At 46.9% G+C, this 70033-nt stretch overlaps 2 protein-coding genes across 4 annotated transcripts; both read left to right on the top strand.

Moving 5' to 3' along the window:
* The first annotated feature begins 10989 nt into the window (after positions 1-10989).
* On the top strand, positions 10990-22031 carry NMUR1 (neuromedin U receptor 1). The gene is made up of 3 exons (XM_087424508.1): positions 10990-11256; positions 13073-13961; positions 16174-22031. Exons 1-3 carry the CDS (start codon positions 10990-10992, stop codon positions 16554-16556), a joined length of 1539 nt encoding a protein of 512 aa, XP_087280634.1. The 3' UTR covers positions 16557-22031.
* A 7417-nt stretch (positions 22032-29448) lies between these two features.
* On the top strand, positions 29449-46406 carry LOC106801457 (nucleolin-like). Of its 3 annotated transcripts, XM_087424695.1 has the most exons (7): positions 29449-30227; positions 33135-33342; positions 34685-34771; positions 34986-35124; positions 37875-37999; positions 43147-43304; positions 44617-46406. In XM_087424695.1, the coding sequence occupies exons 1-6, from the start codon at positions 30150-30152 to the stop codon at positions 43233-43235; spliced, it is 726 nt and encodes a 241-aa protein (XP_087280821.1). In that variant the 5' UTR covers positions 29449-30149; the 3' UTR covers positions 43236-43304; positions 44617-46406. The 3 variants fall into 3 exon arrangements, with proteins under 3 accessions (XP_087280821.1, XP_087280819.1, XP_087280820.1); XM_087424693.1 differs by lacking the exon at positions 37875-37999; XM_087424694.1 differs by lacking the exons at positions 34685-34771; positions 37875-37999.
* The last annotated feature ends 23627 nt before the right edge of the window (positions 46407-70033 follow it).

Genomic DNA, 70033 nt, shown 5'->3' on the forward strand with positions numbered 1-70033 from the left:
GAAGGCTCGATTGGGGCTGCAGGATCTGCTTCCAAGATCGCTCACTCACTTGCCTGACAAGTTAGTGCTGGCTGTTGGCAGGAACTCTTAGTTCCTCACCACATACGCCTTCCCATGGGCTACTTGAGCATCCTCATAACATGGCAACTGGCTTCTACCAAGAGCAGGTGATCCAAAACAGAGTAAGGCAGAAGCTGCAATGCTTTTATGGCCTAGTCTTGGATGTCACACACTGTCATTTCTGCAATATCCCATTGCATAGTCCAGCCCTGTTCAATGTGGGAGGGAACCACACAGGAAGCAGGGATCACTGGGGCCATCTTGGAAACCGCCTATACATGGGGCATTTATCTACCCACTCCCATCCCTCAGTAGGAGGGTTGCTCCTGGGATGTTAAGTCCTTGGCATTTTTGGCCTAAACCAGAACACACTGAAGACACTATTATGCTAAAGAACACCCTTAGGCAAAGGGAGAGAGATTCAGGAAATTGTCAGTGTCCATGAGCCGTGTTTGCAAATGCCTACAGGAGATGTGGGCCACAGTGGTCAAACCCATCCCACATCAGCTTTCCCGTGTCCCCCTTCCTCACTGAGAGGCCCACCCCCACCCAACACTTGTCCTGATGCCAATATCCATTCCCTCCCCTTGCTGAGCATGCCCTGCCCTTATTCTGTGTCTAGTCCTGTGGTTAGAACTTTGTCCTAGTTCTTATCTGCTCCTCCCTTAGTTGGCCAGCAGCTATTTCAGCAGATTTTCCCAGGTCTTCTTTACTTACTTAGTTGACTTTTTTTTTTTTTTGCTTTATGATTACAAAAGCAATGCACATTGATTGCTGAAAATATAAACATCGCAAAAATGTATTTCTTAGATAGTGAAGTTGCTTGTAGTCCCACTTTCTAGAAATGACCACTGCTGCTGTTCAACGTATGTTCAACAATTTTCTTTGCACAAAAACCCACCCAGTAATTGACATGCTTGGGATCCAACCCTCCCTGTTGCTATGTTCCTTACAGGTTTCTCTTGGCAACTTATCTTGCCTGGCTGTCTTTCCAGGCCAGCGTGTGTGGATCAGCCTCCGTCATTCACAAGCGTACACAGTGCTCCTTGGTATGCACACCCCATCACTTATTTTGCCCACTCTCTGTTGATAGAGATAGCAGGTGCCTTTGGGGTCCTGTGTTTCCTCCTCTTGGCCTGACTCTGATTTCAGCCACAGCTAGGAAGGAAGGATCCTAACTCAAGCTCGTGCCTTGTATCTTCTACTTCTGCCCCAGGACCTCCTCAGACACACAGAAGCCCTTTGGACCCTTGTACAAACACGCAGGGAATGCAAGGGAGCTAACACCCTTGGAGGAAGCCAGTTAGCAACCAATTATTTGGTCCTTCAGGCAGATGGTTCTGGGGGGCATGTGGGACATTCTAGTTTCAGGAGCTAAGATACAAAAAATTCAGATTGTCTCCAATTTTTCATTATTACAAACAAGGCTATGACTAGCATCTTCTTACACTCATCTCTGCGTATTTGAGCTACTATTCTTTTCCATAAATTTCTAGAGGTAAAGTTGCAGGGCCAAAAGGATAAACTATATTTTGTTAGCTATTGCCAAACTTGTGCTCAGATATGTTGTAATTTCCATCCACAGTGAGGGAGCCTGCTCCCCTCTGTCTGAAGGCTGGGTGAAGTGAGAAGTGTGGCGGGGTGAGGACAGCTCAGAGCAAGGCTTCAGAGTGGGTGAGGAGGGGTCTGCAAAGTGGCATGGTGGAAGATTGGTTACATACTCAGGGGGTCGATCCAATAAGTAAATATAGTGAAAATAACAGAAGACACGTTTCTCACTCCAGGAGGGATGAAAAGGAAGGAATCCTGAGGTGCTGGATTGGAATTAGAGGTACTGATGTCAGTTCATGTGTTTCAATATTTATAGACAGATATAAAAATAAATATTGATGTGTGCATATATGTGTGTGTGTTTATATACATATATATTTATATCTTACACCTACATGTATTCTCTAGTTCTGCTCACTGAGAGGGTCTGGGGGCAGCAACACCCCAATAGTACTAAGTACGCCTGGCACCTAGATCTTGGTTTCTAAATACCATTCTCCACTCAGAGGAACCAGGGATCCTTGGAAAATGGCTGATTCCAGGCTAGCCCAGGGAAATGCATGATGAGCCTGGAACATCCTATTGTGCCAGAAAATATAGAAATATTCATGATGAGGACATATGAAAAGGATACAGGAGCTAGCTTGAGGGGGATCCCACTGCCCAATTCTGGGACAATTTGAACAATAACATAAATAATGATAATGGATTATTATCCACTGAATAAAAGAAGAAATCCCAAGTCCACATGGTTATCAATAAATAGTGAGAGGAGAAAATTTTTCCTTACGGTATAATACCAGCTCAGAAATAAAGGAATGACAGAATTAGAATCGCCATTTGGCAACCATCATAGTAATAATTAATTCCTCCAAGAATCATAAATGGATGCTGAAGTTAATGAGTAAGAGTTGGATGAGAAACAGGATATTTACATAATCTCAAAGTACCTCCCCACAAAATACATATCAATCCCCAAAGGAAAAGTAGTAACTCTCCGGAGGCGAAACCTGGCAGGTACCACCTTAATCAAGGGACTAAAGTTACCATCTTCAGTAGTGAGACAAACGGAAATCATGTGCTGCCTCACAGGATGCAATGAAAGGAAGACATTCCCCTTTCTATGATATTCCTGCCAAAAATGTGTAACCCGGCTCTATCATAAGGAAACATTAGACAAACCATAACTGAGAGAACTCCTACGAAATAATTGGCCTGTACTCTTAAAAAATGTCAAGGTCATGAAAGTCAAGTGGTGATTCCAAGGAACTGTTCCAAACTGGGACGATTGGCAGAACTTAAAAGGGTCTGGGGATTAGCCGGCAGGAAGGCCTCACTACGCAGCTCCCGATGGTGATGGCTGCGTTGTGATGGAGGAGAGGGCTGTGTTTGGTGATGGAGAAGAGGGTCCCCGTTTGCAGGAAGTACGCACTGAGTATTCAAGGAGCCTGAGTTTCAGGTCAGCAACTTATTCTCAAATGGTTCAGGACAAAAAGTTCTTTGTACTATTCTTGCAAAATTTTTCTGGAATGTTTTGTCATTAAAAATTCTGCATGTTCCCAGGAGTCTATAAGAATTATCTCATTTAATCCTCACAGCAACCGGCTAAGCATGTTTACTCCCTGCTTGACCGATGAGAGAAAGGAGGCCCCGCAGCTCCCAGAGGCAGTTGGGGCGGAGGGGATTCAGCCGGGGCCGTGCTGTGCTTTTAGGTCATTCAGTGGGATGTGTGGTTGGTTGAGAGCAGGGCTTTGCAGGGGGAGCGGTGGGCACGGTGCTCCCTCCTCTGAGAAATAGGGAGGACGATGCCCTTCTCATGGGCCGAACTGAACCAACACCGAAGCCTGTAAGTGCCCACAGACCTGCGCTGTTGGGGATGGGGGTCGTGCCCCCACACAGGGGACATGATCTGGGCCCAGGCTCCTGGCCAGAGGACCCGTGTGCCCCTGGCAGTCGGGAGGTGCCTGTGCTTGGGTTGAGGTTGCCCTTCCATCCAGGCCCTGCACCAGCACTGGGAGGGGGGACCAGGGGGCAGAAGACCAGGTGCCTGGCGGTGGGGAGTGGGGAGGGGAGTGGGCTGGATGTGGCCCCTTGCTCCTCACACTGGGCCTGGGGGTCCCAGGTGCATGGTAGGGGTGACACAGTGGAGGACGTGACAGCCAGGGTGACAAAATGGCAGTGATAGGGAGGAGGCCTCAGGTGTATGGTAGTGTGTGACCGGTGGGAGGTGATGGTGAGCACACCTCTGTGTCCAGGTTTTCCCGAACCATCCTTGGAAGGCTTCTGGCCACCTGGGCCTGACTCTGACGATGGACTGAAGAAAGGGCTTGGCCAGAGACAGGTCACCTGAACTAAATAAGGAGCTGCTTTTTAAAATGGAGAAAATGTGTATCTACATATATAATCATTATAGGAGGAAGAGATGTGGACTGTTGAAAGAAATTTTTTTAATTGAAAACAAAAAGAGTTACCTCCCCTCTTCCCACCTTGGTCTACCTCCCAGAGATGCTCTGTGAACTTCGGGTGCAGCCGCCCCACCTGCAGGGCTGCTGGGATGGAGCCGGCCGAGCTTCACTCCCCAGCCCGGGGCTGCACACTGACCACAGGCCGGCCGCTGGACGACCCCACCCGGTTCTCCCCTTATCAACTCCACGAGATGATGTGCGTTCCCATTCTACAGATGAGGAAGCTGAGGTCGGAGGAGGGAAGGGACTTCCCAAGGTCACACGGCCTGTCCACGCGCGAGTCCTTGCTCTTGTTCGAGCCGCCCTCCCTCACCGCACAGGAGGCCTTGCCCGCTTCCTGCTCAGGAGCGATCTCCGCTCAGGGAAAGAGCCAGGCCGGGAGCAGGGCGGGGTCCTCCTGGTCCTTCGGGGCCCTGCGAGGTTGGGATCCTGTCCTGCGGCAGGAGTTTGCCTGACCCAGAGTGGGTCTGCCCTAATAAAGGCCTGCTCGAAGCAGCCACTCATTCCGTCCTTGTTTACGGCGTCTCCACACAAACACACTTGAGAGCTTTCTGGGAACACCAGTAGCCGGAAGGCAGGATCCTAACAAGACCATCCGAGGAAAGACAAGGACTGCCCAGCACCTAAATATGGATGAGGCCCGGCCTCTTTGTCCTTCATTATCTCTCTCCATACCCCCTTCTTCCCAGGGGATAGAGAGAGAAATCTCTAGGCTATTCTCTCTTGCTGCCTTGAAGAAAAGTATTAACAATCACTACCTTTTTGTTCAGAAAACGTACCAAGCTTCTGACACACGCACCTAATCTTGTTTATTTGATAAATAGTTATCAAGTGCTGGCTAAGTGGTTTCTGGGCATCTGCATCCTTTATTGCATTTAACCCTCAGAATAACCTTATGAAATAGGTACTATTGTCACCCCATTTTACAGATGAGGAAACTGAGGCATAGAAAGTCTAAGCGACATGCCCCCCAACAGTGTAAGGACGAAGATAGTAAAACTTCTGTCCTTGGAAACTCATCTCACAGCCTCTCTGAGCTGCAACCACACCAAGCTTTAACTAGGGAACTCTTGAATTTTTACCAAAAGTTCCAGAGCAAATTGGGTGCCCACATTGTTTCCTGGGGAAAGGCACTGGTGGGCCTGGCTTGTCCACACAGAGTAGCTACCCCCGGGCCAGAGGGTGCCAGGCTAGCCCACGGAAGGTGCCACCTATGAGCACTTGAGGGCCATTAAGAAGAGCAGCCAGGCAGAGCAGAGAACTCAGCCCAGTGAGGGAAACGCAACATGGGCTTCAGGAGAGCCAGGCTAGACATGTCTATAAAAATCCAGTCTCCAAGGGGGTAAATATGCATGTAGCCTTTTTTTTTTTTTTTTAAGTCTAGACTCTTGAAATTTGACCCTCTTTGGAAATGGGGAACCAGGGTCAGTACTGTAGAGTAAAAGGCAGGAAGCTTTTTACTCAGATAAACTTAGTTTCCAGTCCCAGCTCTGGCACATCGTAGCTGTGGGAACTGGGGCAAGTGACTTCCCATCACGGGCTTGCTGCCTCCTTGTGTGTAAAGCCACTTTGTCGTCATCTCTGTCTCAAGGCGGCTGGGAAGAGTAACCAACATTTTCTACTTGAGTACAGGCTGTATATAAGTCTGCTGTTTTTTGAGTCCAGATGGACCAAGAAGGGTTCAAACATCCAGTTCCTGGATGTGGTTCCCCCAAATAGGTATGTGAGTTGGTCCTTCTGAGTTTTAAAATCTGGAATCTTTTATCTTCCTCAAGGATAAAAGGCATCTTTTCCAAAAAGGTTTTGTCAACCTTGTGAGGCTGTTGAGACAAGCCACCACTCCCCACCCCCATGCCATGCTCTGCTGTGCCCACACGAGCTGCCAGCCCCTCTCTCGGATGCTGATGCATTTGACGAGGCCTTGAACTCCTGAGCGTCAGGGACATGTGTGCTTTGTTCTGGCTGCTTGGCACCTGGGCTGTCTGCCAGGGGCTGCAGATGACCCACTGTGGGGGAATCTGTCTTCCTCCACTCCAGAAGACCTGAATCAAGAGCGCCGTGGCAGGACCCAACTTCACGGCATCCTGTGTCTTACCCAGGGTAGGCAGTCCAGGTGAGTGCCTCACAGAAGTAGGGGTGTGGTCCCAGCCTGGGGATGCAGGCCCACACCACCAGCCCTTCCAACTGCAAGCCTGGGGTGGTAGGTCCAGCCACACAGCCTTTCCAGTCCTCCAGCTTCGCGATGTTCTTCAGGAGATCCTGCCTTAATTAGCTAGAGCCAGTCCTGATACTTGCAAACCAAGATCCTCACCTGGCACAGGGGCCCACCATTGCTTTCGACAAGAATTTCAGCAGTAGCATCTCCAGGCACTCTGCCTTCAAGTGCTCAGACTCTTCTTAACTTTGGACCAACTGTGTGCACACTGATGCCTGACCCTCCATCACGCGTTCTCAGGGCGCCCGTGCTCTGTCCACTTCCACATGGCTGATGGTCGCTGGTTGATATGCCCAGCATGTTTTGCTCACTTTGTGATTTAGTCTACATGCACGCACGACCGTCATTTTTCACCACTTTCAGATTCTTTAATTTTTCTCCAGTTTCATGTGATTTCCTTTGTAATCCTGAGCCTCTCTTTACCGCATTTTGAGTATTAACTGCTTTTGTATCTACGGGCCATGGAAGTAGTCTGCCTAGGGAATGGCAATCATTGGAAGAATCGTAAAACAGTGGTCAGACCACCTCAAAGTGGTCTGCTTTGTGTTATCACGATGTGCCCAGGATTCTAAACAGTGTCAGTGGTAGGATATCAGTCCTGCCAGGCTGCCTGGTCCCTCTGCTCCCACCCCTTGGTACACCACTGCCTATTGGGAAGGTGGAATTAAAGAAATTCATGGAACGCTTTGAAGCTAAACCAGAACTGAAGTCTTCAGCGGTAAAAGGGCATTACGTCTGCAACTGACTTGCACACAGTCCAGAAAAATTGCACACGCACACACAGAAAAGGATTCAACAAATGTGGTAAAATTTAAACCGTTGGATAATCAGGATGAAGAGTGTATAGGAATTCTCTGTTCTAGTCTTTCAACTTTTCTGAGAGTCTGAAATTGTGCCAATATAAAGAGCTAAAACAAAAACGTTACAGCAGATGCAGCAAGCAGCTGTGGACTAAGTTCCCCAGCCCGTTGACAGCAGTCACTGGCGGGAGGTCAGGGGCATGAGCTTTGGTTCCGAGCTAACCATGAGCGTTCATTAAAGGGAAAATCCCGAGAGGAGCCTCTGACGCATCTGAGTGTGGTGTGTTAGCCGGGAAGGCTGTGTAGACGGGAGGGTGGCCTCTGTTGTCCTGGATGAGCAGCTGCCAGGAGCACCCTGTGGGCACTCAGTGACAGCTGGCCCCTCGCTGGGGTGGCATGAGGGCTCAGAGAGACCCAGGGTTTTTCTGGCCCTCTCGGTGTGTGACCTGAGCATGTCCTTCTTTTGGCCACAAGGGGAGGTCGGGGCCTGGAGCACTGACGACTCCCTGGGGGAGGAGGTGGCTGACCCTCCGTGTCCCAGGCCCTGCCTGATAGACTGGGGTTAGCTCAGAACTGTGCTGCACAGCCCTCAGGCAGCAAGGGGCCAGATAGTTAGTCCCAAGTGGCCCTCTCCATGGGCAGGAGAGGCAGAGGGGACAGTCACTGGAGGTCTCCTCAGCTGGTCCCCGAGGCTCAGCTTCAGGGCTGGGGCCTGTCTGCACTGTGGCCAGATTCCCCCCAGTTTTCCTTCCTCCCGTTGGGGTGCCGCTCCCCACCCTGGCTTGCTGGGGACCTGGCCCTTCCAAACTCTGCTGAGTGAATCTCTTCTGTCCTCCAGCTGCCACCCCAGCCCTGACGCCGATATCTTCCGGAGAATTCCAAGCAGAGTTATGGCCACCATTTCTTGGTGTGTCAACCTTGAGCTAAGTGTTCTAACCCAGATTATCTCGCTTAATCCTCACAGCACCCTGAGGGACAGGTGCTGTTCTTGCTGTTTTACAGACCGGGAAGCTGGGGTCTGGAGTGCAAAGTCACTTGTCTAAGGCCGCACAGCCAGCTGGCTGGCAGTATGAGCGAAGATTCTCATCCAGGCCTCGCTGTGGTGAAAGCCCATAATTGCCATGTCCCCTGCTTTCCTTTGACACCTCTTTTCCTGGGAGCGGGTCAGCTTCTGTGGGCAGAGCTGGGCCTGGGGGCTCGGGGAGTTTGGATGGCCACACACAAGTCACACGCTTTACTGAGGTGCAATCCCAGCCCCCGCACTGGGGACCCCACCACCCAGAGGGGCTCAGATCTTTCCTCCTGTCTCTCCTGGCCATGGCCTGGCCTGGGTCCAGCTGAGCAGAGCCAGGTGGAGAGGTCTCTGACCTGGGGAAGTGCCCAGGTAAGCAGGCAACTCTCCCCGTCTGGATGTTGCTGTTCCCAGCTCTCCGTGTTTACAGAGCTTGGTTACTGGTGGGTCCTGGGCTGTCCCCATCACTCAGGCTGCAGAACAGCCTCTCCCTCCCATCCAAGGCCTCAGTGTCCCCAAGCTCATCTCATCCTCTTTGTCTTGTCTCCGAAGGCAGTAAAGCAGGGTCGGGGTGGGGGTTTCTGGGTGAATGGTGGGTGTACCAGGAGCTGCTGAGGAGGTTCTGGTGAAGACCTGGCTTGGGGCAGCTGCCTGTCTGGGGGTCTCAGGAGTGAGCAGGGCGAGGAGGGGCCATGGGGCTGCTGACGTGCCTCAGGCTCTGTGGGCCCTGCACACCCTCCAGGATGTGGGAGGTGTCCCAACCGGCCCCCAGAGGTCCCAGAAAACACTCCCTTAGCAGATTCGCTGTTGTGCAGAGTTGGGCCCTTAGTGCCCTGATCTGGGTAGATGCCCACCAGCCAAGCTCAGGAGACTGAGGTATATACCCAGAGAAGCTGGGATGCACACGGCCCTGGGGAAACCATCTCAGGACGGAGCAGCAGGATGGGAGGCAGCAGGATGTCATCAGGTTCTGATGGGATGTGCTACCCTGGTGGTCTGGAGCTCAGGCCCAGGGGCCAGGGCACCCAGGGCCCTCTGGACAATGCTACAACCATGATGACCACTGGGCCTCTCCTTTTGAGGGGCTACTCTTTTAGGCTGACATGAATGCTGCGAAGGATGCAGCCAACTGTAGGAATTCCTGACTGGCGGCGGGAGCTTCTGTAAGGCAGGGGCTGGTTCTTCCCCATCCTTTCCCGGGCTCTGAGCATCTCCAAAGAGTCCACAGTGGGTTTCAGGCTGCTCAGAGTGTGTGCAAAGTAGTTAAAGTTGTGTGTGTGAGTATGTCCAGTGATGGGAGCACGGGTCAACAATGCTCATCACGCGCTAAGTGCTGACTGTGACCCCATGGTGGGCTGTTTCCCAGCATGCTGCCTGCCCCTCAGTGCTCGTCTGATTTGATAGCCGCCGCGATCTTGAAGGCTCCACCGGGTCATTCATCTGGGGCTGAGTGGTTAACTGTCCAGGACACCTGAGAATCCTTTCCCCCAAGGATTTAGGGACCATCTGCCCCTGCACTGCCTGCAGTCTCCCTGTGTCCAGGACTGTGTTTATATGTGCAGGTCCTGTGAAGGCAGGCCTGGTGGAGGCGGGGACCATCTGCCCCAGCGCAGCCTACAGTCTGCCTGTGCCTGGGGCTGTGTTTATGTGTGCAGTTCCTGGGAAGGCGGGCCTGGTGGAAGCTCTGAGAGGCTCTAACTCCCAGTCCCCAAGGCCAGACAGTGACTTATGGGGCGGGGGGTGGGATAGGGAAAGTCTGGGGGAAGAAGGTTGCGCCCCCAATTGTCATTAAATGGAGATAATCCCACCCGATTTTCTTGTGTGCCGGCCATGTGCCTCAAAGGTTAGCACATTCTACAGGAAGGGAAACCGAGGCACAGAGGGGCTGAGCCTCTTCACACAGCTCCCCAGCAGCCTTTCCGGGGCCTGGGGCTCTTTGGAGGGCATTTGTCAAAAACGAGGATTTCTGGACCTCGCCCAGACTGGGCGAATCAGACCGTGGGAAGAGGCCCAAGAGCCAGCATTTTAGCCTGGGAGAACTGTGTTTGCAGGCTCCCTAGCAGGTCCCTGATGAAATAACTTCCAGCTAAGGAGCTGTTTGGAGGGGTGGGGTGGAGCAGGGAGGGCGCTCCCTGCTAGGGTCTACATGTGTACGGTCTGGGGGAGCAGGAGGAGGCTGGGGTCCTGGCATTCAGGGCTCTTCCCTCCCTCCCAGCCGGCGCCCTGCAGGAAGGTGAGGGGGCAGGGCAGACACCTGAATGGATGAGAAGGAGGGTGTTTGGAGGTGAGAGAATACAGGAGTGGGGAGAGGGGGGTCCAACACCACGCTAGACTTTGGGTATTCTTTTTCAGAAGGAAGTGGGAGCCCCTACAGAAGGTTTTCCAGCAGAGGAGTGACTAGTCTGTGGGAGGAGAGACGGGAGGAGAACGGAGGCTCCTGCAGCGGTCCTGGGAGGGGTCGAGGACCTGGACTCAGGGCCTGGAGGACCAAAGGAAGAGCAGGTGGAGACTGCTGTCCTGGGGCGTGCAGTGGAGGGAGGGGCAGCTGCCCCTGTGTGAAGCCTAGGAGTGGGGATGAGACCCTTTGGGGCACGTTGACTTTTTGAGGGGCTGGCCAGATGTCCTTGGAGGTGTGTCCGAAATGTGGGGCAAGAGGAGGTGATGGCTGGAGGGACACCATAACAAGGAGTTAGGCTAAAAGTCAGCGTACTGAGGGCGGGGACAGCATGTGAGACCCAGGACACTTGGACTCTCTCTGAAGCTCAGTTTTCTCATCTGTAAAATGGGTGTTGTGAGGGTTCCGTGAGGTAAAGGCGCTCCTGGAAGCGCCCTGTCAAACCCTTGGAAACACAATCGCTCTATTTTGGGTGGGTGAGGGGGGCCCGGATGAGTGCGTCTGGGTCTCGCGACCGGGCAGGCTGGGGTGGGGGTGGGGGGCGGCCCTGCCCCCTGGTGGCGGTCCCCGGCCAGGACGTCCAGGCCCCCGACAGGCGGGGCGGCGGGGCGACGGGGCTGCTCGGGGGTGGCCGCCGTCAGTCCGCCAGTCCGCTCGCTCCCGGGGCGCGTCTGCCGATCGGTCGGTCCAAGGACACCCGCCCCGCGCTCGGCGGGTCGGCTCCCGGCTCCGGGGTCTCGCGGGCCGCGGACGGCATGGTAGGTGAGCGGGACGCCGGAGGCGCCAGGGCGCGGCGGCTGCACCGGGCACGGCCGGGCGGGAGGAGGGCGCGGGCAGGGGCTCCCTGGGGCGGCGGAGATCGGGGCGCCCCCTCCCCTGGGGACTCGCGGCCTCCCGGTTTACTTCTGTCTTAATTGCGGGCCACCCAAGCCGCGGGGCTGGGGGCTCCGGGGCGGCGCCCCTTCCCGGTGGCGTCCGGAGCCTCCCTCGAACCCGAGTCGGCGCCTGCGCGTTCCCAGCTCATCCCTGCGGTTCCCCGCTGCGCGCCCTGCACCGGCCGGGTAGGGAGTGCGGGTGCGGCGGGGACGGGAGGGAAGTCGGAGGGGATGAAAATGCGCCTCGATCCCAAGATGCGGGGGTTAGGTGTGGGAGAGGCAGGGAGGCTGAGGGAGACTTCTGGGCGGAGGCTTTGGAGAGGAGGAAGATACTCGGGATTAAGTATACTTGGGGTCTGGGAGAGCGAAGGACCTGGAAAAGAAATTTGAAGATACGTGGGCAAGGGGAGGGCCCAAGCCCCCAATCTGAGAAGAGGAAACGGAGCTGAAGGAATAGGGAGAGGATCCGGGACCCGAGCCTGAAAATCCGCGGCTGTTGCGAGGGGAGAGGTGGCGGCGGCGGCGGTGGGCTGGGGAACCGGCTCAGGAGGGCGTCAGGGCTGCTCGCTTAGGGCAGCTCCCCGCCTCGCGCCAAGCCACGTGCCCCGCCGAATGCCCCTCAGCCCCTGCCGCATCTCCCTGGACTGTCCTTCTCTTTCCACGTGGGAAGTAAGGATCACATCACTGTGCATTGAAACTGAGCACCTAAAAGGAACCAGGCACACTCCTGAGAACTTTACATGTGTTCTCTCATTTAATCCTCATGGAAACCATGAGGTAGGCTCTATGGACATCCCCATTTACAGATGAGGAGACTGAGGCACAGTGAGGGGAGGTCACAGAAGAGGGTGGCAGAGCTGGCGTTTGACCTCAGGCCAGTCTGTTTAGCTCCACGGGTTCTTGACCAACATATTCGGTGGACTGGCAAAGAGATGGGGAGCCGGAGAGACGACAGGGTACCCCAGAACTGGCAGTGTCAAGGGTGTCAAATATTTCAACTTCGAACACTTCGGGTGATAAGAAAATAAACCAGAACCGACGTTTCGATCAGCGTTATAGTTTTTGGCCCTTTCACACGCTCGCTTGATGCCCACAGTGAACCAGCCCTCACTCACAGTGAGGTGACAGATAATCAGGCCCTTCTGTGGGTCAGGCAGGCCCTGTGTTAATACCTTTCATGGATCAACTTCCTCGGATCCTTGTTATATGGAAACAGCCACAGAGAGGTTACCACGCAAATGGTCACACAGCCTGGAATTGGGGAGGCTGGATTTGAATCCAGACAGTTGCTTCCAGAGCTCTTGCTCCTAAAGACCGTGTGACACTGTGCATTGTGCCCATTTTACAGATGCCCAAACTGAGTGCTTCTCCAGAAGTCCATGGCTTGGAAGGGAGACACACAAGGGGAGACTACTGATGGCAAAGCCCATGCTTGAGAGGGTCCGTCATTTATTCAAAGATTCCAATAGATTGTGAAATTTAAAATTGAAGTTCCACTTTTTATCATTTTTAAGATGTACATTTGTACATCTCTGAAATTGTAACGCATCTTACAATGGATGACAGAGTTGTTTCTTTCTCAGAGGTACACAAAATAGTGGTCCTCCTAGTGTCGATGGCACCTTTGGTTTGATGAATGACGGCGGAGCCAGGGTTCCCCAAATGACTTTTCTGGGTGTCTCTCTCTTCTGTTCCACAGGCTCCTCTCTGCCTCAATTGCTCCATCCTCCCTGGAGACACGTCCCCAGGGCGTTCAAGGATCCCAGTGCCCTGCAATGGCAGTAGGGCCTGGGGGGTCTTTGGCCCCGAGGATTTGAACCTGACTGATGAGGAGCTGAAACTCAAGTACCTGGGGCCCCAGCAGACAGAGCTGTTCACACCCATCTGTGTCACGTACCTGCTGATCTTCGTGGTGGGCGCCGTGGGCAACGGGCTGACCTGCACGGTCATCCTGCGCCACAAGGCCATGCACACGCCCACCAACTACTACCTCTTCAGCCTAGCCGTGTCGGACCTGCTGGTGCTGCTGGTGGGCCTGCCTCTGGAGCTCTATGAGATGTGGTCTAACTACCCCTTCCTGCTGGGCGCTGGCGGCTGCTACTTCCGCACGCTGCTCTTCGAGACAGTCTGCCTGGCCTCTGTGCTCAATGTCACTGCCCTGAGTGTGGAGCGCTACGTGGCCGTGGTGCACCCGCTGCAGGCCAGGTCCATGGTGACTCGGACCCGCGTGCGCCGTGTGCTCGGGGTCGTCTGGGGCCTCGCCGTGCTCTGCTCTCTGCCCAACACCAGCCTGCACGGCGTCCAGCAGCTGGACGTGCCCTGCCGGGGCCCGGTGCCCGGCTCAGCCGTGTGCACCCTGGTCCGCCCACGGGCCCTCTACAACCTGGTCGTGCAGACCACCACTCTGCTCTTCTTCTGCCTGCCCATGGCCACCATCAGTGTCCTTTACCTGCTCATTGGGCTGCGGCTGCGGCGTGACAGGCTACTGCTGCTCAGGCAGGAGGCCGAGGGCAGGGCCAGGTTCAGCAACACCTGCAGGCTCCAGCGGCTGCAGGATAGGGGTCGGACACAGGTGACCAAGATGCTGTGTAAGTGTTGCTGCTGGGAAGAGGGGCTGAGCCCAGCACTTGGTGAGGCTGGGGCTTCCAGGACCTAGGGCAAGGGGCTGAGGGTCTGGATTTATGGTGGAGGCTGAGTGTGAGGCTTGGAGTAACCCCCTGCCCTGTGTGTGTGTGTGTGTGTGTGTGTGTGTGTGTGTGTGCATGTGCATGCATGTATACTCTTTTTAGATTACCCTGTGAGAAACTCATGCCAAAGATAAATGTTAATGGTTCATGGCAGGATCTGCTACATAATTTGCCAGGCCCAGTGCAAAATGAAAAGTCAGGGTCCCTTGTTCAAAAATTATTAAGAATGTCGAGACAGCAACAGTAGAGCACTAAAGAAGAGCATTGGCCCCTTCTAAGCTTGGGGCCCTATGCAAAGGCACAGGTGGCACATCCATGAAGCCAGCCCTGGCTCCTGGAACCAAACCACAGACAGGGCAGGGGCATGTGGCTGGGCTCCAGGATAACAGAGCTGATTGTGGGATCTGTGCCCTCCAGGTCTCTTATCTCTTCTCCTAAACATGTCTTGGCTCTGTACTTCCCTACAGCAGCCTGGAGGCATGGCCACAGAGTTCCCTCTCCTGAGGAACTGACCCTCTTCCTTTAGTGGCTACTGAAAAGTCCCAGGGAAGAATTCTGATTGGTGGGCTTAGGTCATGGCCCACCCCCTGGGCCAGAGTGGCAGTATGCTGAGGTGAGCAGCCCCCACAGAACCACACTGTGGGATCTGGGGAGAGCAAGCCTCCCAAAAGAAGAGAAAGAGGGTACTGGAATGGCAAGATGATGAATTTCCTCTGTCTATGTCTGCGGTTCCCTGGGGACCACAGGAGTGACAATGGTCTGAAGGAGGCTCATCAGGAGGTGTGTGTGTGATGGTCGGGGTGCAGAGCCCAGGAGAAGCAGGGCAGAGATGTGGATTGGGGCTGGCCAGGGCATGCCCAGCTGGATCTTCCTGTGGTCTAGACCTGGCTCTTTTTCAAAAACAGTGGCCCTGGGGAAGCAAAACAAACTGATACTAAGCCAATCATTGATTTCCTCCCCATCCTGCCCCCCTCAGCAGGACCTGAATCAGGTAGGGGGGGTAATCCAGGGCAGGAAGGGCTAGTGGGGACTTGGCCAAAGCCATGGGATTATAGCCAGCTAACTGGGCACTGCCTCGTTCCCAGAGATAGACACGTTCCTCTCGCCCCCCAGGAACAGTGCCCCAGAGTATGGGGTCACTTGTGCAGCCCCCTAAGATGGGGCCAACTCCAGAGCTCTGTGCTTGCCTCCCAGCTCTGCACTGTGAAGCCTACACTACAGGCCAAAAGGCCCCCCTCACCCTGCCCCTGCCTCCTACTCCCCTGCCCCACAGGGGCCGACTGCTCAGCTGGGACGGCTCTCACCCTGGGAGCTGGGGTGATTCCTAAGGCTGCCTTGCTTGCTGGCCTGGGGTTCTGGCTTTCTTCTTTCCCTCTCTCTGTCCCCATCTTCATCTTCTGAGGGCCTACTGTGCACCAGGCTCTGTGCTGGGGACATTGTAAGTGACATCCTGATTGAAATCCAGGATCATGAGGAAAACCACATTTTCCTCATTTCAGAGGGGTGTGATGGGAAAGACACTGCAGAAGAAATATCGGAGGTCAGAGAAGCAAACACGAGAAACAAGACAAAAATCAAGGCAGGCCTGGTGGCCGAGACCCAAGAAGGGCATGGCTGGTTCAGACGAGGGCTGGAGGGAAGCTTGGGGGAAGAGTGAGGGCTTGGCCAGCCTGTCCTGCCTTTGACTGGGGTGAGGAGGGGCTCTCAAGTAAAGCATCAGTAGGCATGACCCCCAAGTGTTCACCTAGAGTGGGTCTTACCCCACAGTCTGTCACTCTGGGGCTCAGCTAAGGGTCAGCCAGTTCCAGATTCCATGGTGAGAGAATCAGAGTGGGCCAGCTTGACTCAGGTGTCCACGCCTGATCCAGTCGGCTGTGGCTGGGGGCAGGGCACACACCCACTGCCCAGTCAGTGACAGTGGTGAGAGCAGCCTCAACGGAAGGGGTGCGGCCAGGGCAGGCAAACTTCCGGAAACTTCCATATGGACAATGGGCATGGGTGGCCTGTGGGACAGGAGAGGAGGTGAGAATGGCAGAGCAGACTGAAGCCCGGGGAAGGGAGGCGATTGAGAGGGTCCCGGCGGGCACCCAAGTCTCCCTCTCTACCCCCGCAGTTGTGCTGGTCGTGGTGTTTGGGATCTGCTGGGCCCCGTTCCACATTGACCGCCTGATGTGGAGCTTCGTGTCCCAGTGGACGGAGAGCCTGCTCCTGGCCTTCCAGTACGTGCACGTTGTCTCCGGCGTCTTCTTCTACCTCAGCTCCGCCGCCAACCCCGTGCTCTACAGCTTCATGTCCAGCCGGTTCCGGGACACCTTCCAGGAAGCCCTGTGCCTGGGGACCCGGTGCCACGGCCACAGATCCCACCGCGGCTCCCACAGCCTCAGCAGGGTGACCACGGGCAGCACCCTGTGTGACATGGGCTCCCCGGGCAGCAGGGCCTACCCTCTGGCTGAGAAAGTTGGCCCAGAGGGACAGCAAGAGACTGACCCCTCCTGAGTGGGGCCCCAAAGCAGTGTCACCTGGAGTGGCCAGAGCGCCAGGCACAGCTCTGGGAGCCACACCAGCCTTCCTCTGCAGGGATGTCTTCATGACCTGTCCCCCTTTGTGCCCTGTCCCACTTCAGCCTAGAAACTCTGACCAGCCCCTCAGTGACTCCTGCCCCAACCCATGCATTGGAAGGGACATAAAGTTGCTGTCCGCCCTCCAGACCCCCAGGTCCCAGTTCAAGTCCTCCCCCTGCAGGAACAGCACAGTTGGTCAATTGGGCACAGCAAGCCTCCATCTGGGAACTCCCCCACCCTCACCCCCATTTTCTGCAATGTTCCCGGGGCCCTACCTTTCTTTCTCATTTCTTGTTGAGCTTCTGCAGGTTCTGGCCCATTCTGTCCCTCTCTAGCTCTTGGCCTGCACCCGGGACCCTCCTCTGACCTGACCCCTCCCTGCCCCCAGTCTGCTCATTCTGCCCAGGGATCTCCTCTGCCTGGTGGTGCTGCTGGGTGGCAGGGGTGCCAGGGATCCAGGGGACCTGGTTTCAATCTCAGCCCGGCTACCACCACCTTGCTGTGTGGCACCAAGCAAATGGCCTCACCTTTCCAGGCCTTGGTCCCATCCCGTTTGCAAAATGAAAGGGGCCCTGACAACCTAAGTGTCAGGCTTTGCACTTTAGCTGTGGTTTTCTGTGTGTGCATAAGTCACTGCTTGTAACAAAAACAACTGATACCCTCAGATTAACAAGGCGGAAATTACTCTCTACTTCCTCACCACCCCCACCCCCTACTCCCTCCCTGATCTCCACGTGCACCCCCCACCCCCCACCCCAGAGCCATTCAGGACATGTTCTTTGCTTGTCCTAGAACAGCTGTGAGCAGGGGTCCCTGCCTGCCTCCGTCCTCACCTCTGCACAGATGGGCTTGGGAGCCTGAGGTGAGCAGAGCACTGGGCCTGGCCGGCCAGAGGATTTCTGGGGGCAAGAGACATGGGTCAACCAAGGGCAAGGAGTGTCCCTGTGAAGACAGTTCTGCTTGGGAGTCAGTGAGGTGAGAAGAGAGATAGGACAAGTAAGTCCTGAAGCGAAGTCCCATCCCGAATCCCCATGGGCCAACTTGGTGTTCAGTCAGGACTCAGTGGTTGGAACTTGTCCCTGGACGCTGTCCTCCTCCTGAGAGGAGACTGCAGTAGCAGGAACCCTGGCCACCCTGGCGGGGAGCTGCAGGGTGCCTGGGGTGAAGAAGGCAGTGTGCCGCGGGGGCTGCTGGTCCGAGGCCTCCCTGAAACCCTCCCTAGTTCAGACCCCAGGTTCCCCGCCTGGAAAGTGGAGGAGACCATAGAGTGCTGCACATAACGTCCTGGAGTTTTTGAGATTCAATTATAAAAATAACAAATGCTCATTGTAGAAAATTTGAAAAGTACAAATAAGCAAAAATGAAAACAATTAAAAACCACCCTTGTCGTGACTGGGGGAAGGGGGAAATGGAGAATTGTTTAACGGGTACAGAGTTTCAGTTTTGCAAGATGAAAAAGTTTGGAGATTGGTTGCACAGCGGTGTGAATGTGCTTAAACACTGAACTGTACACTTAAATGGTTAAGATGGTAAATTGTATGTTATGTATATTTTACCACAATTTTTTTAGAGAAAGAATTAAGTCTAAAGGAAAAGAAAAAAATAAAACCACCCATAACTTTACTCTCCAGAGGTAACCATCGTATATAAGATAAGAGGGGGGATGGGGATTCTTCTGAGAAAGGAGCTCGTGAAGCGGCTGTGCAGGGCTGTGATGCCCAATGTCCCCTCTGAAATGAGCTCCGAGGGGGCCCTGGGCTGGCGTGTGGGGAGCAGCCAGACCCCAAACTTCAGGCTGGAGCCTGCAGTTGTGCCCAAAGACTAACTGGACTCCCAGGGGCCTCTCATAAGTGACAGAGACGACTCATGCTCCTGAGGAACTTTGGTCAGCGTGTATTCTGGATGGGCCTACTATGTGCAATGGGCAGACTGGGGAAGGTGGGGCAGCTCTGGGCTGAGCCCTTGAGAAAACCGGATGGAGGTGGAAAGGCCAGTCAGCAAGATCCCATCCTCTCAGAAGCCGTATCCCCTGCAGCTTGCTCTTCTGCACTGGTCACGGTCGGGGCAGCACTCTCCTGAGGGCCCAGTGCCACTCCCAGGCCAGGAGTCCTCAACTCTTTATAAGTGTCTGGCTCATCTGGGACTCGAGTCACCCACATCCATCCTCCTGTCTGCTCCCCTCCTGCCGTTATCCCGGGCGACGTCGAAGTCCACGTGGATGGCCCACTGCTGCCCTGCTGTCAGCTCCTGATCTTTCCTGCAGCTCTGAGACCTCTCCTCCACGCCAGCCTCTTAGCCCTCGGTCACAGCCTCACTCCCAGGACCTCCAGGAGTTTTTCCATTTCTAGGAATGTGAAGTCTTGATCATGATTGCCTCCTTCCTGCTCTCTTACTCTGTTATTCCCATGATAGATTTAGTCTTCAACCTCATCTAGCCTTCCTGGTTCTCGACTGCTCTTTCTCCCAACCCATCAGCTTCCTCTGACCTTCACCTCCTTCCTGATGGGTCCTGGATCCCACAGTCATCACACACAACCCTCTCTGCCAGTATTTCTGAGGGCCAAGGTGAACACACTGGAATCACCCTCTCTCAGAAAAAAGTTTATTTTCTTTGGGAATTGAAAGTCCAAGATTAGTCTCATCAATAAACAAACCTGCATTTGCCCACCCTTCCTTCTGTTCAGTATCTGCTTGGGAAATGTAGAGTACCCAGCACTTCACGTCTGTTCTTACATAATCAGATGGTATTTCCAAATGAATCCTGACATCTGGGAGCCCATCTCGTTTTGTACACTTCTCAGAGTCTCCCGCCTTCCCCAGTCTTGTCTTCTAATGGATCCACCAAGTTCTCTTTGTCCCAAGTTTTCCTTGTAGAGAGGAGTTGCCTTTTGGGGGGCTCCCTAGCGTTTGAACTCCCTTTCCATTGGGAGTGTGTGAATCTTGGTGGGAGACCAAGCCCAGGCTCCCACTACAGAAGCTGAAAGGGTTTCGGACACTCTCCACCACTGATGTCACTGTGTGGCCCATGACTTGCACTCGGCCAGCGGGATGACCTGACATGGCACTCCTATCTGGGGCAAGTGATACTAAGACCCATGACAGCAGGGGCAGCCGTGTCCAGGGCAGCAGTGCTAACAGCCCCAGTGCAGGCTGCCCCTGGGGCTTCTGCTGTTCAGCATCCCTTGGCTCCTGCCCGTTTTCTCCACCAGGTTTTCCAGCCTTCCTGTTGATGTTCTGAACTGCTGAGAGCCTTTCAATAAATTCCCTTTCTGCTTGAGTTGGCCAGAGTGGCTTGCTGCTGTCTGCTACCAAGAACCTTAACAGATCCATCCATCCGTGGGTTTGAAGGTTACACCTTCTGTTTGTTCTACTTGTGGTTATCTTTATACATTTCTAACATAAGCAGATATTATCACTGATTTTTTTAAAACCCCAAACTACAGTCTATAATACTTAATCATCACTCTCATGTTCTCTCACCCTGTTTTTAAAAGATCTTTTTTTTTTTAAGAGGCAAGAGAAGGAGGACAAATTTAAGGAATTGGATCCTAGAAACATATTTACTAACAGTCTAAACATCTTCAGCACAAGAAAAGAACTTTAGTGTTCTTCTACTGACAAGCAGTCAGGTATGGAGGTGGAGCAAGGACTGGAATCGGCTGCCCTGGTTTGAATCCTGGCTCAGCTACTAACTACCCTAAAAGCCAGAGTGGCCTTAGGCCAAAGTCAGACTGACTGAGAGTTACTGACTTTTCTAAAGAAAGAATGTGCAACCTGCGTGCACACAAATGAGAGAGTCAGAGGCCAACACTGACAGCAGCATCCTTCCAAACAGTGTCTAGGTTCATAAATCGACAAGGTTTAGTCTGAGGATGGTAGTTACTCTCCAGGGTAAATGTCCCTTTGTGTGGCCTCTCTAAATGCAACATCCCAACCTTACCCTCTTGCAAGCTTATGCACGGGGCAGGGCAGGACAATTGAGGGGCTGTTTAGGAACAGAGGCCAAGGCCCAGGTGAGGGACAGTGGGCATTCAGGGAAGGCTATACCTGGCTGGGTAAGAGTGCCCTGGCTCAGGAGAGGTGGCCACAGGTTGGGGCTAAAGCTGGAGGGCCTGGAAGCTGCTGCCACATGCTCTGGAACATCTACAAGAGTACCTGGGATCGTTTAATCTAATATTCAAGTACCTTTATCAGCTCTAAGCAACGTGGGCATCATTCACTCAGCTAACATCTATTGAGCAGCGTGTGCCAGGCACTGTACAAGGCTAGAAAGGGGGGCATACAAACATACTGGCATGTAAGGGCTCTGACAGCTGGAACTCTGGGGGCACAGAAGAGAGGTACCTGTCCCAGTGGAGGGAAGGCTTCCAGGAGGAGGCAATGCTGCTCAAGACTCAAAGTCCTGGGAGAAGGGGTCCAACTGGCCTCTGAGCTTTGCTCAGGGGAGGGTGGAGCATTTTTAATGACAGTTCCACCAACACTGAATCCAGGGGAGGAGGTGGGAGACCCTAAAGGGAACGAGGGCTGTCAGGAGGAGGAATGGACACTGGACAGGCCAAAACAAGGCAAAACAGACCATGGTCCACGTTCATTGCTCTCATTCCCTGGACTTCCCTGGCTGCCCTCCTGGAATTGGGATCTGGAACCTTCTCCCTGTCTGTCTCACCTTCATTAGACGTGCACAGGCAGGATTTCTTTTGTTTCCATTTTAGTTAATTGGAAAAAAATAAAGTACACACAATGAAAATAATTACTTCTATTCCCAACACTAAATTAACCACTGTTAACATTTTGGCAATACGAGTACTATCATTTTCCCACACATATCCCCTCCCCCCATTAATGAATAATAGATTGTTTTCAATCATTTGCTTTATAAAACAACTGCCTAGAGCCATCTGGTAGAAGGTCGATGGTTATAATGGATGGATGAAGCTGACAACACCCCAACCAGCTGATCACTTTTAACATCACTGAAAGTGGGACAGCTGGACGTTAAGCGCCTCCTAGAGGAATGCAACAGAAACACACGGCACCATCCGTGAAGTCTTCCTGCAAAAAAACAGCCTGAGTCTAACGTAGCCTCTAGATACAACTACCAATTTACACTACCAATTTACAAGAACCCGGAGGATGGAGGAATACGTTCAAGACACCCCAAAGGTGTCATCCAAGTCCACAATAAGGACAAATTCTTTAAGGACAAATGACTTGGTTTTTTCAACAAATAAACAGTATTTAGAAGGGGTTCTCTACTATAGATTTAAAAGATTTCTGAACATGATGTAATCTATGCAGAAATAGAAGTATAATTATGTACACCTGAAATTTTTACAATGTTATAAACTAATGTTACTGCAATAAACAAAAAATTAAAAAAAAAATACACAAATAAAAGATTTAAGACATATCAACCAAATGTAATGTGTGGAAATTTTTGAATCTGAATTCAAACAAACCAACAGTAAAAAGATATTTTTGAGATAGAAAATTGAACACGGACTAGATATTAGATAGCATCAAGGCCCACATCCTCTAGAAAGGTACATAATGAAGTGTTTACAGGCCAAATGACAGGATGCCTGGGATTCACATTAAAATACTCAAGGAAAATAACAAGGGAGAAAGGGAGAGGGAAAATAGCGGGGCAGGAAATAGTTGAAAAAAGAATGGCAAAAGTCTTGAAGTTTTAAAGCTTGGTAATGGGAAAAGGGGATTCATTTTTTATTCTATTTAATGTATGTTTGAAAATGTCCATAGGGGCCGGTCCGGTGGCGCAAGTGGTTAAGTGCGCGCGCTCCCTGCAGTGGCCCGGGGCTCGCCGGTTCGGATCCCGAGCGCACACCGACGAACCACTTGGCAAGCCATGCTATGGCGGCATCCCATATAAAGTAGAGGAAGATGGGCACGGATGTTAGCCCAGGGCCAGTCTTCCTCAGCAAAAAAAAAAAAAAAAAAACGAGGAGGATTGGCAGATGTTAGCACAGGGCTGATCTTCCTCACAAAAAAAAAAGAAAATGTCCATAATAAAATTTTTTTTTTAAGTTTGCAACAAAGATTCACATATTTGTCTCTCCATCAGTGTGACTGCTCCTCTACGTTAGATACCTATAAGTGGAACTCCTAAATGCAAGGAATGAGAATTTTTACTCTGACTGGAAATTGCCAAATTTCTCTCCAGGTGTTTGTAATCAGGGGGTTCAGGACACGCTACTCCAAAATATGGCACCTTGGCATACTGAATGTTTTAAGCTGAAGGAATTTGAGAAACAGCAGGTACAGGAAGGACTTGCTGACCTCCCCTGAAGCAGGTCAGAGACCCCTGATGTGAGAGAGACTCCCCCATACCCAGAGGAAAGGTGCGTCATTCTCTCCAAGACACCAAGAGGGATCTGAACGAGCAGGCCTTGCTGTTGCCCCAGTTTACTGCGCTCAGCTCATACTCCTTTTCCTCCTATCATACTTTTGAACAACTCTTCACTCTTCATCAAACCTGGCATAAAAACACTCAGGTTAGCCACTTTCTTGGGGTCTTCATCTCCTTATTAAAGCTCTCGTGTCACATAAAACTTACATTAAATAAATTTGTACATTTTTCTTTTGTTCATCTTTTGTTACAGGAGCCCCAGCCCAAAACTTAAAAGGGTAGAGGAAAAAGATAGATTTCCTCCCCTACAGTAACAATCTGTTTTTTTACCAGTTTCCTCACAATACCCCAACACTTGTTGTTGATTGATGTTTTAATTTCTGTTAATGTGATGGATAGAAAACGGTATCTTATTGTTTTAAATTGTATTTCCCTAATGGTTACATAGTTGAGCCTTTCTTCCTATCTTCATGTGCTACTTAAATATCTTCTGAAAATTCCTTTTCATATCCTTTGCCCATTTTTCTGTTGGTCTTTTTCTTATTGATTTGCAGTTCTTTCATATTCTGGTACTAAATTTTTGTTATGTATGTTACAAATATTCCTTCCCAATTTTTTCCTTACATTTAAAATTTGTTTACAGAGGGCCGGCTCCGTGGCTTAGCGGTTAAGTGCGTGCGCTCTGATGCTGGCGGCCCGGGTTCGGATCCCGGGCACGCCCCAAGGCACCACTTCTCCGTCCAACGCGAGACCGAGTCCCACGTACAGCAACTAGAAGGATGTGAACCTACGACATACAACTATCTACTGGGGCTTTGGGGGGAAAAACATGAATAAATAAAAAAAAAAAAAAAAAAAAAAAATTTGTTTACAGAGACTCTTGCTTCCAGAAGTTTTAAATTGTAATGTGGTCAAATATGTCTTAATTCCATTTACGGATTTTTCTCTTTGTGTCTCAAGAATGACATTCATATCCCAAGTTATTATCACTGATTTTAATAAGAATGCTTCTTTTGTCATCAAATGTTTATTTTACATTTTCACAGGTTTATCTAAAATGATGTGGTGTTTCTCTCCCTTTAGTCTGTTAGTTTAATTGACCTATTTCCTTATCTTGAAACATCCTTGCATTCCAGAGATAAATCCTACTTGGTCAATATTCTTTTACTATACTGCTTGATTCAATTCACTCAAATTTGCTAATATTTCATTTGAACCTTGCATCTTTATTCTTAAGTGAAATGGGCTTTTGTTTTGAGTTGTCCTTGATCAGTTTTCTTAAAAAAATTGGGCTAGTCTTCACATGGAACATTCTAAAGAATAGTCCATATGTTGGGAAACAAAGCATGCTTATATAAATTTAAGAAGACTGAAATCATAACAAGCATCTTTTCCAACCATAACGCCATGAAGCTAAAAATCAACTACAAGAAAAAAAACTGGGAAAGTGACAAAGCTGTGAAGACTCAACAACATGCTACTAAACAACCAATGGATCATCGATGAAAGTAAAGGAGAAATCAAATCATATCTGGAGACAAATGAGAATGAAAATACACCATACCAACTCATATGGGATGCAGCAAAAGCAGTCCTGAGAGGGAAACTCATAGCAATACAGGCCCACCTTAACAAACAAGAAAAAGCCCAAATAAGCAACCTCAAACTACACCTAACAGAATTAGAAAAAGAAGAACAAACAAAGCCTAAAGTCAGCAGAAGGAGGGAAATAATAAAAATCAGAGCAGAAATAAATGAAATTGAAATAAGAAAAACAGTAGAAAGGATCAATGAAACAAATAGCTGGTTCTTTGAGAAGACAAACAAAATTGATAAACTCTTAGCCAGACTCACCAAGAAAAAAAGAGAGAAGGCTCAAATAAATAAAATTAGAAATGAAAAAGGAGAAATTACAATAGATACAACAGAAATACAAAAGATTATAAGAGAATACTATGAAAAACTATATACCAACAAATTGGACAATCTAGAACTAATACAACCTCCCAAAACTGAATCAAGAAGAAATAGAGAGTGGGCCGGCCCCGTGGCTTAGCGGTTAAGTGCGTGCGCTCCGCTGCTGGCGGCCCGGGTTCGGATCCCGGGCGCGCACCGACGCACCGCTTCTCCGGCCATGCTGAGGCCACGTCCCACATACAGCAACTAGAAGGATGTGCAGCTATGACATGCAACTATCTGCTGGGGCTTTGGGGGAAATAAATAGATTAGATAGATAGATAGATAGATAGATAGATAGATAAATAAATAAATAAAGAAGAAATAGAGAACCTGAATAGACCAATCACAAGTAAAGAGATTGAAACAGTAATCAAAAACCTCCGAAAAAATAAAAGTCTAGGACCAGATGGCTTCTTTGGAGAGTTTTACCAAACACGCATAGAAGATTTAATACCCATTCTTCTCAAACTATTTCAAAAAATAGAGGAATTGGAACACTTCCCAACACATTCTATGAGGCCAACATTACCCTGATACCAAAGCCAGAGAAAGACAATACTAAGAAGGAAAACTACAAACCAGTAACCCTGATGAACATAGATGCAAAAATCCTCAACAAACCAAACCAAATACAGCAATACATTAAAAAGACCATACACCATGATCATGTGGGATTTATACCAGGGACAGAGGGATGGTTCAACATCCACAAATCAATCAATGTGATACACCACATTAACAAAATGAGAAATAAAAACCATATGATCATTTCAATAGATGCAGAGAAGGCATGTGACAAGATCCAACACCCATTTATGATAAAAACTCTCAACAAAATGGGTACAGAAGGAAAGTACCTTAACATAATAAAGGCCATATACGACAAATCCACAGCCAACATCACACTCAACGGGGAAAAACTGAAAGCTATCCCTCTGAAAACAGGAACAAGAGAGGGTGCCCACTCCCGCCACTCTTATTCAACACAGCACTGGAGGTTCTGGCCAGAGCAATTAGGCAAGAAAAAGGAATAAAAGGAATAAAAATAGGCAACAAAGAAGTGAAACTCTCACTGTTTGCAGACGACATGATCTTATATATAGAAAACCCTAAAGAATCCATTGGAAAACTAATAGAAATAATCAACAACTACAGCAAAGTTGCAGGGTACAAAATCAACTTACAGAAATCAGCTGCATTTCTACATACCAACAACGAACTAACAGAAAGAGAACTCAAGAAGACAATCCCACTTACAAGTGCAACAAAAACAATACAATATCTAGGAATAAATTTTTTTTTTTTTTTTGTGAGGGAGATCAGCCCTGAGCTAACATCCATGCTAATCCTCCTCTTTTTGCTGAGGACGACCAGCTCTAACATCTATTGCCAATCCTCCTCTTTTTTTTTTCCCCAAAGCCCCAGTAGATAGTTGTGTGTCATAGTTGCACATCCTTCTAGTTGCTCTATGTAGGATGCGGCCTCAGCATGGCCGGAGAAGCGGTGCGTTGGTGCGCACCGGAGCTGAACCTGGGCCGCCAGTAGCGGAGCGCACGCACTTAACCGCTAAGCCACGGGGCCGGCCCTATCTAGGAATAAATTTAACCAAGGAAGTGAAAGACGTATAGAATGAAAACTATAAGACATTATTGAGTGAAATCAATGATGACATAAAGAAATGGAAAAATATTCCATGCACTTGGACTAGAAGAATAAACATAGTTAAAATGTCCATACTACCTAAAGCAATCTACAGATTCAATGCAATCCCAATCAGACTCACAATGACATTCTTCACGGAAATAGAACAAAGAATCCTAAAATTTATACGGAACAACAAAAGACCAAGAATAGCTAAAGCAATCCTGAGAAAATGAACAAAGCTGGAGGCATCACAATCCCTGACTTCAAAACATACTACAAAGCTATAGTAATTAAAACAGCATGCTACTGGTACCAAAACAGACACACAGATCAATGGAACAGAATTGAAAGCCCAGAAATAAAACCTCACATCTACGGGCAGCTAATTTTTGACAAAGGAGCTAAGAACATACAATGGAGAAAGGAAAGTCTCTTCGATAAATGGTGCTGGGAAAACTGGACAGCCACTTGCAAAAGAATGAAAGTAGACCATCTTCTTTCACTATACACAAAAATTAACTCAAAATGGATCAAAGGTCTGAAGGTGAGACCTGAAACTATCAAACTCCTAGAGGAAAATATAGGTAGTACACTATTTGTGATGGACCACAAAGGGATCTTTTTGAATTCCATGTCTACTCACACAAGGGAAACAAAAGAAAAAATAAACAATTGGGACTTCATCAGATTAAAGAGCTTCTACAAGGCAAATGAAACCAGGATCAAAATGAATAGGGAACCCACCAGCTGGGAAAAAATATTTGCAAACCATATAGCCAACAAGGGATTAATCTCCACAATATATAAAGAACTCACACAACTGAACAACAAAAAAACAAACAACCCACTCAAAAAATGGGCAGAGGAAATGAATAGACACTTCTCCAAAGAAGAGCTACAGATGGCCAATAGGCACATGAAAAGATGCTCAACATCAGTAATCATCAGGGAAATGCAAATCAAAACCACACTAAGATATCACCTTACACCCGTTAGAATGGCTGTAATCACCAAGTCAAAAAACAACAAATGCTGGAGAGGCTGTGGAGAAACAGGAACCCTAATTCACCGCTGGTGGGAATGCAAATTGGCACATCCTCTATGGAAAACAGTATGGCATTCCTCAAAAAATTAAAAATAGAGATCCCCTATGATCCAGCTATCCCACTACTGGGTATCTACCCAACGAACCTGAAACCAGCAATCCAAAGCGACTTATGCACTCCTATGTTCATCACAGCATTGTTCACTATAGCCAAGACATGGAAACAACCCAATGTCCCACGACAGATGATTGGATAAAGAAGATGTGGTATATATATACGATGGAATACTACTCAGCCATAAAAAAAAGACAAAATCGTCCCATTTGCAACAACATGGATGGACCTGGAGGGTATGATGTGAAGTGAAATAAGACAGAAAGACAAACACTGCATGATTTCACTTATATGCGGAATATAAACCAACACATGGACAGACAGAACTGTTTGGTGGTTACCACGAGAAAAGGGTATGGGGGGGTGGGCACAAGGAGTGGAGGGATATACTTATATGGTGACTGACAAACCATAACATACAACAAAAATTTCACAATAAAACAAACAACCAAAAGAAATTGGGCTAGTCTTGTAAAGTAAGTTAGGTAAAATTATTTGGCGAGGCACCAAATCTAAAATATCTAGGAAAATCGTCCTTCCTAATTCTCCTTACTTCGCAGTTGGTGCTTTCTGAAGTCAGGACCGGGCCAGGGCCCCTTATTCAGCACCACCCTCCTCCACCCCCCAAACACACACACACGTATCCCAAAGCGTCCTTTTTCAAATCCCAATGTGGGAATAATTCCTAGGATTTTGATCCAACTACTGGGCCTACTGGTGCTAATGGTCATTGAAAGACCGCGTTAATGATGGTTTAACTCAAAGAAACTAGGAGACAGTATTAAGCAATTGAGGACGCAAATCAATAGCCACAGAGGAGTTCCTTAACCTCTGTGAGCCTCAATTTCCTTAAATACAAAATGAAATTATTAATAACTGTAAGTCACAAGTTTGTTTTTAGAAGTCCATGATAAAATGTGAAAAACACACCACTACATGCCGGGCACAAAGCAGGTTTTCATACGTCTTAGCTATGACCATTTACTAACTGCTCTGATGGCAGCTTCAGACGCGGTGGGCAGCGACGGGCGGTGTCCGGGGACAAGAGGCTGACCCCTAAGTCGCACCGCCGGCTTCTGGTCTCCGCCCACCTCGCGCTGGAACGCCCGTGCCTTGTTCTCGGTGAAGCGTCCACAGTACTAACACAGACCCCACTGAGTGCGCGGCGTTAACCGGGTTAAATGAGCGCCTGGAGCCGACTCGGACTCACGAGCCCTCAATGACCGCTGTTCTTATGACCGCTGTTCACTTTTCACGGTCCCTCCGGCAGAGGAGCGTCGGGCCGTGTGACCCCCGGCAGGCACCCGAACTTTGAGGGTCCTGCGCCTCCTCCCCGGCCAACCTGGGGAAAACGCCGGACTGCCCTCTGTGAGAGGAGCAAACAGACCCACACAACATCCTCCGCACCCGCCAGAACCAAAATGCCCGCCGTGTGCGCAGGCGCAGTACATGCGGCCCGGCTCGAGGCCTCGCCTCCAGGCTGTCGCACCGCCCGCCCCCTCCCAGGGTTCGCGGCTCGGGACTGGCCCAGAGGCGGCGCGGGCTCTGATTGGTCGAGGCGGAGTCACGAGGGCTCTGTCGTCTTCCGCGCTGTGTTCCGCCCGGGCCTAGAGTCTTGGGTTGTCCCCGCGAGGGCGCTCGCGACGTGTGGGCGCCCGGGAGCCGCCGCGGGGTGATCTGGGGCGCCCAGCCCGGGGCTGCAGAGCGCGGGACCCGCAGGCGGCTGGGTGGGCGGGGCCCTGCACTCGCCGTAGCCTTAAAGGAGAGCTCGTCAGAGACGAGACTGTGCGGGTTAACCTGGGAAGTGGTAGTTACAGGTTCTGGCTTGAGACTGCTTATTTGTGTTGTAAATTCTGAGTGGGGTAGAGATGGACGCTGCTTCATTTAACACTGAGTTTTCAGTCTGGAGAGGTAAAGACACTTGAATTGTAGCTACTGATTGTGTTCCCGTATGGGGGCTTTATTTTGTCCCTGTGCTGCCGTTTGAGTGGTCGGTTAAGGAATTAATTTTTAAGAACATCACAGTTATTTGAAAACGCGTCGTGAAGCGAGCAGAATGAGAAGAAAAGGGAGGAATTCCTGAAAGCTTGCCTTTTTTACCTTGAAGAGTTTCCATTTCTAGATCGTGGCAAAAGAGAAGGTATAGGAGACCTGACCTACAAACATACACTGAAAATTATCTTCTTTTTCTATGTATCTTCATATTTGCTGGTGTAACTAAAAGATCCAAGTGAAAATAACTTGAGGATGAGGCCTAACACCAATTTTTTTCCAAATGGAAACGTACTGCAAATCCTGGAGGCAAAATGTGTGTGACATGGAATGTTGAAGGCCCTGTGATGTGCCTAATAATCTTGTCCATTTTAAGCAAGAAAAAAATCAAGGTGAACTGAAGAAAATGAGTCTTTCCCCAAAGGAGATAGAAGATGGGGAAAATGAGATGTCAGAAGATAAGGACAATGGCAGTACAGATGAGGTAATTATATGTACAGCGTGATGCCGAACAACTTCTTAATGTCAGCCATCAAAATCCAGAGTAAAGCAGTTCAGCTGCATTGCTTAATCTCAAAAGTGGCGTGGTGAACATTTTCCAAGTGGGTTAGTTTCACAAGCCAGCCCTAAACTTGGTACTAAAATCTGACACGGTCATTTTGAGAAAAGAAAATGACACACCACTCTCATGAGCATAGATGCAGAAATTCAAAACAGAATATTAGCAAACTGAATGTCAGTGTTATGTAAAAAAGACTGATACACCGTGACTAAGTGAGGTTTATTTTGGGGAATGCAAAGGTGTTTTATGTTTTAAAAGTGATATTGGTTGTCTGGAAATACTGGTTTGAAAGAAAATCTCTTGATTCTTAAAATTGCTTCATTAAAATCCATTGGTTTGTGTGTCTGCCAAACATATCTTTCTATATTTATTTTTTCGACAAATATTTAGGTCCCTACTGTGTTCTGCTTCTGGCTGGGAGCCTCTGCATTGGTATTTTAATATAGATACGTTTGAGTCTTAAAAGAGTTGAGGTGAATGAGTGGATACACAGCTAATGCATATTGAATGCTTCCTATGTGTAGCCACTGTGCTAGGGTTTTATGCATTATCTCATTTCATCCTCAAAGTGACCATACTGAGAGGCATCATTAGCTCCATTTTAGAGATGGGAAAACAGATTTAACCATTAACTAACTAGCTCGTGGTTTCACAGTTAGTAAGTGACGGCTGGAATTATACATGGTTATGCCAAATCCAGAGCCCTGACTCTCCCCCACTTCATTTCTCAGTCTTCCCCGCAAGCAACTCATTTTGAAAGGCAGACAGCATGTATTTGTCGTCTACTTTGAGCAGCTAGTTGTATGATAGAAACTTTCCTCAATCCTATTCAGTCTGGTGGTGGTTGTATCAATTGGAAGTAAAAGTGGGGAATCCTAAAAATGGTCCATATGTACCTTTTGATTTTAAATCATGTTAAATATGTATTTCTTTCCCAATCTTTTGATGTGGGACTACAGCCTTGTCTTTGACTTTGAGTTCTTTGTTAGAGTAGCTCATGTTCCCTATATAAAGTGCACCCATGGTGCATCTTCTGCAATTTGAAGTTTATTTCTTTAAAGCAAAGCAAAACTTTAAAAACCCTAGTAAAGCAATTTGAGTATAGACTCCTACATTTTTACAATTTTTTCCATTCTTTTGTGGTTGCTCATGCACACCTAATTTGACTGCAGTTTTTTAAGCTTTATTAAGTATGTCCAAAGCATTGAACTTTGTTTGCATAGATTCAGTAACTTACTTTTTGCATAATTTGATTGGTTTATATGATGTTTATTATGTAATTGAAACTGCAAATGTGATGGTCATGTACAGGTTTGCGAACAAGCACAACTGATACTTATTAAGGATACAGCTGAACTCATGGGAACAGAAATGCCCAGGTGCACTAGAACCACAGAGCGGCCCACCAGCCACATGGGCTTGGCATTTCGTGGGCATCAAGTTAGTAAGTCCCATTTGAAATTGAGACTGTCGTTTAATCCAACCACAGATATAGTTTAGTATAACATAGTTAAGTAGACAAGATTAAGAGAGCATCTACTGGACTATGATATTCTCAATACACTGTATTAGCTTTCTGTACCAATCAGAGCCAAAAAATTCTTAGTGTGCGCAACTTTTGTTTTAGAACCCAGACTTTTAGCTTGGAGGAAAACAGAAATAGTCACGTTATATTTTCCTTATGCTGATATGCATGTGATATGGTTCTAGACTGTTCACACTGGTAACCCTCGGCCATTCCTCTTTAAAATGTGGTTTCTATGACGGTTCACCCTGATTGGTGCAGCATATAGTAGTACTGTCACAATTAGATTAACTTTTAGGGTAACCGCACCCTAGTGTTGGCTCATTGAAATGATTTAATTCAAACTCTAGTCTCTTGCACATGCCTTCCCTGCTCCCACATCATTCCCATGCTAGATGAACTGGTCCCTCATCTGTTTGCCTATAAATTTTGTTCATAACCAGTAATGCTAATCGCATCATATTATAGGTACTTATTTCTTCCGGTGATGTGAGTTGAGCTGTATGTATACCAGTTGTATTAATTTGCTAGGGCTGCCATAATAAAATATCAGACTGAATGGCTGAAACAACAGAAATGTATTTTCTCGCAATTCTGGAGGCTAGAAGTCAAAGATCAAATTGTTGGCAGGTTTGGATTCTTCGGAGGCCTCTCTCCTTGGCTTGTAGATGTCTGCCATCTTGCTGTGTCTTCACTGGTCATCCATCATTTCTTCATTTTGTCCTTTTGTATATGGTGAGACTTCATTCAGTGTTCTGCTAAAATTTTCATCTTTAGTTATTTAGTTTTATAATACCATGCCCAGTTATTAGTAGCTATGGGATGGGAACTGATGATGTAATTAGGAAGCATGAGGTCCAATCACTGGGCTTGGCTCTCATTCCTGTGTATGCTCCATTTGCCTGTCGGGGGGCCCTCTCCTTTGGTGTTTTACTTGTATGTGAAGAGTTGGGATGCTAAAGGCACGTGGAGCCACCTACACAGTAGTTGACTTGGTATATTTTCCTAGGGTGGTGGCTTGTATACTTTTAGAAACCTAGATCCTTCCCTGTAAAGATTCTGATATGATAGCTCCAGTGAAGTCCCAGAATTTTCTTTTTTTCTTTTTTCTTTAGACAAGCAAGCCAGGCGATTCTGGTGCTGGGACCTCTTTTACTACACATTGAGAAATTCATCCTAGAGAGAGCGACGTAGATGTTGACATACGTGCCCAACCAAATCTTGCACTTGCTGAGTGTACAATGTGATTGTAACCTCGTGGGCATAGGGGAGATGACCTTTCATTGTTGTCCTTTCTCCTCTAGGTTGTCATCCCTCGGAAGAATGGTAGGAAGGTTACCACTGCTCCAGGAAATAAAGTAGGGGGAAAAAGGTCTCTAGCTCCCACGTTTGCTGAGAAATTAATATCACACCACAGGAAGGGAGTTACATGGGCCAAGCTGCCAAAAGACAAGAAGAGTGCCAAGCTAGAGGACCGTGAAGAGAGAAATGAGAACTATGAGGAGGATGAAGGTAAGAACAGTGAGTTGGACCAGGAGGAGGAAGGTAAAGCATCCTCTTCTGGGGGTGTTCCTGGCTGGTGGCCGTAAGGTCTCAGAGGTCAGCCCTGCATGCCGTTCCATCGCTCTTGGAAGAGTTCTGTGAAAATACCACCCTTCTGAAAGTTGCCGTGGCAATCCCTGGCTGAGTCTTCCGGCCTGGCTTCATAGATGAGGAGTCTCAGTGGACATTTGACCTCTGCTGTCCATGTGATCGGAATCAGAGTTTTCTCCTTGAGTGTTACACATTGATTGTTTCTATCTTTGTGCTTATGAGCCAAGCAGGTTCATTTCCCCCAAACATGATTCTCAGTGAATTTTTTTTTTATCTTGGCAGAGTCTGTATAACGTTTTAAATGGTATTGCTTCCAAAGAAGTAATTCTTACTATTTTTATTAAAATACAACAGCAGTGCACTTTAAATTATTTCAAAATAAAGTTAAAATGGCAGTGAAATTTTTTTTTAGATTTGTGTAAATAGATTTATGAGCAGTTTATCTGAAAGGACAATTTGTCATTCTCATTCTTAACAAGTGTATGTGGCAGAAATTGATTAGGTGGGTTTTCATTTAGATTCTGAAAAAGAAGCCTGGTATTCTACATGGGCCAGAGGGAGAAAAGCCCTTCCTATGGGGGTGGAGGAAGATGAGCTGGACAATGATGATGATGACAAAGGCTGGGAGGAAGAGGAGAAGGAAGGTCAGAATGGCCTAAATCAGCTCTGTTAAGTGGTGGCCCGTATCAAGGAGTTCCAGTTGTAAGGGAAGCAGAGGCTATTGGATTTCTTTTATGAACTTGAACTTTCTAATTAATTTATAAATGCGTTTATTTATTTATTTATTTTTTGTGAGGAAGATCAGCCCTGACCTAACATCCATGGCAACCCTCCTCTTTTTTCTTGCTGAGGAAGACCGGCCCTGAGCTAACATCTATTGCCAATTCTCCTCCTTTTTTTCTTTTTTCCCCTTTCTCTCCCCAAAGCTCCGGTAGATAGTTGTATGTCATAGTTGCACATTCTCCTAGTTGCTGTATGTGGGACGCCGCCTCAGCATGGCCAGACAAGCGGCGCGTCGGTGCGAGCCCGGGATCTGAACCCGGGCCGCCAGTAGCGGAGCACGCGTACTTAACTGCTAAGCCACGGGGCCGGCCCCCTATAAATGCATTTAAAAGTACTCTGACCAAACCTTACTCATGTGTCTTGTGCAGAATAGGCAGAGTGTAGGTTTGATTTTGTGGATAGAGTAGAAGCTTCCAGTTTATCCATTAGTGGCGCAGACAGATGATTAAAAATACAATATTCTGGCTTTTGCCCACAGAGCTTCTGAAAAAAACACCTGATAAACGGAAAACGGAAATGGCCCAACAGAAGGCTTCCCCTGAAACTAAAAAACAGAAATTAGAAGGTAACTTCTTCACTGTGTTTTAAAGCACAAGAGACACATGGAGAATTTCACATTGGCAGAAACTAAACTCTGTTAGCCCAAATGATAAACAAGGGGCTATTTATTGCAGCTTGGGGTTACAGTATTCCAGAGTCTTTAATGGAGTTTTCTGTTAACATCATTCTTTCTGAACTGTTTATTTGAGTTCTTTTTTTCTTATCTCTTTGTATGGCAGCTGAACCACCTGTAACTTTTAGACTGCTTGTTGGAAACCTGAATTTCAACAAAACCGATGCTGAACTAAAAACTGGTCTCAGTGAATTTTTTGCTAAAAATGATCTTGTGATTGTTGGTGTCAGAGTCGGCTTGTCCAGGTAAACGCTGATAAATTAAGAATGTTATTATGGGGGCCGGCCCGGTGGTGTAGTGAAGTTCGTGCGCTCTGCTTCTGCAGCCCGGTGTTCGAGGGTTCGGATCCCAGGCTCGGACTGCTCATCAAGCCATGCTGTGGCAGCATCCCACACACAAAAAATAGAGGAAGATTGGCACAGATGTTAGCTCAGAGACACTCTTCCTCAACAGAAACAAAAACAAAAAATATTAAAATCTGGCTATTCTTTAAAAAAAAAAAAGAATGTTATTACAAGTTTATGAGCCCAGCACTTACCAGTCCTGGAGAATTTAGGAGTTCCAGTAGCTTTCTGTTACATTGTGGCTTACTAGCTTCTGTCAGATCCTTTTGTTACCTGTTACTTTTTGGTGGGATTTTAACTGTCTCATGCAGTTCAAAATGAGTATTTAAAATCCTTCAGTGGCTCAAGTTAATATAAAATCCATTATATTAAACTTTGCTACCCTATTTTTCCAACCAAAATATTAAAATAATCCCAAGATCTTCTAAGTCTTTACAGAAACCAATTTTCATGATTTTCCAACTGTGAGTAATGTTATTTGCCTAGAATTATTTTAAACCAGGTCACAAATTTAATCACAAAACCCCTAGCTTTGGTGGCAAATATAGGTTCTGTATCAGTTCTGCTTTTTTACTGAGTTGAATTTCACCCTTTCTTTCTTCTTTCGCATCAGAAGCATATGTGTTGGGTATGAGCATGTGTTAGTACTCAGAATTTCTTAGGTAGAAATAAAAAGATAATAGTAAACATTCATTGAGCACTCACTGTTCCAGGCATTGTTCTTAGTTCTGTGTTTATATTAACTCATTGAATCCATAAGACAATCCTCAATGGTAATTATTGTCATTATCCCCATTTTACAAAGGAGGAAACTGAAGCACAGAGAAGTTAAGTAACATGCCCAATATCACACAGTTAGAAAGTGACAGAGCCAGGGTTGAGCCCAGCTCTCTGGCTCCAGAGCCTATGCCATGCTTTTTGTCACCTGGCTCTTCTTACAGTTTTTGCTAACTATATTTTGAAATATTGTTGCATTTACAGTAAATAAGGATTCTTTTTGCATTAAAAATTCTTGTTGCAATAGCCTTGGGTTTGCTAATGTAGGGGAGGAAGAGATTTCCTCTACCCACTCTAGGTCCTTCTGGCTGGGCTACGAATTAAATTGACATGAGACAGAATAACAGGAGAAAATCAAACAAAGCTTTATAACGTGTATACATGGGAGAGACCCAGGAAAACTGAGTAACTCAGCATTCTGGCCAAAGTTGTCATCTTAATTAGAACTTCAGCTAAAGACAAAGGAGGGGGGCCGGCCCTGTGGCTTGGTGGTTAAGTGCACGTGCTGCGATGCTGGTGGCCTGGGTTCAGATCCCGGGTGCGCATCGAGGCACCACTTCTCCGTTCATCCTGAGGCCGAGTCCCACATACAGCAACTAGAAGGATGTGCAGCTACGACATACAACTATCCACTGGGGCTTTGGGGGGAAAAAATAAGATCTTTAAAAAAAAAAAAATAAATAAATAAATAAATAAAGACAAAGGAGGGTGTTGCAGGTAGTTGTTTGGGACTTCAAAGGGGAGGAACTCAATTCACATGAAAATGGAAAAGCAAATGTTTGGTAAACAGAGCTATGATAAGAATGGGCTTAGTAAGGACCCTCCCAGTCTATCCATACCCAGAGTTATCTATGGTGATGGCCTGTCCTAGGGACAGGCCTTCTATCTTAAATTTCTTTTAGGCAGTTAGTGCAGGGGAGGTCAAAATTTCTTTCAGAGTCTTTTGTTCTTGAAAATAATCAAGGCAAAGAGACATATTTTGAGGTGGGCAATTCTGATTCCCCACACTAACACATTCCACATTTTGTTCTAATTCACAAATGCAGATGGCTGTTTCTTTCTTTCTTTTTTTTTTTTTTTGTGAGGAAGATCAGTCCTGAGCTAACATCCATGCTAATCCTCCTCTTTTTGCTGAGGAAGACCGGCTCTGAGCTAACATCTATTGCCAATCCTCCTCCTTTTTTTGTTCCCCCAAAGCCCCAGTAGATAGTTGTATGTCATAGTTGCACATCCTTCTAGTTGCTGTATGTGGGATGCGGCCTCAGCATGGCCAGAGAAGCAGCGCGTTGGTGCGCGCCCGGGATCCGAACCTGGGCCGCCAGCACCAGAGCGCGCACACTTAACCACCAAGCCACCTGGCCAGCCCGCAGATGGCTGTTTCTTAAAACAAAAATTCAAAAACATAATTTCAAGCTTCATTTTCCACAGCTTTTGATTAAATTTTGTCAGTTGTTAAGCAGATAAAATAAAGACTTCACCAGGTGAATTTGCACTGACGGTCAGTCTTTGCTCTAGAACAGAGTTCCTCGGATAATTCTTCATTGTGGAGAGTTGTCCAGTTCATTGTAGGCTGTTCAGCACTATCCCTGGATTCTACCCACTGGATACTAGAAGGACTTCCCAAGTTGTGACAGCCAAAATGTCTCCAGACATTATCAGAAACCCACCCCTGGGCGAGAACCACTGCTCTCTATTACTTCATGGCACCCCATACTGCCAGTTGGCGGAGCCTTGGTTTTAAATTTTAAATTTGGCAACTGCCTTTGACTCCATGCTGATTTCCACTCTCACATCCAATGTGATCAGCCAACCAGAAGGCCTGTGCCTGTTGATCTCACCTGTGTGTTTTTTTCCTTTCTTCTACGTCTCTGTAGGAGATTTGGTTATGTGAATTTTAAATCTGCTGAGGACCAGGAAAAAGCCCTGGAACTTAGAGATACAAAGGTCCTTGGGTATGAAATTAAATTGAAGAAACCAAAGGGAAAGGAAAGAAAGAAAGGTATGCAAACAAGGTAATTTGTTCGTAGATACCTGTGTACCCAGAAGGCTCTGGGTCAGGCAGGAATACATATCATATTGTTTTTATCAGAAAGGGCAGGTACTCCTCACTGAGCAACAGGTCACTGCTTCCACAGCACAGACTTTATCTGCCTTACCTTCTCTGTCCTAATGTGCTTTCCCGGACTCATTCCCTGGCCACTTGCAACCCATCCATGGAGTCCCAGCTTACAGGTCACTTCCTCAGATCAGAAAAATCTTCCTTTCTCCCTAGACCAGGTTAAGTCTCCACTACTAGATGTTCTCATTTCCCCTTTTACTTTTCCATCCTGGCACTTGCCACAGTTTGTAATTATGTGACTATTTGTTTACTCTCCTTTTCCCCCCCCACAAGACCACATACCTGAGAGGGGAGGCCAAGTCTCAGTTTTCACAGCCAGCATGTAGCACAGGCCATCGCCCAGCGTCTGTGTTCCAATATTTGCTAAGTGAAGGAATGTGTATTGTTGTTTCCACGCTCCAACTCTTTGAGAAGTGTTTTTTGTCTCTTAGAAAACTTTTTTTTTTTTAAAGAGTTTATTTATTTATTTTTTCCCCCCAAAGCCCCAGTAGATAGTTGTGTGTCATAGCTGCACATCCTTCTAGTTGCTGTATGTGGGACACGGCCTCAGCATGGCCGGAGAAGCAGCGCGTCGGTGCACGCCCGGGATCCGAACCCAGGTCGCCAGGAGTGGAGCGCGCTCACTTAACCGCCAAGCCACGGGGCCGGCCCTGTCTCTTAGAAAACTTTTGATGCTTATGAGATCTAAACTCAGACTAAAAATATTCTTTTGTGTTTATGTAAATCAAAATGCCAAAACACTTCTGATCGGGAACCTGCCTGACAACGTCACTCAGCATGAATTAAAAGAAGTATTTGAGGATGCTTTTCAAATCAGATTGGTGAGCAAGGATGGCATGAGTGAAAGGTATGTTTTGCGGCCGGCCCCGTGGCTTAGCGGTTAAGTGCGCGCGCGCTCGCTACTGGTGGCCCGGGTTCGGATCCTGGGCGCGCACTGACGCACCGCTTCTCCGGCCATGCTGAGGCCACGTCCCACAAACAGCAACTAGAAGGATGTGCAACTATGACGTACAACTATCTACTGGGGCTTTGGGGGGTGGGGGGGAGTATGTTTTGTACTTTGTACTGAAAAAGAATATATGTCTATTGGATTTAAACATAACAGAATTTTGTTACATTCTCCCAAATCACTTATGCCTGATTTTAGAGAAGGAAAGAGTGGTTACTCGACCTTTCTACTAGCAGGCATAAGAGCTGAAGGTAGTATCATAAATGGACAGCCAAAAGCTTCTAGAAAACTGTAGTGATATCATAGAGAAATGAAAACTTATTCTGCTACCAAGTACCAGATTGAAGATTGGAAGAATTCGGTCATAGATTATCTCCGTTCCTCTCTCTCCAGGGCTGACTCCAGTGAAATAACATACTTGGTGATTTGCCTGGACAGGTACCAAAACAGAACATTGAATTGGTCTGTTAGAATTATGTTGTAACCAACTAATGAAACACTATCACTGTATATCTAGGCTTTGGTAGTATAAAAGGGTAAATATGGTGAAATTAGGATGGAATAGAATGTATTTTGAGGGGATTGTCAATGAGGTAAAAATTGAATATCAGGATTGCAGATAAATTCGAGCTAAGTTGTTGGTGTAGGTGACCTCTAAAATAATCTATACCAGTGTATTCTGATGAACATAATCTCTAGGAAAGAGTCCTGCTGATTTAGAAAACAAGTCTGAGAGGGTAAATCCCAAATTGTTAGTAGTGTTTACTGTGAGGAGATTTGGGGGCACTCAGCCATGCTCGCAGTCAGCAACACTGGAAAATGACAAAACAAAAATTCCTGCCAAAAGCTATATGATTTCTCAAACTTTATGAAATTGTTTTAGACATACTTATCTTTAGAATTATTCCTTTAATGAAGAATTATTGCAAAGGGGAAATAGGAGAAGCCAAGGAATCCATGACCATATGAAATAAAGCATAGTACCTTTGTCAGAAATGAGCCTGGTGCATTATCTTCAAGAATATTCTTACTAAGCAGCTCCTTACTCCATACCTTTCACCAAAGTTAATTACAGGTCATAAAAGATTACACTGATAGTATGAAACCGTGAAGTACTAGCGGAAGGCGTGGAGAATGGTTTTGTTTTGTTTGTTTTTAATAATCTGCAAAAGGGGAAGGCCTTTCAAAGTATGACACAGACCCTAAAAGAAAAAGCAGATAAATTTGATTGCATAAATATAAAATATTTCTATATCGGAAAAAAATATCCCTGTAAACAAAGTCAAGAGACAAGTGACAAACCAGGAAAAAATGTTTGTAATTCATATCAAGAATGAGGGCTAATTTCGTTGATATATAAAGTACACCTTTCAAATCAGTAAGAAAAAGGCCAACAACCCAGTAAAAATAGAGGCACATTCCAGACAGGTCTCAGAAAAGGAATTTTCTTTTATTTATTTATTTATATTTTTGCTGAGGAAGATTTGCCCTGAGCTAACACCTGCTGCCAATCCCCCTCTTTTTGTATATGGGTCGCCGCCACAGCATGGCCACTGACCGACTAGTGGGGTAGGTCTGCGCCCGGGAACTGAACCCAGGCCTCTGACGCGGAGCATGCCGAACTTAACCACTAGGCCACTGGCACTGGCCCAGAATATTCTTTTAAACAAAGGAAAAGATACTCATCTTCACTTACAATAAAAGAATTGTAAATTAAAACTACACTGAGATGCAAATTTTTACCTATCAGATGTTCACAGGTCAAAAAATTTATTACCACAGTATTGAAGAGACTGTGGAGAAACTGGCATGCTCATACTTTGTTGGTAGAAGTGAAATTGGTGAAGTCAATACTTAGTAGTATCCATCAGAGTAATAATTGCATATACCATTTTATCCTACAGTTCTACGCCTAGGAATTTATCCTGCAGATAGCCTCAGACAAGTGTGAAATAATGTACTACCAAGCTGTTTGATGCAGAATTAGAATTGACCTGAATATCTATCAGTAGGAAACTGGTTAAAATTTTTTGGTAGATCCATAAGGTATTATATTATGCAGTTGTAAAAAGAAATGAAACAGCATTTTGTGTACTGATGGGAAATAATCTGCAATATACGTTATTAAGAGAAAAAGGCAAAGTATAGAACAAGTGTGTGTGTATAGTATTCTACTTTTTATGTAAAAATATAATGGAGGAGACACCATACAAAAAAATAAACTCAAAATGTATCAAAGACCTAAATGTAAGAGCTAAAATATAAAACTTAGAAGAAAACACAGTAGTAATCTTTGTGATCTTGGGTTAGGGTATTGCACAAGCGATAAAAGAGAAGTTTGAGAAGTTGGACTTCATCAAAATTAAATATGTTTGTACTTTAAAGGACACCATCAAAAAAGTCAAAAGAAACTACAGACTGTGAGAAAATATTGCAAATCATATACCTGATGAGGGACTTATATTAAGAATATGTAAAGAACTCTTATAACTCAATAATGAAAAGAACTCTTAAAAACTCAATTAAAAAATGGGTAAAGGATTTGAAGGACACTTCTTCAAACAAGGTGTATTAATGGCCAATAAGCACATGAAAAGATATTCAACATTAGTCATTAGGGAAATGCAAATCAAAACCACGATGTGACACCACTTCACACCTGTTAGAGTGGCTTTAAAAAAAAAGACAATTACAAGTGTTGACAAGGATGTGGAGAAATTGGAGCCCTCGTACGGTGCTGGTGGGAATGTAAAATATATAGTGCAGTTGCTTTGGAAAACAGTTTGGCAGTTTCTCAAAATGTTAAACATCGAGTTGCCATATGGTCCAGCAATTCTCCTAGGTGTCTACCCAAAAGAAATGAAAACATATATCCACACATTTCTACAAATGTTCATGTTAGCTTTATTCATAATAGCCAAAAAAGTGTAAACAACCCAAAATGTCCATCAGCTGATGAATGGATAAACAAAATGTGGTATTTCTATACAAGGTAATATTATTCAGCCATAGGAAGGAATGAAGTACTGAAACATGCTACAACATAGATGAATCTCAAAAACGTTAGGCTAAGTGAAAGAAGCCAGACACAAAAGATCACATATTTGTATAATCCCCTTTATATGAAATGGCCAGAATTGGCAAATCTATAGAGACAGAAAGTAGCATAGTAGTTGCCTGTGGCTGGGGGTTGGGAGTGAGTTGGGGGGAATGAGGAGTGACTGCTGATGGGTACTTTTGGGGATGTTAAAAATGTTCTAAAATTAGATTGTGGTGATGATTGTACAATTCTGTAAATATACTAGAAACCATTGTACATTTTATTTTGTTTTATGTTTTTACAAATTTATTTATTTTTTTCCCCCAAAGCCCCAGTAGATAGTTGTATGTCATAGTTGCACAGCCTTCTAGTTGCTATATGTGGGACGCGGCCTCAGCATGGCCGGAGAAGCAGTGCCTCGGTGCACGCCTGGGATCCGAACCCGGGCCGCCAGCAGCAGAGCACGCGCACTTAACCGCTAAGCCACGGCGCCGGCCCCATTGTACAGTTTAAATGGCTGAATTTTATGATATATAAATTATATCTCAATAAAGCTTTTAAAAAAAAATAGTGGGGGGCTCAGTCTGGTGGCCGAGTGGTTAAAATTCTGCGCTCTCCGCTTCAGCGGCCCAGGTTTGCGAGTTCAGATCCCAGGCACAGACCTACTCCACTCACCAGCCATGCTGTGGTGGTATCCTACATACAAAAAAATAGAGGAAGATTGACACAGATGTTAGCTCAGGGCTAATCTTCCTCAAAGAAAAAAAGAGGAGGATTGGCAATGGATGTTCTCAGGGCGAATCTTCCTCAAGCAAAAAGGAAAAAAAATAGGGTGTGTGTACACGTGTACATTTGCTTTTATATGTTCAGCATGTTGCTTCTAAGGATAGAAATTGGGCAGAAGGAAGACTTCACTATATCCTTTTCCAGTGTTTGCATTTTGAATCTTATATGTTTATTACTAATTCAAAAGACAAATAAATGAAAGTACTAAATGTTGACTGTTCTTCTCTCCCCCACCCCATCCCCACATTGCAGAGTCGCCTATATTGACTTCAAGTCACAAGCCGAGGCAGAGAGAGCGTTGGAAGAGAAGCAAGGAACAGAGATTGGCAGGCTTGCTGTAGTCCTGGACCGTATTGGAAAGAAAAGCCAAGGCCAGGAAGGTCAAGACAGAAAGCACAGCCCCCGGAGAGGTGAGGGATGCTAACACTCTGTGGAGGGAAACTCACCGGCACTGTCAGTGCGGTTCCCAGGGGAGGGGCTCGTGTGAGGTTAGGGGCAGTTGGCACTTCTAAATACAACTTTTCCCTGTATCAAAATGTGTAAATCAGGGCAGGCCCCGTGGCGTAGCAGTTGAGTGCGCGCGCTCCGCTGATGGCGGCCCGGGTTCGGATCCCGGGCGGGCACTGACGCACCGCTTGTCGAGCCATGCTGTGGCGGCGTCCCATATAAAGTGGAGGGAAGTGGGCACAGATGTTAGCTCAGAGCCAGTCTTCCTCGGCAAAAAGAGGATTGGCATGGATGTTAGCTCAGGGCTGATCTTCCTCACAAAAAAATAAATAAATTGTGTAAGTCATCCTCATAATTATATCAGACTAATGAGTATTGTGCTAGTTAACTAACTTTGATGTCTGTAAAAGAAATAACACTTTGAAGAAGATGTGGTATATATATACATGGAATACTACTCAGCCATAAAGAAAGACAAAATCGTCCCATTTGCCACAACATGGATGGACCTGGAGGGTATTATGTTAAGTGAAATAAGCCAGAAAGAGACAAACACTGCATGATTTCACTCATATGTGGAAGATAAACCAACACACACACAGACAGAACTGTTTGGTGGTTACCAGGGGCTAGGGAGGTGGGGGGTGGGCACAAGGGGTGGAGGGATGCAGTTATATGGTGACTGACAAACAATAATGTGCAACAAAAATTTCACAATAAAAAAAAATTTAAAAAAAAGAAAGAACATTTTGAGATATCAGTTTAGTTCCCCTTTTTGGGTACCCTCTAGGATTATCTGTGAACAACCCCTTAAACCTGTGGTTTCAGAATTAGATATTTAATTATTTTCAAGTAGAGTTTTTGTCAGGTTTAAACCAGAGACTTCAAACCAGTGTCCCTAATCTGATGGGTAGACATTGTGGCTTGTACAGTATTTATAGAAAAAAACAACAGAATTTATTATGAATATTTTTAAAACTCAAGAAATTCACATAAAAATCTGGATTTCTAGCCTCTTTGGCTGCATCAGAAAATCTGGTGGTCCTGGGGCTGTAATCTTACATGTCCACAGTCACCTGGAGAGGAGGAGCAGACACTTCCCCTTAGCTGTGGCATTTGCTCTACTTGTGACAACCTCCACCATTCTTGGAAGTTCTCCCCAACTCTGAAGGAGTAAACGTCACACTTACATGTTGAAAAAATAGAATTAATACTTTTTTCCTGTTAGTAAAGATGACATTTTAATATTTCTTATGCATTTGTCTCTTTCAAAAGTGGGAAAACGAAGGATAGAACAAGAAAGCCACACGTTTCAAGAAAAATGGGAGAGAGCTCATTTCTTTGTGGAGGTAAAGAGTGTTCCTACATGTTTAATATGCAAACAAAGTCTGTCTGTATTGAAAGAATATAACCTAAGACGCCATTACGAAATACACCATAGTAGGAACCATGATGGATATACAGAAAAGATGCGTGATAAAAAGCTTAACAAACTGAAAAAAAGACTGAAATTTCAACATGATTTGCTTTTGAATGTGAATAAAATAAGTGATGCTGCCATGAAATGTAGTTACGTATTAAGTGAGAAAATTGCCCGGGCATCAAAACATTTGACAGATGGTGAGTTTATAAAGGAATGTCTATTGAGTGCAGCAGACATTATGTGCCCCGAACAGAGACCAGCATTTGCCAATATAAGACTAAGTGGTAATGTTGTTGGGCAGCACATTGACAATATGACTGAGAACTTATAGGACAAGTTGCAAGAGAAAGCGAAATCATTTGTGGCTTTCTCTATAGCAGCTCATGAAAGCGCTGATATAAATAATACCCCCCAGTTAGCTGTATTTATTCGTGGTGTTGATGAAGCTTTCGATGTGACTGAAGAACTTTTGGACATGGTACCCATGACAAGCACAACATCAGGAAATGAATTATTTTTATGTGTTGAGAAGAGTCTTAAAAAATTTAATGTAGACTGGTCAAAATTAGTAAGTGTTAGCACAGATGGTAGTTCTGCAATGGTTGGTGTTAAACAACTTGTTACAAAACTTAAATCTCAAGTGTCAGGGCTTTGCAAAGACACAGAGCTTAAGTCTGTGCATGGCCTCATTCTCCAGGAATCACTGTGCTAACAAGTTAAAAATGGATCATGTCATGGATGTAGTAATTTACACCATAACCTGGATACACTCCCATGGCTCAAACCACAGAAAGTTCAGTGCTTTGTTTAATGAGTTAGATGCATAGTATGGAAGCCTGTTCTGCTCCATGGAACTTAAGTGGCTGAGTCGTGGTATGGTGCTCAGGCAGTTTTTTGAACTGTTGGAAGAAATTGACTTTTTCATGTGTTCTAAAGGAAAATCCGTGCCTCAGCTTACTAGCAAAGATTGGGTCAAAGACTTAGGCTTTTTGGTTGACATTATGACTTATCTAAACACACTGGATATTTCTCTGCAAGGGCGTTCACAAGTGGTTACACAAATGTATGATTCCATTCGCTCATTCCTAGCGAAATTGTGTCTTTGGGAAACTCATTTAGCAAGGAACAATCTGGCCCACTTCCCTACGCTGAAATTAGTTTCTGAAAATGAAAATGATGGCCTGAACTACATTCCAAAAATTAAAGAGTTGAAGACTGAATTCCAAAAAAGGTTCTCTGATTTCAAACTTTATGAAAACGAACTCATATTGTTTAGTTCACCTTTCTCAATTAATATTAATAATGTGAACGAAGAGCTACAAATGAAAGTTATCGAATTGCAGTACAACACCATACTGAAAGCTAAATATGATGATGTTGGAATCCCAGAGTTCTACAAGTATCTTGGGAACGGTTACCCTAAATATAAAAACCATTGTGCAAAGATTCTGTCCATGTTTGGAAGTACCTATATTTGTGAGCAGTTCTTTTCTGTTATGAAACTAAATAAAACTAAATATTGCTCCCAGTTAAAGGATTCAAAGATGAATTCTCTGCTGTGTGTTGCCACACAAAATTCACGACCCGACATTGATTGAAACCTTGGGGCATGAGAAGGGATTGTCAGATGTTGGATTTCAAATCTGCAGAGTAATAAATTATGAAACTTTGAATAATTATTTCTATTTCCAAATTTACTTTTTCAATGTCAGATTTAAAGTACAATCTCTGGCATCATATGTTTGTACCTTATAGGATAAAAAATAAAGTTTGGTTATACCCTGGCAGTTTATTTTTCCTATGCTTTGCCTTGCTGGCAATTAGAATGCGCATCCTTGAATGCGCATTCTAGAATGCGCCATTCTAGAATGGCAAGGATGCGCATTCTATTCAAGTTTTTAAAGCTCTACCCTAAAAGCAGCCACATTTTTCCTAAAGGCACTTGGGAGCCAGGGATGTGAACTAGAGAGTCAGCTGGATGAATGGAATGTCTGGATGTCTAGTGCCACCCTGTCCTCAAGGATGACAGACCTGCCATGGTGATCGGGGGACTCAGGCCAGAGTAACCCCCTTCCCTGGTTCCCTGGACAGAGCTGGGGCAGCCAATACTGGCTTCCGGGCTTCTTTTTGGTGCTTCCATTTTGGATTTACACATTTCTTTTGAAATTTCAACATTGTTGGTCAGCTTATAGTCAGTTGTGGCTGGCCCCGGAGCCATTCTGCCTCTTACAGGCAAGGATGCGCATTCTCTTGGCATCCGGCCACCCCAAGGGGATGCAGAATGGGGTGTCGATGTGCATAAGAGCTTATGGGCACTTTTCCAGGGAGCAGGCCCATAGCTGCCATCAGAGTCTTGAAGAGGTCTGTGACCCAAAAGGTGTTTTTCCACTGTGACATTAGGACCTGACTGCTCACTGTTGCAGAAACTAATCTGGAAAATTAGTCTAATTATAAAAGTCATGTATACTTATTGTAGAACATTTGGAAACTGTAAAGAAATAGAGGGAAAAACCTATAATCTCAACAACAGAGATAACCCCCATAAATATGTAGGCATGTTTTCTTTCTGTCAATTTTCTGTACTTATTGTATGTGATTAAGTGCATTGTGTATGGACCATTTTGTATTCTGCTCCCCTCCCCCTCACTCCCCAACTTAATGATAAATCCTGAACATCTGTCAGTCTTCCAAGCTCAAGGTGGAGTTTATTTCATTCCATCAGGTGTGCATTGATGGGCCTCTGCCAGCAAGGGCGAGTTCTTTTAGCATCACATGAGCCATGGGGTTGATTCCAGGTGTGGGATCCTCTTCGGTTCTGCCCGGCTCTGAGAAAGCCAGAGAAAAACCCTGCTGCCCAGGGAAGGAGAGGCAGATCGTATCTGTTGACCCTCAGGACAGCCTCCCAGCAGAGGTCCTGGAATCTCTAATGACTGTGAAGAAGCTCAGCTGGAATAGTCACAGCAGAGCAAAGAGGGAGACGGGGCAGCTTTAGCACGGGATCTGATTCTAAATTCCTGCCTCCCGCCTTGGCTGGGCCATCAGTGCTCCATTTCCTTTGTTCCCTTGTCCCTGCTGTCTCCTCTTCTCCCAACAAGTCAGGTCAAGTCTACCACTCTCCTCTTATTCTCATTTGATAACTTTACCTCCTAAATAAAAACCATTTGAGAAGAACCCCCGCCCTACCTTCCTGTTGGCATTTATACACTTGCCTGGATCTGTACATCTCCAGCCTCCTCCCTTGCTGTCCTAAGGTACCTTCTTCCTGCCCATGGCAGGTCCCTCCCCCGTGCTCTAGTCTCCATCCCCTGCCTCTTCAGGGCTTCCTTCCATCCTCGGTCTTTCTGTACCTTTGGGATTTTTGTTTGTACTGGCTCCTTCCACCAATATTTAAACATGCCCACATCTCTGACATACTCCCTTTAATTTTCTAATTAAAACAAAGTTTTAAAGTTAGGACATGCATTCACGTGGTTCAAAATTAAACAGGTACAAATTGACGGGTCTCCCACCCATCCCCTAGCCACCCAGCTCCTTCTAACCAATATTATTGGTTTCTTGTGTCCTTCCACTTTTGGGCACAGACAAGGAATTATGTTTACATTCTTTTTCCCACCTAAATTTTGCACAGAAAACTAGCAGGTTATACACATTCCCCTATACCTTTTTTTCATTTAAAGTATCTTGGAGATCATTCCACATCAATAACAAAGAGCTGCTTCGTTTGTTTTTACAGCTGTAGTGTTGTATGGATGTACAAGGATTTATTTAACCAGTGTTTTATGTTAACTTTAGCTCCCATAACAGATGGACCCCAAATTCTTTTTTTTTTTTTTTGTGAGGAAGATCAGCCCTGAGCTAACATCCGATGCCAATCCTCTTTTTTGCTGAGGAAGATTGGCCCTGGGCTAACGTCCGTGCCCACCCTCCTCTACTTTATATGGGACGCCGCCACAGCATGGCTTGACAAGCAGTGCGTCAGTGCACACCCAGGATCCGAAACTTCGAACCCCAGGTCACCGCAGCAGAGCACGCGCACTTAACCGCTGCACCACTGGGCTGGCCCCTGGACCCCAAATTCTTAGTAGCTCAACAGAGTAAATGTTTATTTTTCATTCATGCCACAGTTCAGAGTGGGTGTTGTAAGTCAGCTAGCCTTCCACGTGATCATTTAGGGACCCAGGCTCCCTCCGTTTTACGCCTCTATCCTGTTCTGGGTCATTGGAAATCTCTTCATTCAGCAAATGGACAGGAAAGAACAAGGAGGATCCAATGTGGGGACTTTTCACCACTATCTTTGGCTAGAACTTGGTCAGATGACCACACCTCTAGTCCCAGGGGAGGCTGGGAAAAGTACTGCAGCTGTGCATCCAGGAAGAGGGAATGGGCTGCATGAGCAGCTAGCCAGTCTCCACTGCCACTGGTCTTCTGTCGATGCTGCCATCTTTTCCAAAGAATCCAAAACAAGCCTTTCCCTCAACGTATGTCCGCATTCTAGGGCCTGCTCTCCTTCCTTTTACAGCTAAGTGTATCTTGGAATAGTCTCCCAATTTGCTATCTGCAGTTCATCTACAATTCCTCTGCGCACCTGTGACAGAGGTGCCCCACCCCCACCTTTCCAGTGAAACTCTCTCCGAGGTCACCAAGGACCTCTGTGGCAAAGGCTCCTAGATGCTTTGTACATCTGATCTTAATCTCTGCAACGTTTGATACCACTGACCTCATTTTTCTCTTTCCTCTCTGAATGCTGCTTTTCAGGCTTTCCCATTACTCTGTCCCTTAAATGTTGGTGTTCCTCAGATGACTTTTTCCCTCCACAGCTTACCCGTGGCTGTTAACCCTTTTGGGGGAAGAGGAAAGGGAAGGGCAGTCAAGGATCTCTTGGAGCATCAGTTAAAAGTTATCAACCCTCTCCCAAGAATTATGCATATGTGTTCCTATGTGTGTATTTTTATTACACTTCCAGGAGGTCCCCAGATCCCAGAAGCCCACCTTGATCTCCAGGTTAAGATCCTCTGTTCTGTATGTGTTCTCTGGGTGATTCCATCTAGTCCCATGGCTTCAGTTATGTGCAGAGACTTCCGGAGTGGAATATCCAGCCCAGCACTTCCTTCTAACCGCCAGCTTGTAAACTGCTGGACCTCTCCATCAGGGTATCCCACAGACCCTTTCAATGTATGGTGTTAATGATGGAATTCGTCATTTCTCTCCCTGACTCCTAAACCAATTCTCCCCTGGTTTTCTTCATTTTAGTGAATGGTACCACCATCCACCTGGCTTCTGGCTCAAGGCAGAAACTTGGGAGTCATCTTGGACTCCTTCCACTTACTTGTTTCCCATTTCTATCTAGTTGCTAAATCCTGTTGATTATACCACTTAACTAAGCTTTTGAATCTTTTCACTTCTCTACAGTCCCATTAGTAGTGAACACTATTTGTCTTGTTGGGACCATCATCATCTTTCGCTTGAACTTCTGTAAAAGCCCTCTAACTGGTCTCCCTGCCTCCAGTCTCTCCATGTATAATCGTTGTGCTGTCAAAATATTCTCCACCCAACAGTCAGAGTGACAGAAAAATAAAACAAACCCAAATTAGGTCACATTACTCCTCTGCTTAACATTCTCCAATGATTTCCTACATCATTTGTAATAACACCCAAACTCCTCTAACTCAACAACAAAATACCAAACAGCCAAATTAAAAAATGGGCAGAGGACTTGAATAGACATTTCTCCAAAGAAGATATACAAATGACCAATAAGCACATGAAAAGATGCTCAACATCACTGATCATTAGGGAAATGCAAATCAAAATTACAATGAGATACCAGCTCACACTCGTTACAATGGCTGCTATAACAAAAACAACAACACAAAAAAACAGAAAATAACAAGTGTTGGAGAGGATGTGGAGAAATTGGAACCCTTGTGCACTTTGGTGGGAATGTAAAATAGTACAGTTGCTGTGGAAAACAGTATGGTGATTCCTCAAAAAATTAAAAATAGAATTACCATATGATCCAGCAATTCCACTTCTGGGTATATACCCAAAAGAATTGGAAGCAGGGTCTCAAAGAGTTATTTGTACACCCATATTCACAGTAGCTAAAAACGTGGAAGCAACCCAAATGTCTATCAGTGGATGAATGGATAAGCAAAGGGTGGTATATAAGTACAATGGAATATTATTTAGCCTTGAAAAGGAAGGAAATTCTGATGAATCTACAACATAAATGAACTTTGGGAACATTATGCTAAGTGAAATAAGCCAGTAACAATAAAACCAAATACAATATGATTCCACTTATATGAGATACTTAGAGTAATCAAAATCATAGAAACAGAAAATAGAATGGCGGTTGCCAGGTCTATGGGGAGGGGGAAAGGGGAGTAATTGTTTAATGGGTATAGAGTTTCAGCTTTATATGATGAAAAGAGTTCTGGAGACGAATGGCGGTGATAGTTGTACAGTATTATGAATGTATTTCATACCATTGAACTGTACAATTAAAAATAATTAAGATGGTAAATTCTGTTATATGTATTTTATCACAATAAAAAAAATTGGGGGGCCAGCCCGGTGGCTCAAGCGGTTAAGTGCGCGCACACCGCTGCGGCAGCCCGGGGTTCGCTGGTTCGGATCCTGGGCACGCTCCGATGCACCACTTGTCAAGCCATGCTGTGGCAGCGTCCCATATACAGTGGAGGAAGATAAGCATAGATGTTAGCCCAGGGCCAGTCTTCCTCAGAAAAAAGAGGAGGATTGGCAGGTGTTAGCTCAGGGCCGATCTTCCTCACACACACACACACACACACAAAATTGGGGAAAAAAAACCCTAAACTCCTCACCTACAGTGAGACTACAAAGCCCTGTGTAATAGGGGCTCTCCTGTCTCCCTGAGCTCTTCTCCTCTTTGCTCTTCACTGCACGCTCGATACTTGCCTTCTTTCTCTGCCTTGAGTCCTTTGACATAGCTGTTCCTCTTCCTGGAATGCTCCTCTCCAGATGTTCTGACCACTCAGGTCAGAGCTTAAGTGTTGCCACCTCAGAGAAGCCTCTAATGACCATCTTAGAGTGGACCCTCCCCCAGTCACCCCCTGTCACTCCTTGTTTTGTTTCCACTCCTGTGATATTCTTACCTCCAAAATGTTGTATCCTTCTCATTGCATCATATCAGGAGGCACGTGATGTCCATTTGCCCCATTCCTGGTGGTGTTAACTTTGATCATTTGGTTAAGATGATTTCTATCAGGTTTCTTCATTATGAAATCACTCGTTTATACGTATTTTATGGGGAGATATTTGAGACTCTCTAAATATCCTGTTTCTTATCCTACTTTTTCCCCCTAATTTTAGCATCAGTTGCTGATTCTTGGCTGAAACAGTTATTACTGGAGTATTTGCCTAATGGTGGTTTTCAATTTTCCTCATTCTACATTTATTGGTTGAAATTCTACCATGAGGAAGGCCTTTCCCTTCACCCTCATTTATTTATTTCTTCATTCGTTCAAGTATATCAGTATAAAGTCACAGATACTTATTTTATTCTACAGGTTCTTATTCTATGGGTTATAATCCATTACTGTTATGTACTATTATTACTATTTTGTCTGTCATGTTGTCACAGATGTGGCATGGAGTCCATTCAAGTTGCCTCCTGTGTCCATTGACGTGTCCCCGTATGTCCCCGTTGTTATTTGAGTCCTTCTTTACCTTCTACCACAAGATGTTGGAGGCTCATCTAGTACTTTCCTTGCCACAGCCCTGGAAATAGCCATTTCTCCAAGGAGTCTTGGTGTCTTTTATTGAAGAATGACGTTAGACGCCAAGACCCAGGTGCAGGGTGGGTTCATTGGTGTGGACGTTACGACTTTAGGTCCCCTCAGTGGACAGAGTTAGGAAATGTATGTACCCACACACGCAAGCCTAAAGCTTTGTCTCTCTCTATCTGTATGTATTTTGAAAACCACGAGTTCACACATGCCTCCAGTTCCAGTCCAACACCAGTGTTTATTCTAGCCTACTCCCTTTCGTTATTTTTAACTCATTTTTCTGACACTTAAAAATCTGGCTCTCATTAGTCACAATATATTTACTTATTTGCTTAGTGCTAGAATACACATACGCAGTTTCTGAATTTCTAAGCCTTCCCTCTGTGAAAAACAAACCTACTATTTTGAGTATAATATTGTGCAGTTTTTTCCTTCAGTCTTGGAGTAGATATTCAAATACTCTTTTTTTTGTTGTTGTTAAAGAAGATTTGCCCTGAGCTAACATCCGTGGCCAGTCCTCCTCTATTTTGTATGTAGCTTGCCACCACAGCATGGCCACTGATGAATGGTGTAGGTCCACGCCTAGGAATCGAACCTGGGCAACCGAAGTGGAGCGTGCTGAACTTAACCACTAGGCCACAGGGCTGGCCCCAAATGCTCTTTTCTAAAGTCGCTTAGGTGAGGGCTCCCCACGTCCTCAGAGTTGTCATGTTATTCATTTATAGTACAGTCAGGTTTGTTGGTTCCTGTGTATAGTCTGCTTTGGGTCATCTCCACCCCTTCCTTCCCCAATTCCTTGTTGATTAAAAATATTTTTTTACATAATAGTAATGATTCTAAAAGTCAGAACTATACAAACAGATATACTCAGAGAAGTGTCACTGCCCCTGTGCCTTCTACCCTCTCCCGTTCTCCCGTCTTTCACACCCCCCCCACCACCACTCAGTAACCAATCTCATTTGTTTCTGGTTTATTCTTACTGTATTTCTTTTTGCACATTTATACTTTCTAGTTCCCCTTCTTTCTTTGTGAAAGGCAGCCTGGTATAGATTGCTTTTGCACTTTACTTTTTTCACTTAACAGTTCCTTGGGAATCATTAGTAAACATTTTGAGCTATTATATTACGGTGCTGCTCACTCACCAACAGGTCCACTTCAACAACTTCAGCCGTCAGTGTTTGTGAAGCTGTTGAATCGTTTCTTGCCTCTTGTGCATGAAAACAGCATGGAATGTTTGGGGGAAGTGAAAGGCGGTCATCTGGTCAGTGCAAGGCTCTTAGGAGGGGACGTGGCGAGAGGTCAGGCTGGAGAGGCAGGCAGAGGCCAGATCCCAGCCAAGGCCCTTGCTTGCTGCTCTAGTGAATTGGTACAGGATGGACTGGACTGGGACAAGGCCAGGGTCAGGGCCAGGGTGAGAAGACAGGGAGACCAGGCAGGAGACTCCCACAGTGGCTGAGGGGAGGGCCTGAACCAAGGCAGTGGCAGAGGAGATGGAGGGGAGGGGACCAAGTGGGGAGGGTGACAGCTGGATATGGAGGGACAGCTGACAAAGACTCAGGGTGCCTCCCAGATGTCTAGCTTGGTGACCAAGGGAGAGAATGAAGGCAGAGGAGCTAGTTTGAGAGAACATGAGGGGCTGGTTGAGTTGCAGGCCGAGTTTTTTAGAGGTCAGTGGTAAGGGTGGGTGCCGTCAGAGAGTGGTGCTCTAAACGATGGCTATGCATGGAATGACAAAAAATAAGATTCAAAAATGATGTGGCAATGCTACGTGAAAGAAGCCAGAAAAGGCTGCCTGCTGTATGATTCCCTTATATGACATCTGGAAAAGGCAAAACCATGGAGACAGAAAATGAATCAGTGGTTGCGGGGGGCTGGGAGTGAGGGAGGGAACTGACTACCAAAGGGCATGAAGGAAATTTGGGGGGGGTGGAAATATTCCATCTGGATTATATTATGACTGTATATGTTTCTAAAACTCATTGAACTGTACACCTAAGAAGGGTGAGTTTTACTCTATGTAAATTTCTCCTCAATAAATGACTTCTTAAAAAATAGAAGGAAGCCCAGGGGACACTGATGGCTGTGGGGCAGTGAGGAGAGACCCAGAGGAGAATGAGGGTCTCTGAGCAGAGTTTTGAGACTCTGGAATAGAGGGTTCAAAACGGAGAAGGATCGAGTGTCAAATATGAAAGGGTCAAGTAAGATGAGACCTAGAAGGTTTCCATTGGATGTGACAACCAGGAGGCCACTGGTGACCTGGACCAGAGGAGTAGCCAGGAGGTGAGGAGGTGGGGCTGCATTTGGCACTGAAGCTCCCTTAAGAAGGGCAGAGAACTGGGGGGAGGAGAGGGCGTGGCCACGAGGTGAGGGTGTGTGTATGGAGGGGGGAGTTTGTTTTAACAGAGTTTCATGTCTAATGGAGGAGAGTTAATGATACAAGAGGAAAAGGAAGACTTGAAGACAGGCCCTTAAGGAGAATGGGTGTGATGGGCTTCGAGAAGGGGTGTGGGGGCTGGCATTACCCAGGAATAGCGGCACCTTTATTTCTGAGGTGGAGGAGGACTCAATTAGGAATAGGGTGGCCGCAGGCAGATGTGTAGATGTCTGTGCTGCATTTGGGAAGGGCTGGAGGGGGCTGGACTGGGGCAGGAGGACTGTCTTAGCTGGGTTGTGGGCGGCACAGGAGAATAGGAAAGGCCCCTCCCGGCGCCATCCAGGCACACTGCGGGACGCACTGTGCTCGGTGTGCTCCTCCGGCATTCAAAGCCAAGGACAGAAGTACTAAATCATAATGCCATCATTTCTAAGGGCAGCAGAAGTCTTGTTATGAAACATGATAATCAAGTTTAATACCAAGGTAGAAACTAGAAAATCTAGGCAGAAAAACATCCCCTCTTTTTTTTTTTTTTGTGAGGAGGATCAGCCCTGAGCTAACATCTGATGCCAATCCTCCTCTTTTTTCTGAGGAAGATTGGCCCTGAGCTAACATCCATGCCCATCTTCCTCTACTTTATATGGGACGCCGCCACAGCATGGCTTGACAAGTGGTGCGTCGGTGCGCGCCCAGGATCCGAACCGGCGAATCCCGGGCCGCTGCAGCGGACCGTGCGCACTTAACCACTTGCGCCACCAGGCCAGCTCCCTAAAACATCCCCTCTTTTATGGAAGGTCTCTTATGTGCTTTATATGTCGTTAATCCCCACAAAAATCCTGTGAAGTATGTATTATTCTCCCCATTTTACACATGAGGGAAGCCTGAGCCTCGGAGAGGGTCTTATTCTGTTGGGGCTGCTGTAATCAAATACCACCCGCTGGGGGTTATAAACAACAGAAACTTATTTCTCACAGTTCTGGAGGCTGGAAGTCCAAGATCAAGGCGCCTGCAGATTCAGTGTCTGATGAGAGCCGCCTTCCTGGTTCACCCTGCCCCATTGCTGACACACACCTAAAGTGGCCTGCCACCCCACAGGCTGCGTGCTGGGGCCCCTTGTATGGAGTCCAGGGGAGCCTAAGACTGTGTCTTCCCCCATGTCCTCTGTGGACACGGTGGCGTTTCCTTTCCTGCTTTACACTCAAGGCCTCCACTGGCTCACACCCCAACCCGTTCATCCCCTCCCAGGCCCTGCTCCGCGCCAGGCTCACTCCTCCCCCCGGCTCCCTTCATCAGCGGTCACCCTGAGGCAGTCCTCTCCTATTCCAGGTGACTCTTGGCAAGGCCTCTGTGCCCAGTCTTGGCAGTGCCTTATCTGCCCGTCCTGGATAAATTCTGAAGCTCCTAGGCCCTGTCTCTTCCGCTAAAAACTGGAATAGTCATCACTCATCCCCAGAACGTTGCCATTGTGTGGATGAACATGAAGCACTAGCTGAAGGCTGGCCCTCGAACCATGGGTTCCCGCCCTGTCCTCACTGCCCTGCGTGCCTGCTCTCCAGATGGGCCTACTACCCCTATCTAGCCGGCCTCTGTTTACCTGTCAGGTGAGGATTTCCTGCCTGCCTCCCAAGTCTCGGCCTGACCCCCAGCCAGGGCCCAGCACCAGCCGCCTGCAGGCCCCACCTCAGGCCACATGTATCATCCCCATCCTCCCCTTGTAGGGTCCCCATCCTCCGGGGTAAGGTCCCTATCTTCCCCTTATAGGGTCCCATCCTCTCCCTGTATTCTCCATCCTCCCCCTGTAGGGCCCCCATTCTCCCCCTGTAGGGTCCCCATCCTCCACCTGTGGGGTTCCCGTCCTTCCCCTCTAGGGCCCCCATCCTTCCCCTTTAGGGTCCCCATCCTCCTCCTGTAGGGCCCCCATCTACCCCCTGTAGGGTCCTCATCCTCCCCCTGTAGGGGCTCCGTCCTCCCAAGGTAGGGTCCTCATCCTCTCCAGGCTTCCCAGCAGACAGTGAGCTGCTGGAGACAAGCATGATCAGGAGCCCCAGGAAGGCTGAGCAAAGGCCCAGCAGAGGGAAGGGTCCAGGACGTTTCTGGGAAATAGCAGTGACGGGGATCCCCAAGGCAGTACGAGTCCTGACACCCAGCACCATCATTTTGGGGCCTAGTGCAAAATGGAAATACAGGGTTCCTGTTCAACAATTGTTAAGGTGTCATGATGGCAACAGCAGAGCCTTAAACCAATCCCAGCGCCCTTCTACGTGTGGGTTGCATGCCCATGAAGCCAGCCTGCTGCCACCTGAGAGTCGGAGTTCCCGAGAAAGCACAGTGGCTGTAGGATCTGGCTGGAGAGGCCCAGCCGACTTCTCCACCCAACTGGAGCCCGGACTCCCGGGCTGCCCCAGAACCAGGACACGCCTCGGCGCTGCCACCTGCTGGCCACTCCGGGCCCCTGCACCTCCCTTCAGACAGAAGGACCTTGGGTAGAGCGGAAAAGTGGCTTGGTGATCGCCAGGTGACTGGCCCTTCCTTTCACTGAAGAGAAAACAGCTCCAGGGGGACATTCTGCCCGAGGTCACACCAGCCACAGCATCCCAGCGATGACGGCAGCACTTAAGTGTCGTGCTTGAACCTCTGTTTTTTTACAGCCCCACAGATGATACCCCCATATAGCTGAGGAAATGAAACTAGGAATTTGAGTTTTCTGGCTGCTGTGGTTGCCTGCCCTGACCCTTCTCTGTTGTCTAGGTGCTCCCCTGATCATTCTTTGGGTACCCACTGGGGGTGGGGCAGGTGGCCCAGGCCCACACTGATCAGCATAATCCCACAGGGGGCGCCTATAATCCAAGGACGGTGGAGGGGACTTCTTTTGGGCTGGGGCTGCTGGGAAAGATGTTTTCTAGCTCCCTCTGGACTCTAAGATGTATAGACATAAGATTCATTGCTTGAAACACAGCACCAGGCATTGGGCCACCATGATGAAAACTGGTCTGAGCACGAGGCTGACATGGAGAAGTGGGGAAAGAAAGACAAAAAGCAAGTACAGGATGACATCTTTGAGCTGCCGGATCAAGCCAGCCCTGACATGCTGAGAGTCGGGGTGCCCAGGACTTTGCAGTGCTGAGAGTCAGTGAAGCCCCTTGAGTATGTAGACAATTGGAGGAGTTGCTTGCAATGAAAGGTGTCTAGTGCAGAAGTCCCTCAAACCCCGATCTGCCTCTCTAGCCCCATCTGCTTTGGATCCTCTTCCTCTCCCCTTGATCAGGAGTCTTCAAGCCCCTCAGTCTCCTTTGAGTCCTCAAAGGCACCCGCTCTCTTTCTCTACAGGGCCTTTGCACATGCTGTTGCACTGGCCCAGGGCACTCTCCCCTCCCCCATCTAGCTGACAGATCCTGTGGTTTCTTATGGTCTCAGCTCAAATTGCATTTCCCCAACCAGGATCTCCCTAACTCCAGTTTGCTCCAGAAACGTTTGCTGAGCTCCTGCTCTACCAGGACCATTCTAGGCCCAGCACCCATGGGGAGCTCTGGAGATGCTGGTGATCTCAGGGTAGGCAGTGTGAATCAAAGAGTCACATTCACGTCCTCAGACGAAGAGAAACAAGACCTGGACCTGGAAGTTCAAGTGTGGCTGGGGGAATCTGGAGACTTCAAAGAAAGCCAGTGAGGCTGGAGAGCAGCGTCCGGAGGGCTCTGGATGGATCTTACTGTCACGGGAGTGCGGAGGTGGTGAGGAGAGTTAGGATTCGGGATATTTTGTGAAGGTAGTCAACTGGCCGTCCATGTTTTCCAAGCTGCCTTCCGATCAGCTTCCACTGTGGGCCTGCGGATAATACAGTTCTGGTCCAGTGCGGGCTGTATTTCTCCTTAAAGGTTAATGTATTTTTTTTTTATAATTTTTATTTATTTATTTTTCCCCCCAAAGCCCCAGTAGATAGTTGTATGTCATAGTTGCACATCCTTCCAGTTGCTGTATGTGGGATGCGGCCTCAGCATGGCCGGAGAAGTGGTGCATTGGTGCGCACCTGGGATCAGAACCCGGGCCGCCAGCATCGGAGCGCCCACACTTAACTGCTAAGCCACGGGGCCGGCCTGGTTAATGTATTTTTATGGGAATTTCTTTTGTGATATAATTCACATACCATAATATTCAGCCTTTTAAAATGTACAGTTCTGGGCCGGCCCCGTGGCTTAGCGGTTAAGTGCACGCGCTCCGCCGCTGGCGGCCCGGGTTCGGATCCCGGGCGCGCACCGACGCACCGCTTCTCCGGCCATGCTGAGGCCACGTCCCACATACAGCAACTAGAAGGATGTGCAGCTATGACATACAACTATCTACTGGGGCTTTGGGGGAAAAAAATAAATACATAAATAAATAAAATTAAAATGTACAGTTCAGTTTTTTTGGTATATTCACAAAATTGTGTGACCATCACAATTATCCGATTCTAGAAATTTTCATGACCTCAAAAAGAGACCCCATACCCATTAGCAGTCACTCCCCATTATTCCCTTCCCCTGGCAACCACTGATTTCCTCTCTGTCTCTAAAAATTTGCTAATTGTGGATATTTCATATAAGTGGAATCATAAAATATGTGGTATTTTGCATCTGGCTTCTCTCACTTAGCATAATGTTTTCAAAGTTCATCCATGTTGTAGCTAGATAAGTACTTCATGTCTTTCTTTCTTTTTTTTTTTTTGTGAGGAAGATCAGCCCTAAACTAACATCCATGCCAATCTTCCTCTTTTTTTTCACTGAGGAAGACTGGCCCTGAGCTAACATCCGTGCCCATCTTCCTCCATTTTATGTGGGATGCTGCCACAGCATGGCCTGACAAGCGGTGTGTCAGTGCACACCCAGGATCTGAACCCAGGCCACCAGCAGCGGAGCGTGCGCACTTAACCACTACGCCATGGGGCCAGCCCCTATCGTTTCTTTTTTATTGCTGAACAATATTCCATCGTATGGATATACCACCTTTTGTTTATCCATTCATTAGTTGATAGACATTTGGGTTGTTTTACTTTTTTTTTTTTTTTGGTGAGGAAGATTGGCCCTGAGCTAACATCTGTTGCCAATCTTCCTCTTTTTGCCTGAGGAAGGGTGGCCCTGAGCTAACATCTGTGCCAGTCTTCCTCTATTTTGTATGTGGGATGCCACCACAGCATGGCTTGATGAGTGGTGTGTAGGTCTGCACCCGGGATGCGAACCTGTGAACCCTGGACTGCCAAAGTGGAGTGCATGAACTTAACCACTATGCCACCGGGCTGGCCCCTTAGGTTGTTTTACTTTTTGTCTATTGTGAATAATGCTACTATGAACATTCATGTACAAGTTTTTATATGGACATATGTTTTCATTTCTCTTGGCTATCTACCTAGGAGTGGATTTGCTGGATTATATGGTAACTCTATGTTTAATCATTTCAGGAACTGCCAGACTATTTTCCAAAGCAGCTGCACCATTTTCCATTCCCATCTGTAGTGCACAAGGGTTCCAATTTCTCTACATCTTCATCAACACTTGTTACTATCTGACTTTTTGATTATAACCACCCTGGTGAGTGTGAAGATGTATCTCATTGTGGTTTTGATTTGCATTTCTCTGATGGCTAATGATGTTGAGCGTCTTCTTTTTTTTTTTTTTTTGTGAGGAAGATCAGCCCTGAGCTAACATCCATGCTAATCCTCCTCTTTTTGCTGAGGAAGACCAGCTCTGAGCTAACATCTATTGCCAATCCTCCTCCTTTTTTCCCCCAAAGCCCCAGCAGATAGTTGTATGTCATATCTGCACATCCTTCTAGTTGCTGTATGTGGGACGTGGCCTCAGCATGGCCGGAGAAGAGGTGGGTCGGTGCGTGCCCGGGATCCGAATCCGGGCTGCTAGTAGCGGAGCGCATCCACTTAACCGCTAAGCCACAGAGCCAGCCCCATGAGCTTCTTTTCATGCGCTTATTTGCTATCTGTATACCTTTTTTGGAGAAATGTCTATTCAAATCCTTTGCCCATTTTTTAATTGGGTATTTTGTTTTTGTTGTTGTTGAGTTGTAGGAACTCTTTATATATTCTGGATATTAACGCCTCATCAGATATATGATTAGCAAACATTTTCTCCCATTATGTGGGTTATTTTTTCGCTTTACTTTTTTAATTAAGGTATAATTGACATATAATATTATATTAGTTTAAGGTGTACAACATAATGATTCCATATTTGTATACACTGTGAAATCATCACTACAGCAAGACTAGTCACCATACAAAGTTACAAAAATTTTTTTCTTGTGTTGAGAACTTTTAAGATGTACTCTCTTAGCACCTTTCAAATATGCAATACAATATTATTGACTATAGTCACCATGCTGTACATTACATCCCTGTTTCACTTTCTTGATAGTGTCCTTTGCAACACAAAAGTTTTTTATTTTGCTGAAGTCCAATATGTCTATTCTTTTGTTTGTGCTTATGCTTTTGATGTTATGTCTAGGAAACCGTTGCCTACCCCAAGATCAGGAAGATATACACCTATGTTTTCTTCTAAGAGTTTTACAGTTTTTCTCTTACACTTAGGTCATTGATCCATTTTGAGTTAATTTTTGTATATGATATGAGATAGGGGTCCATTTTCATTCTTTCGCATGTGGTTTTCCAGTCGTCCCAGCACCATTTGTTGAAGAGAATGTTTCCCCATTGAATTCTCTTGGCACCTTTGTCAAAATCAATTTACCATAAATGTATCGGTTTATTTTTGGACTTTCAAATCTATTCCGTTGATCTATATGTCTATCCTTATGCCAGACCACACAGTCTTAATTACCGTTGCTTTGTAGTAAGTTTTGAAATCAGCAAGTCCTCCAACTTTGTTCTTTTCCCAGATTGTTTTGGCTCTCCTGGGTCTCTTGCATTTTTCATATGAATTTTAAGATCATCTTGTCAATTTCTGCGAAAATAGGCAGCTGGAATTTTGATAGGGATTCTGTTGAATCTTAGATCAATTTGGGGTGTACTGCCATCTTAACAAAATTAGATCTTCCAATCCATGAACACAGGATTTCTTTCAATGACGTTTTGTAGTTTTCAGTGTATAAGTCTTGCACTTCTTTTGTTAAACTTATTCATAAGTGTTTTATTCTTTTTGATGCTATTGTAAACGGAATTGTTTTCTTAATTCCATTTTTGATTGTTCATTGCTATTGTGTAGAAATATAACTGATTTTTGTACATTGATCTTGTATCCTGCAATCTTGCTGAACTTTTCATTAGCTCTAATAGTTTTTTGGTGAATCCTGTTGGATTTTCTATGTACAAGATCATGTCATCTGCAAGTAGAGAGAGTTTTACTTCTTCCTTTCCAAACTGGATGCCCCCTCGCCCCATTACCCTGGATAGAACCTCCAGTACAATGTTGAATAGAAGCGGTGAGAGCAGACATCTTTGTCTTGTTTCTGATCTTAAGGGGAGAAGCTTTCAGTCTTTCACCATTGAATATAAGGTTAGCTGTGGATGTTTTATAGATGCCCTTTATCAGATTGAGGAAGTTCCCTTCTATTTCTTTGTTGAGTGTTTTTGTCGTGAAAGGATGTTGGATTTTCTGAAGTGCTTTATCTGCCTCTATTGAGATGAGTATACGGTTTTTGTCCTTTATGGGTGACACATTTTTTAAAAGCAGTTACCTGTGCAAATGGGAGACACGAGTGCAAGGGAGACTGTTTATCATCTTTCCTTTTATACTTTTTGGTTTCTTGAATGTTTCTCTTATTCAAAAAAAATAAAATTATCTCTTTAAAAATTGTGTAACGTAAGCATAACATAAAAGTTACCATCTTAAACGTTTTTAAGTCTACAGTTCAATAGTGTTAAGTATATTCACATTGTTGTGCAATCTCCAGAGCTCTTGCATCTTGCAAAACTGAAACTCTATACCCATTAAACAACTCCCCACTCCTTCACCCCCCAACCCTTGGCAACCACCTATTCTATTTTCTTTTTCTATGAATTTGACTACTCTAGATACCTCATAATAGTGGAATCATACAGTATTTGTCTTTCTGTGACTCACTTATTTCACTTAGCATAATGTCTTCAAGGCTCATCCATGTTATAGGATGTATTAGAATTTCCTTTCTTTTTTAATGCTGAATAATATCCATTGTGTATATATACACCCATTTTGTTTATCCATTCACTCACCGATGGATATTTGGGACCTTTTGGCTATTGTAAATAACAGCCAGACATGGTTATTGAACATAGGTGTGCAAATGTCTTTGAGACCCTGCTTTCAATTCTTTTGCATATATACCCAGAAGTGGAATTGCGGGATTATATGGTAGTGCTATTTTTAATTGTTTGAGGAACCTCCATGCTGTTTTCCATAGCAGCTGCACCATTGTACATTTCCACCAACTGTGCACAAGGGTTCCAACTTTTCCACATCCTCACCAACACTTGTTGTGTTCTGGTTTTTTGATAGCAGTCATCCTACAAAGTGTGAGGTAGAAATTATCTTTTAAAAGTTCAGGTTTCTGAATCTACAAAGTTGAGGTCCAGACCCTCAGCTATTTTCAACCTCACCTTCTTTCAATCCTCTGCACAGTGCAGGGCCATAGACCCAGGAGGACAACTGCAGGACTGGACAGGAACAGAGGCTGAGGGGAGTCAGGAAAGACAGTACCTGGCTGGGAAGGGTGCCCCAGCTCAGGCAAGGTGGTTATGGGCTGGGTTTAGGACCTGGAAGCAGCTGCCCTGTTCTCTGGAGTATGTGTGCTCTCCACAGTCTCTGGCATACCTATCAGAGTTCCTGGGATCTCCATGGCTAGTCCTGAAGTTCCTCCAACAGCTCTAAGCCATGTGGGCATCATTCATGGAATCAGCATTTATTGAGCATCAACTGTTGGCTGACACCATGTGGAGCCTAGTGTTAAAAGATGAATTCCAGGGGCTGGCCCTGTGGCATAGTGGTTAAATGCGCGCACTCCGCTTCAGTGGCCTGAGGGTTCACGGGATCGGATCCGGGCGGGCACCGGCGCACCACTTGTCAAGCCATGCTGTGGCGGCATCCCATATAAAGTAGAGGAAGATGGGCACAGATGTTAGCCCAGGGCCAATCTTCCTCAGCAAAAAGAGGAGGATTGGCATCAGATGTTAGCTCAGGGCTGATCTTCCTCACACACACACAAAAAAAGATGAATTCCACATGACCTGAAGAAGCTCGTTGCTGGGCCGGCCCCGTGGCTTAGCAGTTAAGTGCTCGAGCTCCGCTACTGGCGGCCCGGGTTCGGATCCTGGGCGCGCACCGACGCACCGCTTCTCGGGCCATGGTGAGGCCGCGTCCCACATACAGCAACTAGAAGGATGTGCAGCTATGACATACAACTATCTACTGGGGCTTTGGGGGGAAAAAAATAAATAAATAAAATCTTAAAAAAAAAAAAAAAAAGCTCGTGGCTGAGTGGCGAGACGGACATGTAAGCATACGCACCCACAAGCACTGTGACAGCTGCTACTTTAGCAGCACAGAGGAGGACCCAACCCAGTCTAAGGATAACAGAGCACTCTAGAAAGAGGCGGCTGAGTCCTGAAGGTCAACCAGGAGGCCAGGGATGGGAGGAGGTTGTCTCAGGCAGGGGAAGGAGCACAGGAGAAGGTGCAGGTGGGACAGAGCCCAGAGGGCCCACTGGGGGAAGGCCAGTAGTCCAGTTGGCTGAATCCTGGAGGTCACAGCAGGGCACAGACCCTGCAGTAGGGTGAGGCAAGTAAGGCAGTTGCATTGGGTGCAAAATTTAAGGCCAAAAACTCAGTAAGGAATATAATATTTTAATGCAAGATTTAAAATTCAAAATTAATGCCAGAAAATCCATAATGAACAAAATACCAAGTTTTAAATAAAGACAGAATCAGTAACAGTGCTGTGCCAGCCATAGGGAGCCTAAGGCAAAAGAAATATCCGTAATACTGATCCTGGGTTTTTTTTTAAATTTTGATTTTGTGTTCTTCGTGGATTTTTTACGTTAATGAAAAAATATTGCACTGCAGTATTATTCCTCTTGATCACTGAGTTCTTGGTGTCCCTTAAATTTGTGCCTGAGACAAATGCCTCACTCGCCTCACCTTAGGCCCCCTCTGCAGCAGGAAGTGGGTTTTCAGTGGTGGGCTAAGGCACTCGGATTTTATCCTGCCAGCTGTGAGAAGTCGTTGACATCTTTTAATTAGAAGACTGTGTTTGTATCTGTTGATTAAAAAAACTGATGTGGCCACAGTGTGGTAGATTAAGGTATGGGGGCAAGACGGGTGTCGGGGAGGCCGATTCAGAATTGCTGTGTTCGTCCAGGCAGGAAAGGGTGATGGCTGGAAGTGAGAGAAGCAGTGGGGAGAGTAGAAAGTGATAAATACATGGCAAGCAAGAGGATATATTGGAGCACATGAGGAAGCCATTTGGGGTAAAAGTAATTCGGCCTGAGTTTGTTTTTCCAGCAGGGCCTGTCACCTTCAACGTGCATTGTGTATCTGCTTTGCCATGTCCCAAAGAGAAGAGTAAAAGCCCTTAAGATAAGGATGCAACTTCCCCCACATTGGCATTTCCTTAAGGATGAGCATTTCTCTCTAGGCTAGGATTTGATTGCTACACTCATCCTGTGACCACCCAGCTCGAGACAACAGACCTGACACCAGCCACGCCCATTGAGACAGAAGACCTGCTCCCTGCTGTGTCCATCAATAGCTATTCTGGCGGGGCAATCTGGCAGGGCGATCTTGTGGCTATTGTAAAAGGGACATTGCAATCATATGTGATAGGTGCTCTTTGATGGTATATAACCGCTCTGTACACCCCACTTCTTTGGTGCCCTTCCTTCCTTAGGGAAGGAAGGCCCCAGGCTATGGTACTCAAAAGTTAGCTCATAATAAACTCACCCCAATTTTGATTTATAGATTGATTATGGATTATTTACGTCGACAAAAGATTCCAAAGACACCTGAAGGCCAGGCCTTGGGAAGCAAGCGCCTGCTGTGGGAGCCGAGGGAGGGGGTGGCATCTAAGACAATGTTCTTGTGGCTCTTGGCTGCGGGGCTGGTCGCTGTGTCTCATCTACTGAGGTATGAAAGATGGCAGTTCAGGGTGGAGGAAAAAGCTGAGTTCAGTTTGTGACGTTCTGAATTTGAAGATTTATAGGACACCAAAGGGAGATGCCTGGCGGGCTGCTGGGTTAACCAGCCTGGAGCCCAGAAGGAAAGTTGCTCCTGGAGGGACCCTCATGTGGGTGCTATCAGGTGGTGGTCATCCGCTGGGAGGTGGAGCCTGGTGGAGGAGCTGCAGCTGCCACCAGGGGAGGTGCCCCAAGCAGAGGGGCAGGAGGTGGGTATATATACAGAAAGGAGTGGAGGCCACAGGGCCGAGGTTATCCAGGGAGAGAATGTCGAGGGAGGAGAAAGAAAGAGGGTGGGTGAAGAGGGAGGAGGCAGGGGAGAAGTTCCGAGGAAGATGCAGTCAAGGGAAAGAAGCCTCAGAGAGGTAAGGTCTAAAAGTGTCCTTTGGGCTAGCAAGCAAGAGGGTGTTGTGGGTCCTGAGAGGGACTGGCAGCAACTTCTCTCAACTCTTCCCAGAAGCCTGCTCCTGCAAAGGACAATGGAAGGAAGGAGGGTATTGAAATGGAAGGTGTGGCTGAGGAGATCATTGGAGTGGGCTCCCAGGAGGGGCTGGTGAAAGGCTGTTGTTTTACAGAAAGATTCCAGCTTCCCTTGGGCCTTGAGAGGGGAAGCTAAGGACTAGGGCTGTATGTAAATCAGGAGGTGGGACTGCCCTGGGGAGGTCTGTTTTTCTCTGTGAAGCAGAAGATAGGGTAAGTCTGTTGAGAAGGTGGGGACTGGGGAGAGGCGAGGGGCCCCTGGAGAGAAAAGGCTTGGAATAGAGGCTGGGGAGATGGAAATGAGAGCCAATGATCCAATCGGGAGCTCCTGGAAGACTTTCTGGGCGGCGGCTGAGAGCCGGACTGTTGGAGACGAGACGGATCTATGTCATCACAGGATTTCTCTTGAGCAGGGCCCAACCTCCTGGATGTAGAAGGGAGAGCTGACCATGGGCTGGGACTAGGAGGAGCAGCAGGGGAGTCAGGGACGGTGATAATCTGGGGCCTGCTGCCAGCCCTCCTCCCGCAGGCTCAGGGGCCCCCCGGGCACGGGTGCGGCTGGGGAGCTGAGAGTCGACTCCTAAATTCCAGATGAAGCTTCGCAGGCTGCCCAGGTGAGACAAAGGCCAGGTCATTTGTGTCTGGCCCCTGAGCCCTGGAGGCGCAGGTTGCCTGGGGCGTGGAAACACTGGCCTAAAGGCCAAGCAAGGCCTGGCAGGGGAGGAGAAGCTTAGGATCCTCCTTCAGCATCTGGCTGAAGGTTCTGGACAGCATCTGAAGGCCCCACAGAACCCAACAAGACAGAAGCAGCATTTGGGTTGGTAAAGGGAACTTGGCTCAGCCCAGTCTCACAGCAGACACCCCAGGCCTCTGGGCTCGGGCTTGAGCACTGGAGTTTGGCTGTGAATTCCCCTCAAGGCCAGGTGGGGTGCCCACTGCTGCCTCACATCCTTCCTCCCCACCTCCCAACTCAGTGCACCGACCCTCTGCTTTGGGCGGCTTCTCTGGAAGCAGCCATGGTCCCTCCACCTTCCATGGATGAGCCTTCTGGGACCCCCGCCTGAGGGTGGCAGCAGCTTCCTGCTTGTGTCTTACGTCCCATTTGGCTTCTGAGCAATTCTAGCAACCTTATAACCAATTCCCTGCATTGAACTCCCTCTGTTTTATTTTTTTATTTTTATTTTTTTGTGTGAGGAAGATCAGCCCTGAGCTAACATCTGCCAATCCTCCTTTTTTTGCTGAGGAAGATTGGCCCTGGGCTAACATCCGTGCCCATCTTCCTCCACTTTATATGGGACACCGCCACAGCATTGCTTGACAAGTGGTGCGTTGGTGCGCACCCGGGATCCAAACCGGCAAACCCTGGGCCGCCACAGCCAAGCACGCGCACTTAACCGCTTGCGCCACCAGCCGGCCCCGAACTCTGTTTTGAATAGCCGATGTGAGTTTTCTTTGCTGGTTGGAGCCTGAGGCATTCGGTTCCTGGAGGCCTGGATCTGGGAATTGGAGTTAATCCTTCTGAAGATCTGCAGACTTCCTCCAGTGGGCTGTCAGACCCCCACACTGACGTGAGGCCTACTGTGGCCGACTGGGTCTCAGGGTCCAGAAGTGCTGGCGGATGCCCAGAGTGGGCACCTCAGTGCAGACAGGTGAATTGGGTAGTGGGAGCTGGCCAGGCCATGGCAAAGGGCTGTGCCAGGCAGCAGTAGAAGAGGTGGCCAGTGGCTGCTCAAGGCAGTCCCCTTGAGGCTCCGGGTTGGTGTCAGAAGTGTGAAAATTTGGGGAAAAGAATTAGAGCGATGCCTCTAGTGGATGTGGCGCCCTTGTCACTGACTAGTGCCCCGAGGAACTCAAGGGTGCGTTTGGAAGCATTTAACTGTTGTTAAGGAGACAACCAGTAGCCACCCTGAAGCTAACAAAGCCTCCCTACGAGAGCTGCGCCCATGACCTTACCTTATTTTTAACACAAAGATCTCTTCAAGAGATTAAGCCTCCTTACCATAATCTGCAGTGTACCTACCTCTCCCTTTTGCTTTTTTTTTGTGTGTGTGAGGAAGATCAGCCCTGAGCTAACATCCACGCCAATCCTCCTCTTTTTGCTGAGGAAGACTGGCCCTGAGCTAACATCCCTGCCAATCTTCCTCCACTTTATGTGGGACACCGCCACAGCATGGCCTGACAAGCGGTGCGTCGGTGCGCGCCCAGGATCCGAACCCAGGCTGCCAGCAGTGGAGCACGCGCACTTAACTGCTGCGCCACAGGCCGGCCTCTGCCTCTCCCTTTTGAATATTCATTCCCCAACCAAATAAAAGTTCCTTCTTCTCTTTGTTCGGGGATGTCATGACTTTGGAAATGAGCCCTCATGGCCTCCTATTTGCCTCAAATACACTTTACTTTGTGAGACAACTTCCACCGGTGTAGAGTCTTATTTAACTCACCAGGAGGCGAGCCCACTGGTTTGGTAACAGCCTCACACCTCTCCCCTACCCAGGCCCTCCTCTGCTGAAATGTACAGTGCTGTTTCTCAGCCCTGGAGCCCTGGGGACAGCAGATAACCCAGCTAGCCAGGGCAGGTGGGATCACCCTCAGCTGGAACTGCCACCAAAAACCCCAACCAAAGGCAGCACTTAGGAGAGCATCTCTCAAAGTGTAAAAGGCCATGCCCTTTGACCCAGCCAGTCTTCATGTAAGTATTGTACAGATATGGTTTGTACATGTGCAAAATAAAGTATATAAAAAGGTTATTTACTAGGGCAGCCTAAATAGCAAAACATAGGAAACAACTCTAACTGTGCCGCCACGGGGACTGATTAAATAAACGATCCTTCCGTGTGAGGAACACTCTGTAGCCGTTAAAAAGGAGGCCACTCTGTACGTGCTGATGCGGAATGAGTTATGAGATAAAGCTAGTTAATGAAAAAGAAGGGCGAGTTCAGACCAGTGTATATGGTATGACTGCATTTGTATTAAATATAATAAATCCACCTGTCTGTTTGTAAATGCATTGACTGAACCTGTCCTGGGACAGGGCAGCCAGAAGACAGGGAGGGAGGAGATAGATTACTGCGTATCTTTTTGAACTTTGTACCTGTGTGTGCTTTACAATTCAACAAATAAATAATTAATTTTTAGAAAACTAAAAAAAAGAGGCAGCATGTGGAAACAAAAATCCTATGCCCCCACCAGTCTCCTCCGCACAGGTCCTGTGGTCCTGGATGCAGGTTGGGGATGGGGGGAGCATCTGGACCTCGGAGGCAAGAGAATCAAGCTGGAGGTAGCCTTACTAAAGTTTCTGGGAATTTGGGTAGCCCACCCATGGTTTCCTTTCCAGAATCTCAGACTTAGAACCCTTGAGGATGTGGATCTGATCCATCTTTGCCTTATTCTTAGTACTTAGGGATACCCTTGGAAGAGCGAACAGGAGTTCCTGCCTTCATTTAATAGATGAGAAACACAGAAGCCCAAGGTCACACAGTGAGGAGGCAATCCTTCACGTTCGCC

Source organism: Ceratotherium simum, chromosome 37, assembly GCF_057802395.1.
Source record: "Ceratotherium simum simum isolate JZ-2026a chromosome 37, ASM5780239v1, whole genome shotgun sequence".
NCBI classification, from domain to species: domain Eukaryota; kingdom Metazoa; phylum Chordata; class Mammalia; order Perissodactyla; family Rhinocerotidae; genus Ceratotherium; species Ceratotherium simum.

Coding starts and splice junctions, on each gene's coding strand:
- NMUR1 (XM_087424508.1), top strand. CDS start 10,990: ATGAGTGCGTCTGGGTCTCGCGACCGGGCAGGCTGGGGTGGGGGTGGG. Junction 11,257..13,072: donor CGCGGGCCGCGGACGGCATG/GTAGGTGAGCGG, acceptor TCTGTTCCACAG/GCTCCTCTCTGCCTCAATTG. Junction 13,962..16,173: donor ACAGGTGACCAAGATGCTGT/GTAAGTGTTGCT, acceptor CTACCCCCGCAG/TTGTGCTGGTCGTGGTGTTT.
- LOC106801457 (XM_087424693.1), top strand. CDS start 30,150: ATGAGTCTTTCCCCAAAGGAGATAGAAGATGGGGAAAATGAGATGTCA. Junction 34,772..34,985: donor TAAAAAACAGAAATTAGAAG/GTAACTTCTTCA, acceptor TTTGTATGGCAG/CTGAACCACCTGTAACTTTT. Junction 43,305..44,616: donor AAAGCACAGCCCCCGGAGAG/GTGAGGGATGCT, acceptor CTCTTTCAAAAG/TGGGAAAACGAAGGATAGAA.